This window comes from Lactuca virosa, chromosome 9, assembly GCF_052849685.1.
Source record: "Lactuca virosa cultivar CGN04683 chromosome 9, Lactuca_virosa_CGN04683_v6, whole genome shotgun sequence".
Lineage (NCBI taxonomy): Eukaryota > Viridiplantae > Streptophyta > Magnoliopsida > Asterales > Asteraceae > Lactuca > Lactuca virosa.
The window spans coordinates 18,478,887-18,550,975 of NC_136434.1; the positions used below are offsets into that span (position 1 = coordinate 18,478,887).

A 72,089-nucleotide genomic window follows, 5' to 3' on the forward strand; every position below is an offset into this window, starting at 1 on the left:
ATAACGTTGTTGTTAAATTTGATATAATAATTCGTATATAATAAATACATATAATATATTGATTATTTTGAATTATATGATAATATCTATTATAATTGTATAATTTCAACCTTTTGAATTACTTCTACCCGTGAGTTACTCATTAGTAAAATTAAGTATAATATATGGCTTAATGTTATTTATAGTTTTTGTTATTGTTAATTAATTTTTTAAAATTTATTTTCTTAACGTTTTAATTTTTATCATTATAATTATTTAAAACTTCAGACATTGTTTTTTGATTTTAAAGATAACAATATAATCATTTATATAAAGTTATTTTTAACTATTGTTATTTTAAGTTATTTTAAGCTACTTATTTGAAAACTTTTAACGATTATACAAATATCTTTAGGAAATATTTTAGTTAAATTGATATTATAATCTAGTTTTTGCATTTAGCACTACAATTTATCACTTTTAACTATTCACAAAATATTCATTGAGTTTTTTTAAGTGGAACTAAAATTTATATTTAAGTTGACACTGTAATGTTATATTTAAATTAATAGTTTAAGTACTTTGTCCAAACTGTTCCAAAGTTGTAGCTTTAAATGGATAATTATTTACATACAACAACATATTAAATTTAATAAGTTAAGTATAATATGTTAAAAGTTAAAGACATAACTTTATAAGTAGAAGTAAATATATTATTTTAATATTGAAATTTAGTTTATTTATGATTACACTTTAGGTTTGATATTTATTTAACCTTATTAACCAAATTATAATCAATATTAGAAAGACACTACAATTTATCACTTTTAACTATTTACAAAATATCATTTGGGTTGTTTAAGTTAAACTAAAATTTATATTTAAGTTGGTCCTGTAATGTTATATTTAAGTTTATAATTCAAATATTTTATACAAATTGTTCAAAAGTTGTAGCTTTAAAATTATAATGGTTTACATCCAACAATATATTAAAACTAATAAATTAAGTATAATATGTAAAAAAGTTAAAAAAAAAAACATAACTTTATAAGTAGAAGTAAAGATATTCTTTTAATATTGAAATTTAGTTTATATATAATTACACTTTAGGTTTGATATTTATTTAATCTTATTAATCAACTTATAATCATTATTAGAAATAAATTGAAAAGTCATGGGAGTTTCAAATGAATGTGGTAAAAGAAAAAAATGTTTCCTTTATAATATAGTATGATGATTTAATCATTTACAATGTACTAAACAAAGATAAGACTTAAACCTACATTGAAGTTCAAGTAAAAATGATATTGTCGTAGTGACCGGAGAAGCCACTCTGCAAATAGTAAACATTTCATCACCAAATCTATGTTATTTTTTTAATAACTTAATCTATATATGCATAAGCTTTCAAGGTCAGACTTTCAAACTCGAATCTATATAAAAGAAAATAGGAGAAGGAGATTGTGTACACGCTTCCATTGAAGGTTTTGGATCTGAAGAACAAGCTTGGTTTTCCAGTTGATCTCAATACAACTCTAAGAACCCTTTGGCAATCAGAAAAAAACGAATTTGTGAAGTAAATTTGTGCATATTGATTTGCTCCTCATCACATATATTTATAGATGAAGATAAACCCTAATGTGAGAGATGGAAGAGATCTTGAGGATCTTGAGTCAAACTGGGAACTCAAGCCACAAATGGTAAGTGAATATCGGTCCATCAACAATCTTATACACTTGCCATAATATTTTGGATTTAAATGATAACAATATATATGTTCATTTATAGAATGGTCTCATGATTTTCTAACAAACTCCCACTAGACCATGAATATATATAAATGTACATATAATCATATTAGCGCTTTAATGTATGTTATCATGATATTGGTACCCTTGAACAGTCTTGTCCGTTAATCATAACTGTATAGGATCAAGGCAGTCTTTGTTACAATGCGTAACTAAACCATCAATGGTTACATATATAAGTATAACTAACGACATAGATTAAACATGATGCGTGGTCACAAAATCAAAATTGATTTCCGACGAGTTCCTCTGTAACTTGAAGTGAGATCAAACTTCAAATAAGTGCAACTAATAATGGAATTAACCGAATTCTTAAATCTGTACAAAAAACATAATTGTTCTTAAACCAAAAATAAAGCACCCAAAAATAATTTATAAAACTCCCACTAAAACAAAATATCATCAGTATTTATCACACCCATGTGTGTAACATGATCATGAAAGACCTTGGGAGGTAATCCCTTCGTGAGCGGATCCGCTTTCATGGAGTTTGTCCCGATGTGCTCTATTGCGATTTTTCCATTTTGCACTCTTTCTTTAACAATTAGAAACTTAATGTCAATATGCCTTGACTTTGTAGAACTTCTGTTGTTGTTGGAATACAACATTGCCAACTTATTGTCATAATACAACTTTAGTGGTCTTTCAACACTAATAATACGCAACCCCGTGACTAAGTTCCGCAGCCATATTGGATGGTCTGATGCCTCGAAACATGCTACAAATTCTGCCGCCATGGTGGAAGAAGTTACCAAAGTTTGTTTCGCACTCTTCCATGAAATAGCTCCTCCTGTTAATAAGAAAATGTAGCATGATGTGGATCGATAACTGTTTTGGCATCCAGCAAAATCAGAATCAGAATACCTAATGATCTCCAAAACATCTGATTTTGTAACGACCCAAAAATCCAGGGTAAAAATTTCATTTTTTTTCATTATAGTCAAACACAAATGTTACTTAATCCAACCATTTAAAAACATTAATTAATTAAAACATTTATCAGAGTTACATCCCAAAATCACATAATGCAGAAAATACGGGTGTGTGCACTGCGATCAAGTCGGGCCCTACCTTTCCAAACCAATGATACTTGAGACCATAAACAAAAATGTAAGCACGAAGCTTAGTGAGTTCCCCAGAGCATACCCCACATAATCACATAAACCATATCAATCACATAAGTCATGCATATAAACATATAAGGATTTCGTGGGCTCCTCCCAGGGTCTTACTCCACGATGACGTGGGCTCCACCCAAGGTCTTACACCTATGTGTCATGGGCTCCCCCCATGGTCTTTACCTGGAAAGTCATGAGCTCCCCACATGGTCTTACATCCAGGTGTCATGGGCTCCCCCATGGTCTTTACCTGGAAAGTCATGGGCTCCCCCACATGGTCTTACATCCAAGTGTCATGGGCTCCCCCATGGTCTTTCATGCAAATATCACATAAACAACTATCATACCACATAACATATAACCAACTAGTATACCACATATCACTACATCACTTAGTGTACCACATATCACAAAATGGGTCGGCCTTCGTGCCTTCGACCGATCGATATGGTGAGGAGACTCACATCGCACTACTGAAGTCCCGCGGATAAAACTCTAGCTGCTGGTTGACAGATTCCCGAACTGTCAACATCAAAACAACACTCAGTTAATAATTGGGTTCCAATACATAACCATAAGTCCATGCTTGGGGTAAAAAGACTACTTTACCCTCAACCTAGCTTGATTCAAAACCAAGGCCCAAACTCACACTTTGAAGGCCCAAAAGCCAAATAATCAACCAAGGCCCAACAGATGGCCCAATTTTCCAAATTCGGCCCAAATCTCTACATGGTCTTTACCTTAAGGCCCAACCATTTATTATAGTCCAACCACTTGGCATTCTGATGGTTCAACATCTCATAATCATCAAGGCCCAATTATAGCCCACCTATGGCCCAATTTTCCAAATAGGGCCCAAGCCTTTCCAATGGGCCTTATCTTAAAGCCCAATAATTTCCTTAATCCATAAACCTATTCCCAATTTGGCCCGCGAAGGCCCACAACAACTAGTCCAAGAAATGGCCCAACAAGAACCAAAACCTAATTAGGGTTTTTCACATAAAAGACAGTTGGCGGCAGCAGAAGGCGGCAAAAAAGTAGAAGTGGCGGCAGCCACCATGGTTGGTTGCCATGGTGGTCATTCTCGATTTGTCTGTCCAATAAGCACACCCACAACGTACAACAACACCAAAATACACACACATACATGCGACACTTAAGCTAAGGTGCACGGAGCACCCTCCCTCAGAATGAATGTTGACCGGAGCAACGGAGAAGAATCGTGTGAGCGGCAGCGAACGTGGTTGTGGTGTAGCACAAAGGTGATGGGTTTGAGCCATAAGAACTTTCCTATGTGCACATGCAAACCGTAATGCTTGGATCTAGGTTTCTCTAATTGAACATGCAATGTATCCAAGGCTTACAATGCTAGATCTAGTGTAAACAATTGAATCATAACATATGAAATCAGATCTAGAAGAATACCTTAAGTTGCTTGCTTGAATCTTCTTGTTCTTGGAGCTTAGAGTCACAATTGTCACTCCTCTAATGGCTTACAAACACCAACTAGCAAGAGGATGATTTGGAAAGAGATAAGGGATGAGAAAATCGGCTCTAGGGTTTCCAATGCAACCAGGTCGTCGATTTCCCTCACCTATGGGGTCTATTTATACTATGAGCTACTAGGGTTACATCCTTAACCCTAATTGAATAACTTAGGCCCTAAGCAATCCAAGGATCCTTCTAGAGTAAGGCTTGGACGAATTCAAGGAGCCCATACTCCTTAATTTCGGCCACCCTATATCCCATAAGGATCCATAGCCCAAAAACTCAACTATCACACATTTGACAGTTTAACCCCCTTTATTCAATTAATCTCTTTTAGTCACCAAATTAATTCCTAATTAATTTATGACTAATATTAATCAAATAATATTATTATTCCTTTAATATATTATTCTCATAATATATTAATATAATAATATCTCTTTATCTCTTCACAAATCACCCTGTCAAGTTACTATGGTGAAGGCAACCCAAAAGGACCATGCACCATCGGGTCAAGTACATACTAAAATAGTTATGGACTTAGACACTAATCCAACAGTCTCCCACTTGGATAAGTGTAATAACTATTCTGCGTATGACTTCAGATCCTGATCTGCAATCGCGGCTTTCAAAAACCGTTGTCAAACTCTGATCTTATCAGTAACGCGTCCTTTAGATAAGGGATCATATATTCCTCCATTCGATATATCGTATGAACTGAGACATGGATTTTAATCATACTCTCTGTTCATGTATTCTTTCCCGACTTCCGATTTATGACAACTGACAATAGACTATAATTGAACACATCAACTTAGTCCCGGCTTGGCCAAGCGCTTAGGGTGTCATCACTAAATCATCGAGGGGCCCACAGATATCGCTTTTATCCCACTTTGGGTAAAAGGAACGGATAAACTTTGACTCAATGCTCGCTTGCACTCACTCACCGAATCACACATAACAATACGTTTTATAACACCGAGTTACTGGTGCGTTTACGTATTATCAATGTGCAACCGACTCACAAGATACAACTCACACATCTCGGTTTCAAGAATACAAGATATTATCGTCTCACCAATCACTCGTGATAAAATCCATGAAGCGATCCAAGTGAGCGTGGGTTTAATCCAATGCTCAAATCATATTCATAAGCACTCATGAACGTTGCAGCAAACATTTGCTATGTCTAATACACTTTAGGCAATCTGCAAACCAATTCATGACAATCTTCTTTCATACCTACTCCCAAAGTATGAGCGACTGTGGAACGTTCGAATAATCTTATTATTCAGGAAGTCAAAACATGCAAAATGAAACACAAGAATAATACTAATCCTATATGGCCCCAAACTTTTGAGTATAAATAAAACACTTTTTACTTAATCACCATATTGATTACTCATTATTTGTTGTTTCGGGTAATCAACATCTTACTTGAATTATAACTACAATTGTCCCATGCTCTTAGCATGTACACTATGTTTACCTATGGTCCTTACTTTGTGAAATAGTATAATTAAACAACATTTTCAATCACACTCATTTCATAATTCCTAATCCATTAGTGTAAGAATACAAAATTCTCACCACTACTAGAATATGTTAGATTCTAACATTTTATGCAACAGTCCTTTCGTAATGTCACGGCACAAAAGTCACAAAGACTCGGCCAATGAAATCACAAAATACTCTATTGGAAATTGTTACAAGACAATTCCATAGTCATGAAGTCTCATATTCAAAGTACATTCATTTGAACATCCTTCTTGCATAAAAGCTTCTAATCTAGACATAGATTCTCGATATCTAACTCCCAATATGGAAACATTTCCATATCTTTCATATGACAACTCATTATAAATAGAATCTTATCTATTCATAATAATGTCAATATGGTCCATCCATGACTATACTTTCAACTATCCACAAGCGACCAATCCTTGGCGAACCTTAGATTGTCCTTGGCAGTTGTTTAATTATTTTAGTCAAATCCGGTTCTATTCCCTTTTTCCCTCTAAATGCCCTAGGCATTTGGAAAAAATTTTAGAACGGTCGAATATTACAGCATATGCAATCGATCCTATACCCGAAGCGTATGGGATACAATCCGAAGCGAAAACGTGATACTTTACCAGTTTCTTGCTATAATATTGTCATAATATTTCTATTTGTCGTGTTCTCAAAATTTGAACTATGAAGAGGGATGCCGTAATCATAATCGAACTTTGAGAATGCAAATAATAAATATACCCTTGACTAAATTCAATTAAAATTTCTCGATCTAAGCTTTTAGATTGGAAACAAACTATAACATTCTCTCCCTTAATTATAGCAAAACAACTTTTCAACCCCTGCAACTTTGCAAAATGACACTTTTGTTTTTCTATAATTAATATTGCCAACTTGCAATACTTAAATAATAACCATGTTCCCACTAACATGATGATTATATCCATTCCAACATAACATTTATGCTCCCACTAGCTTTGACACGTATTCAGAAACCAGCTAAGCTTCTAGAAAACAATACTTATTGACTTCCAAAGTTCATTGTTTCTAATACGATATGCTTCGATAAGCCTTTATCTAAGCTTCTCAAAATCACACACATTTCCTGAGACAGCTCACATGTGTGTCTAAACTAATTTAGAACTTATTTTACTAAGTCCCAAATGTTCTGACTAACTACCAAATCTCTCAATTCGAACTATGAAGAGGGATGTCGTAATCATAATCGAATTTGAGAATGCAATTTACATAATTGCTATCTCCTTAAAATCTCTCTTAGTGAAAGCGTTTCCTCACAATCATTTTCATGAAGGAGAGAAACCTTATGACACTTAGATTTTATGGTGTATGTGTTCCTATCCATGTGAATTTGCCATAAGCATAATCGAAAGATAATGTTTGTGACAAATTCAAACTCTTATGGGCAGAACTTGTTCATTCTTAATTTCTTGCCACCAAGGGTCCCACCATTGCTTCCAAGTTGTCTAGCAGCTCACCTATGCCAGTCAATGTACTTTCATCGAACAAGGTGCTTGCCTTATGCGGTCTATTGAGAACTCGTAGAACTCATATGCATAATTACTCAACAGGATCGGCACAGAAAAGAATTTTGTCAACACGATAGGTTACAAACCTCAAGTCGTGTGCTAGTGATCATTGATTAGGTTTATTCTTGATTTATTCTTGAAGCTTTTCAAGATCATTTATGCTCCCACTGACTTCTTGACATATATGATTCTCTTGTCAAGAAACATTTCTTGACAAAACAAATATTCAAGAGTTAGTGCGAAATTCTATCAAGACTAACACATAATTTAATTTGTTCTAGTTGGTCTTTGTCTTCTTCAAGACATCACAACTTACAAATTCCAAATGTGTATGAATAAGAAAACTTTCTCTATTCCACAATTGATAAGTGTTACAAACCTACTTAAGATGTGTCACTCAATGTCACAATCTTAATTTTAATATACGATATTGGAACGAAGTAGGATTTATCTTAACGACTTAACCACTATAGCAATTCCTGATTCATTTTCTTAGCCAAACTAGTGCACTAAGGTATCCTTTGAGGATGGATTGTAATATGGTTCTTTACAATTAAGACGATCATAAAACCTGATACAGAAGTACTCTCCCTTCTTCTTAGATTGGAGAAACTTCTTATCTTTCTGCCTAATTGATTCTTATCATTCGTTCTGTCATTTATTGAAACTTTTCAATGGTTCAGAATCATGCTTAATCCTATAAGCATAACCACATTCACTAATCCTTTAGTAAATATGACGAATAATCTAATTGTTATTTATGATGAACTTAACTGGTGCACAACATCGTGAACCCGTTCTCCTAGTCCTTCACTTGACTCTTTGTCAAGGAATTAGTCTTAAAAATTTTCTAAGTATCAAGATTTCCATACATCACATGATTCAAATCGTGTGATTCCAAGATTTTGTCCAATTGAAACTTGGGCGATGGGAATCCTTCCTTACTAAGAAAATTTCCATAAATAATATAACTAAGAATCACGTCCATTTATTATAGAAACACGCAAACATCAATTTTCCACAACGATTTCATTGCAAGGATATAAATAAATAAGTCAAACCAAAAATTTATTTTATTCATAAAGCAGCGGAAAAACACGTCCTTACAATGCAAAATCAACTGAAAAAACTATGTAATCAAATGTTCCTAACAAATCTATCATAACTTTCTAAGCTCAAAATCTGATCTTCGAATCCATGCGATCGTAATCCATTTCTTCGTGATCAGACTCATCTTGCTCTTCCATCAAGCTTCTTCTCTTTTCTCTGATCCTGCAAAACATTCAAATGTAATCTTATCACATTATGTATTAAGAATCAATGAATAGGAACTTAATGGAGTTAGATAGTGGATATTACCTGAGGTAGAGCCATACTTCTTGACTCTCCCATCTCTTAGATTCTTCAGGTTCTCTGGGCAGCTTCGTATCCAACGCCCCTTCTCTTGGCAGCAGAAACAGGTGGCTTCTCCTGGAGTGACCACGGAAGCATGGTTGGTTGAGTTACCAGACAAATATGCTCCATTACTTTACCAAATCATTTCTGATTTAGCGGCAATTAGCATGTAAGTTAGGTCAATGAGGGTCGCGTCAATATCCATCATATAATACTCTCTTATGAACTTATCATATGATTTAGGGAGTGACTTAAGGACCCAGTCTATAGCCAACTCCTTTGGGAAAGTTTCACCCAACATTATCAACCTATCGATGTGTGATTTTATCCCTAGGACGTGAGCACACACGGATTTTCCATCTTCATGTTTCATTGCCAACAGGGCTTGAGTGATCTTGAACCTTTCAACTCTTCGGTCTTGTGGGTTTGGGAGAACAACAGGAGGAGGTGGAGGAAGTGAAACCAAGCTAGTCCACAATGCAAGGATTGATCTTTCACCTTCATTGTGTAAAAGACTTCCACTTTGAGTGGGAAAACATTTTCCATGGGATTTGGGAAGACCACGGTTAGATTCGGACATCTACAAAACGGGAGAAAAATCAAGTCAGTTGATTTAGTCCTTAATAAATCACCCAAAATGAGATATTAAGGCTAGGACCCAACACAATACTCTACAACTTGGGAGAGGGATGTCGTAACCCAAATTGCAGAACATTTGAAGGTAAGTGAATGACGATTCACTAATTTTCCACCATGAAAAACGAAAAAGAGATTAGGTTTTAAATGTATTGAAAAACTCCTAGATCCTTTGAGATTCATTGAACTTTTCAATGGCATGTTTAAATCTCGATATGCCCCTCGATTTGTGACTGGGATGCCGAGGATCACAAAACAGGGTGTGAATAACCATGCAAACTTACATGGTGCCCCCAATGTTACAGTCACCTATTCGATGTGCCGGTTAACCACAGACGCTCCACCGAACTATGACAAACATTGAGTCACCCTTTGCCACCTTTGCTTAGAACCAATTAGTGTGCCGGTTAACCACACACGCTCCATTAACGTCTTTGCAAGGGTACAAAGTGTAATTTCATGGAATTGCATCAAATTCACTTTTGCCTAAAGTAACTAAGATTGGGAATTTTGTAAAAGCATTTAGTTACTTTATATAGATTCATTATACTTCTAATGAGGAAAGGTTTGCCCTATCCTACCCGTTCGGCTAACGACCCTCCACCAATCAAGGAAGCGGTGGGTGAGAATGGACACCCATTAAACGGCCATTTTATAGGCCATAACCTTATACCCCCCTTATAGATCGGCTTCGTGAATGATGCCTACTAACGGTAAGACTAGCATTTAAGTTATACATATATATTTATTAATCTTATAATATTATAAGTATAAGGGTGAATTTTAAAACTTGTAAAATTCTAAGGTTTGAAATTTTAATATATCAAATTAAACTTTTAATCACAAAACTTAAATTTCAAAACTTGAGGACAAGTTTTGAACTTTTTCAAAACATAAAGGATCAAATAGCAAATAATATAAATCAACTAATTAATTTAATGATTATCTAAATTTGACCTAGTCAATATTACTTACAAGACAATTTACCAGTTAATTCAAATAATCAATTATTATCAAATAATGAAATTATTATTTAATCAAATGGTAATTATCTTTTGTTTTGTCAAGGATATATTCAATTATATGATAAAATTCGGATTTTAATGACCCAAAACAATTAAGGCAAGTATCCTCAAGCAAAACAGCAAGAAATCCCGAAATCAACTCAGACTGACGCCCGGACTCGCCGAGTCCAATTATGCACTCGCTGAGTTCATGCTACTCGCCGAGTCCACAATGGGACTCGTCGAGTTTGTCAGACAGGGGCACAAAAAAACGATTTTTCATGGCAAGAACAATCAAACAATGCATCAATTCAATAGAAATCAATCTAAGCTCTGATACCACTGATGGGTTTGAGCCATAAGAACTTTCCTATGTGCACATGCAAACCCTAATGCTTGGATCTAGGTTTCTCTAATTGAACATGCAATGTATCCAAGGCTTAAAATGCTAGATCTAGTGTAAACAATTGAATCATAACATATGAAATCAGATCTTGGAGCTTAGAGTCACAATTATCACTCCTCTAATGACTTACAAACACCAACTAGCAAGAGGATGATTTGGAAAGAGATAAGGGATGAGAAAATCGGCTCTAGGGTTTCCAATGCAACCAGGTCGCCGATTTCCCTCACCTATGGGGTCTATTTATACTATGAGCTATTAGGGTTACATCCTTAACCCTAATTGAATAACTTAGGCCCTAAGCAATCCAATGATCCTTCTAGAGTAAGGCTTGGACGAATTCAAGGAGCCCATACTCCTTAATTTCGGCCACCTTATATCCCATAAGGATCCATAGCCCAAAAACTCAACTATCACATATTTGACAGTTTAATCCCCTTTATTCAATTAATCTCTTTTAGTCACCAAATTAATTCCTAATTAATTTATGACTAATATTAATCAAATAATATTATTATTCCTTTAATATATTATTCTCATAATATATTAATATAATAATATCTCTTTATCTCTTCACAAATCACCCTGTCAAGTTGCTATGGTGAAGGCAACCCAAAAGGACCATGAACCATCGGGTCAAGTACATACTAAAATAGTTATGGACTTAGACACTAATCCAACAAAAGGAATCGAGAAGAAATGCCACCGTGAACAACAATAGCAGCAGCAGAAGAAGGGACCTCCGTTATTGGTCCTCGCCATCGTCGACAACGAGAGTGACGAAGCTGGTTGACGGCTCACATCACCGGCAAGAGTTTCAGTGGAGAATGGTGGTCGTTTGGTGGCCGTAACTGATCGGAAAAACGAGCGAATGGATGGTGGTGGCTGAGAGGTCACACATGACGGCGACTGAAGAGAGCTAGGGTTAGGGTTTGGAGGTGCGACGTGGGGAAAGCGGAAAGCGGTCTTAAACCCCGGTTCCATAATAAAATTCAGTCCTTTTAACACAATCGGCCCCTCCTTCACTAAACGTTGCAATCTAAATCCGGATTTTACCCTTTAGCCCCTGCTTCCCAATAATATTTTCAATATAAGTCTAAATGATACCAAACACCCCTGACTTCTGAAAATCTTTACAAAATAAATCTTGGAATTACACTTTAACCCCCGAAAATCCAAATTATATCATTGGGCTCCCCGAAACCAACACCCCGCTAAATATTATGGATTTTGGGGCTACTATAAAATAATATAAAATATAAATTTACATCTTGGGGTTCATGGTTTATTATTTAACTACTCAATTTCAAAAGGAATGTTGCAGATTTCCTATATGTGAGCATGTAGTCTTTTGTTCTCTGTAGATATCTCAAAACCCGTTTGGCTGCTTTTCAATGGTCCATGTCTGGGTTACTTAGATATCTCCCCAACATCCCTAGAGTGAAATATATGTCGGGACGTGTACACACTTGAGCATACATAAGACTCCCAACAACCGATGCATAAGGAATCTTCTGCATCTCTTTAACTTCAAGGTCATTTTTAGGGCATTGATTGAAACTGAATTTGTCTCCTTTCGAAATAGGGGTGTCTCCTGGTTTGCAGTTTTGCATGCTAAATCTTCAAGGATCTTTTCAATATAGCTCTTTTGTGATAATCCTAGAATTCCATGAGATTTGTCTCGTTGAATTTGGATTCCTAATACAAATGAGGCTTCCCCAAGATCTTTCATCCCAAAATGCTTTGAAAGAAATTTCTTGGTCTCATATAAGACCCCTAGATCATTGGTGGCAAGTAATATATCATCAACATACAAGACCAGAAAGATGTATTTACTCCCACTGAACTTGTGATATACACAATCATCTACTATATTTGCCTCAAAACCAAATGAGACAATGATCTGATGAAACTTATGGTACCACTGGTGGGAGGCTTGCTTGAGTCCATAGATAGATTTATTTAGTTTGCAAACCATTTCCTTTGAGTCTTTCGATACGAAGTTTTCTAGTCGCACCATATATATAGTTTCATCAATGTTACCATTGAGAAATGTTGTCTTAACATCCATATGATGTAACTCAAGATCGTAATGTGTAACTAGTTCCATGATCAACCTAAAAGAGTCTTTTGTTGAAACCGGAGAGAAAGTCTCTTTAAAGTCAATTCCTTCCTTTTGAGTAAAGCCCTTAGCTACAAGATGTTCCTTATGTCTTTCCACATTACCTTTTGAATCCCTTTTGGTCTTAAAAATCCATTTGCAACCAATAGGCTTTGAACCTTCAGGTAATGGAACAAGATCCCAAACTTTATTGTCTTGCATGGACTTATACTCCTCGTTCATGGCATCAATCCACTTTTGAGAATTTGAACTTTGCATGGCCTGATAGAAGTTGATTGGATCATTTTCCATCATTCCATCTGGATCTTCATTTTCTTGGAGATATATATGGAAATCGAAAGGGATTGCACTTCTCCTGTAACATCCCAATTTTGTCATTGGTAGTCCCTGGGGGTGGAAGGGTAAAGCCATAAGAGCCCAAGGGCTGAGTTGTAATTTTGGGACCAGGAGGGGTACGATGCGTGCACATTAGGGTACGCTGAGCGTACTAGGGCGCGCCCTAGTACGCTGGGCGTACACTTGTGTACGCTGGGCGTACTCATAAAATATGGAAACCCTAATAATTGGAGTTGGGGACTATATAAACATCCTTATGGTTCATTTCCTCTCATCACTCTTAGCCTCCATCCTCCAGAAACGTCCCAAACCCTAGTTCTTGTGTGAGAGTGTGAGTTGCTGGCTATTTTGAGCTCTTGGAGGTGAAGGCATTGCACCAAGAAGTTGGAGAAGAAGATTGGCTCGTAGATCTGAAGTTGGTTTGTGTCTTAGAAGCTCCAGAAGGTAAAAAGCTTCAAACTTTATGCTTGTATATCATAGATCTAGCCATTCTAGCATTTTGGAACCATTTCTTGTCCCAGAAGTCCCAAAATGGTGTATGTTATGATTTGGACAAGATGAGCTGTCCTTTCATACTCTTAATGGGATGTTGAGTGATAAAAATGAGGTCCTAATGGCCTGAGAGGACCCATGCAAGTAGTAGAAAGGTCTTAATGGATTAAGACCTTGGATTAATAACTTTCTGGACGTCCAAAGTGATAAAGTTAGAGACTTTATGAGTCCTGGGCATATTTGGTCGATGGATCTGAAGTTTGGGCTTAAGTGCTTAAGCCATTAAGCACTTATGTGGATTTTCGTGAAACTTGCGTACGCCCCGCGTAGGAAGCAGTACGCCCCGTGTACCAAGTCAATGGTCCCGTTTTTCAGTCAACATAAATCGGAGTACGCCCCGCGTACCAAAGGAGTACGCCCAGCGTACTACCTCTGTTGGGCTTTTGTTATTTGGGCTTCGAGTATTGGGTTGCTTAAGGACTATTTAGACTTGGGCATTTGCTGGACTCTCTGAATAATTGGGATTGGGCCAAGTTTAGATAATGGATCTTGGGATTAAGCCCAATTAGGAAGTTAGGACCAATTTGGTAAATTGGGCCAATATTGGGCCTTACACATATGGACTTGTAATTCATGGAATTGATATTGGGCCTTGGACCAAATGAAAGAAAAGGCAAATTGGACTAATGTTATTTGTGGGATTCTAGGTCAAGATTAATATTCCTATTTTGACTTATTACTCGCTATTTTGGATAGTTCGGGATTTTCGGCGAGTTGGTGATTCGGGAGTTTGATTCTTCATTTTAGATCGGCTTTGCGAGGTGAGTTATCCTCACTATATCAACAGGGTCTACGGCACCAACGTCGGGCCTTTATTGGATTTGTATCCGGGTATTGCATGATATGTTTATTGATCTGTTAGATCTGCGTCCTGGTAGTTAGGACGGTATTATGTTAGTGACCTGGTTTAGGTCGGTATCCTGGTATATAGGATTATACTATGCTATATGATCTGTTAGACCGGTTGTTTGTCTATATACCGTTATGTGATTATTTGTTATATGTGCATATGGTTGTTTTGATTGGGGGTTGGGTTGGGGCGGGTCCTGCTTTGTGCTGTAGGCCAACATACCCATGGCAGGCCGGATAGACTGCAGACCCGGGAGGGCACATAGTCAGGCCGAAGGCCCGGCGAGCGGTCCGGATAGGCTGAAGGCCCCGAGAGGGCGGTCCAGACGTGCCGAGGCTCGGAGAGTAGGCCAGGTAGACTGAAGGCCCGGTGCAGGCGGACCAGTCATACTGTAGACTCAGAGAGTGGACCAGGTGGACTGGAGGCCCGATGCGGGCGGACCAGTCACACTGAAGACTCGATATGCATGGTTGTTATGTATTTGTTGATATGATATGATTATGATTATATGAGGTTGGTATTTTGGGGGTAACTCACTAAGCTTTCGGGCTTACAGTTTCAGTTTATTGTTTCAGGTTCAGTGGATGTCCGCGGGAAGGCGAAGGCATGACCGTACACTTCCTCGGTTTATGATTATGATTTCTGGGAACTCTGATATTAAACTATTTTGGAAAACCTTTTTGTAATAACTATTGGTATTTTGAATGTTTTAAAAGTTTAAATTTGGCTTGAATTTTATGGGTGTTACAAGTTGGTATCAGAGCCTTGGTTTGAGTGAATTGGAGGAACACTCGTGTGAATCCAGTCTCAAATCAAGGAAAGGATTTTTAAATGATTTTTAAATGGTTTTCAAAATAAGTAAAAGAGGATGCGAAGTGTACGATCAGTCGGAGCCAGTAAGTAGACCCCAAAATACCGCACAAGTTATTTGATATTATGTGATATGTTAGAACATCATGCTAGTAATAAGATAGGGATCCTCAGGAATCGTATGATAGAATTGCCTGATCTTTGATGCCTTATCTTATATTTTGTACCTCAATTGATTGTTTGTGACTCTTTCGCGTGTGAACTAACTATTGGGTGAATACTCTAAGTCACATGCTACATGGGTTAAACGGTCTTAGGGTAAGGGATTTGGTCCTGCTGCGCAGCTCTTGTCTGAGTCCAACCGTTGTGGGATTAAATCTTTTAGTCTAAGATTGTTTAAGCTGTGCGGTATGTGATTGTATTCATGCAATAGTTAACTGGCACCAATGGAGGGTCGTGTGGCAGTTGGTGGATGGGAGGGTAGTGAGAGGCCGGGAGGCCAGTTACGAGATACCTAGCATTCCTCTAGGAGTGAGGGTTGAGCGCTTGCTATGTTTATGCGTATTGATAGGGCGTTGTGGTGATACTTGAGACAAATATGGGTAGGTGTGGAAGGTAGTATGGGCCCGTACTACTGAAAGCACATGACCCATACGCGTAGCAAGGAAATCACAACCCCTAGAGTTTAGTTAGAAGTTGGTCCCCTGTTATTATGCGGATTATTTGATACCTTATTGGTATGTTTTCAGAATGGTGGTTACGAGACTCCTTTGTTGGATTAATGTCTAAGTCCATAACTATATTTGGTATGTACTTGACCCGACCCGGCATGGTCCATTTGGGTTGCACTTCACCGGCACAATTTATATGGATAGTCTTTTGAGAATAGTATATTTATGATTTATATTAATATATTATAAGTTCTAATATATTAATATGGAATCATATTATTTAATTAGTATTGATCAAGAATTAATTTAGAATTAATTAAGTGATCAAAAAGAACTAATTAAATATGGACTCTTATATATATGGAATGGGCCAAGTTCATTTAGGTTGGGCTAAGCTTTCATGGATGGTCCATGGAGCTTTTAACCCATGGATCCTATGTAAATGAAAGGTCATGGGTATTAGGGTTTACATGGATGTAACCCTAATCCTCCATAATATATAAAGGGGTCCTTGGCTCACAAAATTGGCACAAGTGTGTGAAAATAAGAGTGGGCCGATTTTAGTGTGCATACATATTCTCTCAAGTTCTTCCAAGGTGTTTTGGTGATTTGTGATTCCATTTGAGGCTTCCACACTATTGGGGCTAAGCTCTTAAAGCTTGAAGACATCAAGCTACATCAAAAGGTATGTCATCTAACTAGAACTTTGTAGTATAGGTGCTTCATAATATGCTAGTTAGGATGAAACCTTGGAATAGTTAATATTTGCATGTATAATAGAGAAAACATAGATCCAAGGTTTATAGGGTTGCATGTACACCATAGGAGTGTTAGAATGCTCAAAACCCAACATCCTTGTGACTGGATCCGGGTCAGGATCAGGAGCAGGAGACGGAGGCCAGGAGGCGCCGACACCACCCGAGACTATTGGCCAGATGAGGCCATACGAGATGGATGCCAGGATCCGGGAGATCCTGCATGATGAGGTTGCTGTTATGTTCCGGGCTCAGTTGCCGGAGATGTTTGGGTCTATCAAGACTGCTATGGTGGAGTATTTTGATGATCGTTATGCAGCCCTTGCAGAGGCGGCTGCCGCGGCAACTACTGTAGTTGTATCAGCGGCAGGGGTAGGAGCCAGTCAGGCTTTTCAGTATCGGGACTTCGATAATACGAAGCCCCCGACTTTCGATGGGATTCAGGACCGGATCATAGCCATGAGGTGGCTATCGGACATCAAGGGATGCTTTTTCACATGTTCCTGCCCGACTGACCAGAAGGTCAGGTGTGCCATGAACATGATGAGGTCTGGGGCGAAGGACTGGTGGAGGTTGATGATGGGGTCTTATTCGGATGATCAGAGAGCTGCAGTTTCTTGGGATCGGTTTAGGGAGATGTTCTGCTCCCGCTACATTCCTCGGGTCGAGCGTGAGCGGCTAGCTCAGGAGTTCTTGGAGTTGAGACAGGGTACGGAGTCGGTGACAGAGATCAACCGTATGTTTACTGAGAGGGCGATGTTTTGCCCAGAGTTCACTTCCGAGCAGGCTCAGATGACGCGTTATCTGATCATGCTCAAGACTTACATCAGACAGTTTGTTGCTACCCAGCGATATGATACGTTGCTGGAGTTACAGGAGGCCGCTTAGCGGCGTGAGCTGGAGATTGAGTTACAGTTGAGAGAACAGAGGCAGGCCCCGGTGCAGTCGCAGCCGGCGCCAAAGCGGTCCAAGACCGTTGATTCTAGGGTTGGAGGACAGAGCGGGCGCACTTGTGAGAAGTGTGGGAAGAGTCATTCCGGAGTTTGTAGGTCCGGTGGTGCGTGCCGCAAGTGCGGAAAGGAGGGGCACTATGCGAGGGATTGTCGACAGGTGGCCCCGGTCCAGGACATGAGGATTTGCTATCACTACCATCAGGTTGGTCACGTAAAGACCAACTGTCCACAGCTTGTTGCTAGACCAGTGCAGGCTCCAGCGTCGGCTACATTGAGGATTACTGGAGGGGGACAGGGTAGAGCAGAGCCCGCGAGGGCTCAGGGACGTGCCTTCCAGCTTACGGCAGAGGAGGTCGGGACAGCACCAGATACGGCTGCGGGTACATTTCAATTCTTATCTTACTGCTTATGATTATAATATGAAATTCTTCTTCTCTTTCTGCATGAGTCATTTGAATATAGGAAGGTCAGGGGAGTTTAGTATCGAGGAGTTGTAGACGGTTAGGATCCAGGGATGTTTGGGAACGGGAAGTTAGGATATTGATTCACTATTCCAGGACCGGTAATTGCGAGTTGGAGATGCAGGAGTATCAGCTGGAATTCGGGTCCTTCTGAAGACCGGCTGCTCCACGCCAGGAGGGTTGTTTTGCGGAGACTATTCGTTTCGGAATTCATTGTTCCATGGTGAAGTGTGGAAATGTTTGATTTGGATGGTTAAGTAGTGTTTGTGTTGCTATTAGAAGGTAGTGGTTAGCGTCCCAAGTGGGGGAGGATTAGAAATTCTCAGAGGGAGCATCGATCATTGAGGGTTAGGTTAGCTGCCAAGGTCAGACAGTACTTCAGCACGCGTATGCGGGATTTCAGCATATGTGGAAGATACGCAGGTCAGGAATCAGACCACGGTTTTCCGAGAGTGTGGACGATCGACATGTGGCCTAGAGTTAGGCCGGGGTTATAACCCACATGATGGATCAGGAGTTCGAAGCCCCAAGTGGGTTAGAACAGACCATGCGGGAGAGAGAGCACCAGGAGGGATGACCCGTGGAGATGCACAACGGTTTAGAGCGGTCCGGATAGACTGAAGGCCGGTAGGGCGTACCAGTCAGGCCGAAGGCTCAGAGAACGGTCCAGACAGGCTGAAGGCCCAGGGAGGCGGTCCAGACATGCTGAAGGTTTTGAGAGTGGTCCAGATAGGTTGAAGGCCTGGTGAGGCGGTCCAGTCATGCTGAAGACTCTGGAGGTGTTTGTAGATCTATGTGTGGGTTGAGTATGCTGCTATGCTATAGCAATCAGTAGGTCTGTTCCCCAAGTATTGAACATGTTGATGGAGTAGGTTGAAGACTCCGACGTAATTTGGTTGAACCGAAGTTGATATTAGAGATCGGATGGAGTGCAGAGGATTTTGGTGGCCTCATCAGTTCGGAGTGTCTCTAGGATTAATCTTCTTGGATCGAGTAACACTCCAGTCAGGGACTGGGGGTAGGTCTGAATGGGTATTTATCAGCTTTAGGTAGGCTTGGGATTAGAACGTTCTGTCATTCAGGTTCTGGGAACCGGGTTAGATCTTTTCTTGATCGTGTATGGAATTGGGATGGGGGTTGAGGCGGTCCTGCACTATGCAGTAGGCTAAGATACCCGATGCGGACCGACAGTGAGTCGTAGGCATGTAGGTTCCAGGGAAAACGGTAAGATTGAGGCGGTATGCCAAGATACCCGGTGCGGACCGGCGGGGAGTCATAGGCACGAAAAGTTCTCGAGAAAAAGCAGAATTGGGGCAGAGGGTTGGCGGACCAGGATGGTCCGGTCAGACTGAAGGCCTGGTAAGGTGGTCCAGTCAGGTCAATGCCCGAAGAGCGGTCCGGGGAGGCTGTAGGCACTGAGAGGCGGTCCAGTCATGCCGAAGGCTCGGTGTACCCTAGTTTGGTAATCTATGGAAACATTAATTGTCATAGCAGTGGGTAATCTGTGGTTCTAATTCTGTTGGGAACCCTCGAATTATCAGGAGTTGGTTAATCAGTCTAAGGGATCAGTGGAATGGAAGTAACAACGAATCAGTAGATAAGGCCTGTCAGGAAGACAGACCGGTTTTCGGGATTTCAGATTTTAGGGTTCAAAAGAGGTGGGATTGGTTGTTGTGTGAAATTGTGAATTGAGGATCTACATAGTAGTGAATTATGTCGGGTTGCTCGCCTTGGGAAGTCATTGTAAGTTTCTAGTGGTGGTGGTGCCACTCCGGGATGTCAAGCATGCCAAGAATAGTAAGAAAGGAAGCTCATTCAGACTCAAGTGGAGGAGGAGGCAGTTGTATCTCTGGTTGATGTTCAGATTGGAGGGCACTTGATTCTATGTAGGGAGACCAGTGGCTCCACCGGGAAAGATCCAAACAATGTGGGAGCCGGAGTCCGGGAGGCGAGAGCATTATCTGGAATTGTTTGCCGCAGCAGGCTTCGAGGACGAAGCCTAGTTTAAGTGGGGGAGAGTTGTAACATCCCAATTTTGTCATTGGTAGTCCCTGGGGGTGGAAGGGTAAAGTCATAAGAGCCCAAGGGCTGAGTTGTAATTTTGGGACCAGGAGGGGTACGTTGCGCGTACATAAGGGTACGCGGAGCGTACTAGGGCGCGCCCTAGTACGCTGGGCGTACTCATAAAAGATGGAAACCCTAATAATTGGAGTTGGGGACTATATAAACATCCTTATGGTTCATTTCCTCTCATCACTCTTAGCCTCCATCCTCCAGAAACGTCCCAAACCCTAGTTCTTGTGTGAGAGTGTGAGTTGCTGGCTATTTTGAGCTCTTGGAGGTGAAGGCATTGCACCAAGAAGTTGGAGAAGAAGATTGGCTCGTAGATCTGAAGTTGGTTTGTGTCTTAGAAGCTCCAGAAGTTAAAAAGCTTCAAACTTTATGCTTGTATATCATAGATCTATCCATTCTAGCATTTTGGAACCATTTCTTGTCCCAAAAGTCCCAAAATGGTGTATGTTATGATTTGGACGAGATGAGCTGTCCTTTCAGACTCTTAATGGGATGTTGAGTGATAAAAATGAGGTCCTAATGGCCTGAGAGGCCCTATACAAGTAATAGAAAGGTCTTAATGGATTAAGACCTTGGATTAAGAACTTTCTGGACGTCCAAAGTGATAAAGTTAGAGACTTTATGAGTCCTGGGCATATTTGGTCGATGGATCTGAAGTTTGGGCTTAAGTGCTTAAGCCATTAAGCACTTATGAGGATTTTTGTGAAACTCGCGTACGCCCCGCGTAGGAAGCAGTACGCCCCGCGTACCAGGTCAATGGTCCCGTTTTTCAGTCAACATGAATCGGAGTACGCCCCGCGTACCAGAGGAGTACGCCCAGCGTACTACCTCTGTTGGGCTTTTGTTATTTGGGCTTCGAGTATTGGGCTGTTTAAGGACTATTTGGACTTGGGCCTTTGCTGGACTCTCTGAATAATTGGGATTGGGCCATGTTTAGATAATGGATCTTGGGATTAAGCCCAATTAGGAAGTTGGGCCCAATTTGGTAAATTGGGCCAATATTGGGCCTTACACATATGGACTTGTAGTTCATGGAATTGATATTGGGACTTGGCCCAAATGAAAGAAAAGGCAAATTGGACTAATGTTATTTGTGGGATTCTTGGTCAAGATTAATATTCCTATTTTGACTTATTACTCGCTATTTTGGATAGTTCGGGATTTTCGGCGAGTTGGTGATTCGGGAGTTTGATTCTTCATTTCAGATCGGCTTTGCGAGGTGAGTTATCCTCACTATATCAACAGGGTCTACGGCACCAAGGCCGACCCTTTATCGGATTTGTATCCGGGTATTGCATGATATGTTTATTGATCTATTAGATCTACGTCCTAGTAGATAGGACGATATTATGTTAGTGACCTGGTTTAGGTCGGTATCCTGGTATATAGGATGATGTTATGTTAGTGACCTGGTTTAGGTCGGTATCCTGGTATATAGGATTATGCTATGTTATATGATCTGTTAGACCGGTTGTTTGTCTATAGACTGTTATGTGATTATCTGTTATATGTACATATGGTTGTTTTGATTGGGGGTTGGGTTGAGGTGGGTCCTGCTTCGTGCTATAGGCCAACATACCCAGGGCGGGTCAGATAGGCTGCAGACCCGGGAGGGCACATAGTCAGGCCGAAGGCCCGACGAGCGGTCCGGATAGGCTGAAGGCCCCGAGAGGGCGGTCCAGACGTGTTGAGGCTCGGAGAGTGGGCCAGGTAGACTGAAGGCTCGGTGCGGGTGGACCAGCCATACTATAGACTCAGAGAGTGGACCAGGTGGACTGAAGGCCTGGTGCGGGTGGACCAGTCACACTAAAGACTCGATATGCATGGTTGTTCTGTATTTGTTGATATGATACGATTATGATTATATGAGGTTGGTATTTTGGGGGTAACTCACTAAGCTTTCGGGCTTACAGTTTCAGTTTATTGTTTCAGGTTTAGCGGATGTCCGCAGGAAGGCGAAGGCGTGACCGTACACTTCCTCGGTTTATGATTATGATTTCTGGGAATTCTGATATTAAACTATTTTGGAAAACCTTTTTGTAATAACTATTGGTATTTTAAATGTTTTAAAAGTTTAAATTTGGCTTGAATTTTATGGGCGTTACATCTCCTTTCTCTAGTGGATCTCCTAAGTTGAGGTTGTTGAGGTTGTTCATTTTGAACAGGAGAGTGAATAACATTGTCTTGTTGAGGTTCCTGAATTACTTCTTATTCGACAGGCACATTAATTTGTGTATTGTCAAAAGTAACAGTAGGAATCGAGATTGATTCCTCCTTAAAGCCAATTCTTTAACCTTATTTCTCCCCCCAAACTCAACATCCTCAAAAAAACGTTCCAGTTCCTATTTCAAAAATTGATTTTGTTGCAGGATCATAAAACTTATAACCCCTGGATCGTTCAGAATAGCCAATGAAGTAGTTGCTAACGGTTTTGGTGTCCAATTTCTTTTCATTCGTCCTATAAGGCCTTGCCTCAACTGGACATCCCCAAATACGAAGATGAGTTAAACAAGGTTTTTTCTGTCACACCACCAAACCGGAACGGCGGAAACGTTCGGGGGTGGAGGACGTCATGTATAGTATCACAACAATTGTATCATAGCAATCATAGTAAACGCAACCAAACATCGAATACATATATGAAAAAGGTTTACATCTGTTAAATTCTTGTTTGATTACATCAAAAGTTAAATAAAAAATAGAAAGACGTGACTCTATGTACTCCGTCTTCTCAAAAACTCCAGGAGGTACCTGTCTACTGATTTCCCGAGAATACAAGCAGTTTTGAAATAGTATCAGCATAAAGCTGGTGAGTTCATAAGTATGTTTTTGTAATGAAAACATGTTGATAAATCCGTGAAAATGTCTGTATGTTTCCAAGAAAATCCAATATTTTCTTTAGTGAAAGCATGATATTACCAGTTCCTTTTTTGAATGTTTGTTACAGTATCCTTTGTAGTATAAAACGTATTAGTCTGTATGCTTGGTTACTACTAGTATGTATAGTGTGATGAATTCTATACGAAAAACCTCTGTGTGGAATGTTCTGTTTGAAAAACCATGGCTACCACCAGTATGTATAGTAGTTTTATTATCTGAATAAAACCGTGTATTGTAATCTCTGAAAAATCCTACTATGTAGTGTATAATAGTTCCATTAATTAAAATGAAACTAATGAAGAATGAAATCATGTAAACGAATGATTATTTTATACTATTGTGAGTCGTATAACAATGCTTGATATGACCTAGTGACCTTTACAACGTTCTTCAAGTGTTGGTTAAATGACATTTGTCACCCCAGACATGCCTGCCTAACTGTAGCTAGCAGTTCAGGTGTGGGATTGTCAATCCTGAATAGATCTATTCACAAATCTCACGCTCTCCCTCCAGGAGACTCTGGTTATACTATGATAGGATTTAATTCAGTACGCCGAAGGGTACAGTTTTGAAGTAGAGTCTCAAAATCCTGTATAATCTAGTTTACATGTAGTTCTGTATTGTTCCCTTGTATCTGAATCCATTGAATACTGTGTAAGTTAATAATTATACTTAAATAATTATTAAATATTGTACTCCTGTAGTAATGTATATCATAAACTAAATCTGTCATAGTTTATATGTTTAGCAGTGTATAACTCTGAACTTGTAAAAACTATGTATTGTAAACCCCAGACTATACCTATTATAGTTTGCATGGATATTGTGTATTTGGTTCGTGTATTTATCTGAAAACTATGCAATTATGGTTGTACGTTGAAAACGTCCCTTATGCTCAACATAGTACAAAAGGTATAAAATATCTAAATATTTTATAAATCGTTTGTCTGTATCAATTGCATAAGTTCATACTTGTTTAAAATCCTTTTGTTTTAGTTCACAAAAAAATCATTTGTGTTTGGCTTGTATTCCCCCCCCCCCCCCTGAAAACATTAAAAATCGTAAAAGCGTAGGGGTACGAACCCACTGTTTGTCGTGCACAAGCGTCGAATCAACGGACTGAAATGAATACTCTCGAGTTGTAGTGTGGCACTTAACGGAATCCTAATAACAATTAAATACATAAGTGTATCTAAATTAGCGATTTCGTTAGATTATGTGTTAGGAAAACACTTGCTTTCGGTTAAGAAATGTTACCAGGACTTGGTCGAATCGAGGAAAGTGGTTTTCAACCAAAAGCACCACTTAAAAAGTGTGTACGGCCGTAAACGGAGTTTACAGTCGTGAAGAGTTTCCGGCCGTGAACTGGGGTTTACGGCCTTTGAAGATTCGATGAGTTTACGACCGTAACCGGGTTTCCGGCCTTTGAATATTGACCGTAAACTCAAGAACAATGACGCTGGTTTCGATGAAGACGTGTTTCAGATGCTCCTAAACAACCTCCAGAAGTGCTTCCTGATGATTTTTCGAGAGAAATAAGGGTGTTTCGGAGTTTACGGCCAGGGATTCTAGAGAGAGAATGGGATAGTTTCCGGTCAAAAGTGTTCAAATGAGGGTGGGGGTCTCATATATATAGGGATTTTATGGTCGGTGATGGGGTCCACCTGGCATTGACCGCAAACTAGTTTACGGCCGTAAACAGGTTTACGGCCGTGAACTCCAGTCAGGCCGTGAACATGCTGTTTTTCGAGAAAATTCGAGTTTCACGCGGTTTTTGGTTCCGACTCACATATATAAATTCAATCATATAAAACCAGATGATTTTCTAAATCAAAAGGTTCGGCGGAAAATTAATAAAATCCAAATTTTATTAACGGAAATCATATAACAGGAACGGAAAAAGTTTCGGGTTGTCACATTTTCCATGTCCAAAGCTCATAAGGTGTTTTAATAGCTGCTTTAGTTGGTACTCTATTAAGAATGTAAGCTGCAGTCTTAAGTGCTTCACCCCAGAGTGACTCTGGTAAAGTAGAATGACTTATCATACTCCTTATCATATCCTTAAGAGTTCTGGTGCGTCTTTCAGATACACCATTCATGCTAGGCGAACCTGGCATTATGTATTGTGGGACGATTCCACATTCCTCTAGGAATTTAGCAAAAGGTCTTGGACGTTGTTCATCCGATCCGTCATATCTACCATAGTACTCACCACCACGGTCAGATCTAACACATTTAATCTTTTTATTAAGTTGGTTCTCAACTTCAAGTTTAAAAGATTTAAACACGCCCAGTGAATGAGATTTTTCATGAATAAGATATAGATACCCATAACGTGAGTAATCGTCTATGAATGATATAAAATATTGTTGACCATTCCAAGAAGCCGAAGGGAATGGTCCACAAATATCTGTTTGTATCAATTCTAAGACATCTGAAGAACTGGTGGCATCTAATCTTTTGGTTTTTGTTTGTTTTCACTTGATACACTCAACACAAATTTTCAAATCTATGAAGTTGAGGTTACTTAACACTCCATCTGACACAAGCCTATCAATTCTCATTTTTGAGATATAGCCTAAGCGTTTGTGTCATAGTGTTGCTAAATTTTCATTATTTAATTTTCGCTTAGTACCACGTGAATCCACGTGCAAGGTTTCATTATATGAAGTAACAATATCAAGCATATATAACTTATCACAATACGTTAGAGAACCAATACCGATAACATTTGAATTTAAACACAAACTAAATTCACCATTTCCAAAAGAACAATAATAACCAGATTTATCCAATTTAGAAACAGAAAACAAATTTCGTCTAAAAGACGGTACAATGCAAGTGTCTTGAAAATCCAAATAAAAACTAGTATCTAGTACTAAAAGAAATGTGCCAACTGCTTTGACTTCAACTTGCATGTCATCACCCACATAGATGTATGTTTTAGCATCATTTGGTTTTCGGTAGTTCAGGCAGCCCTGCATAGAAACACTTACGTGAGTAGTAGCACAAGAATCTATCCACCAAGTATTTCTAGGTACATAAACTTAATTAATTTCAAAACAGACCAAAGCACAAATTATACTTTTCTTAACTCGCCAAGCGTGGTATTTTGGACAATCCGGATTCAAATGACCAGGTTCTTGACAAAAGAAGCATTTAGGAGGTCCCGATTCCTTCATTACCTAAATGTTGTTTCTTTTGCACTGGTCCCTTAGTAGCAGCTTCTTTTCTCTTTCTTTTGCCCTTACCGTTAGAGGTACTAGCAAAATGAGCACTCTCAGTCGTTTCCTACTTCATCCTTTCTTCTTCTTGCACACAAAAGGAAATGAGATCATTAAGAGTCCATTTGTCCCTTTGGCAGTTGTAACTGACCTTGAACTGGTTAAATTGTGCAGGAAGAGAAAGCAACACCAAATGAACTAGAAAATTATCATAAATTTCTAGTTTCAATGCCTTAAGTTTTGAAGCAAGATGAGACATCTCCATGATGTGCTCCCTTATGTTTCCTTTACCTTTATACCTCATTGAAATCATCTTTTGCAAAAAAAAGTACTTGTTTCAGCCTTATCATTTTTTGCAAAACGCTGTTCAATTTTAGCAAGAAAATCTTTAGCATTAGCAGACTGCTCATTCGTACCTCTAAAAGCTTCCGAAACGCCGCGCTTAATGATCGTTAGACTCATGCGATTTGAGCGATCCCATTTTTCAGCATCCCTTTTATTCTCCACTGAAATTGTGGCAGTAAGGATGGGTATCTCAATTCGAAGTGCAAGGTCAAGATCCATGCAGCCGAGAACTAACATAATGTTCTCTTTCCATTCCTTAAAGTTTGTCCCATTGAGAACTGGAATGTGATTCAAGTTGGAAGATATTATGCCACAATTAGCATTTTCTGTATTTCAGAACAAAATATTAATTAGTTTTTTATGCTCATTAAACCATAATTATAATCAATAAAATTCAAATTATGACATCACAAGATATCAACACAACATTAATATCAAATCTTTGGACATCAATATTAACTTGTAAGAGATATCTTGTTTAAGTAGTAAAAATATTGACAACAAAACATGTTAATCAATAAGCCCCTCTTTGGATTGACTGATTAATCAAATGAAAACCAAAAGTTATCATATGTTTACCATTATATATGTTTATCCGACCAAATATTAACCTACCTTTGGGTCGATTAATATCCGCATTAACAAACACATAAACCATAAAAATTTAATAATAATATTTGACAGTAAATCATCCTGTTTAATAAGCCCCTCTTTGGATTGACTTATCAACGACATGTAACCAAAAATAATTGTCGCATATTCATTATCATATACATGTTTATTCGGCAAAATATCAACCTACCTTTGGGTCGATTGGTATCCGCAATAATAAACACATAAACCGTAATATTTAGATTTTTAGAAAATTAATTGGGATAATGTCATAATACCCTTAAGTTTGGCTGAAAATGTCGGTTTTACCCTTTGACAAGATTTTGGTTTGTTTATACCGCAAACTTGCAATATTTTTTTCGGTTTTGCCCTTTTTACGGGATAAACCGGTCACCTGTACAGGTGGCATGCCACAAGAGGCCTGCAGGAATCGAACTCGCCTCCTCAAAGTCACAAAGCCACACGCTTACCACTAAGCTGAAAGGCGTTTTGTGTTTCCTTTCTGAACAAATCGTATATATTGTATAAGTGACCGGTTTATCCTGTAAAAATGGCAAAACCGAAAAAAATATTGCAAGTTTGTGGTATAAACGAACCAAAATTTTGTCAAAGGGTAAAACCGACATTTTCAGCAAAACTTGAGGGTTATTATGATATTATCCCTCCAAAATTAATTTTCACAAAAAGAATCACTTTAGCCATATAGTGTAAAAATAAATTTTCCAAAAATAAATAAATAAATAATGTCATAATTGAATATTTAACTACCAAAAAATAATAATAAATAAATCATGAAGTATCAATATAAGATTAAATAACAAAATCGGGATTTAGAATCACCAATTATCGAATCTAAACACTAAAATTTAACTTATAGTACACATTATTGATTAAGAGAGGTGGGTGTGGGCAACGCCCACAGACGTTATTAGGAGAAAAATAAAGGAAACGCCGTTACCAAATGTTATGGTGGTAACGGGAAGTAACGGGGATGTCTTTAACATGCAATAACATGGGATAACATGGGAGGGGGGCGGTGTTCATTGGCGTTATTAGGTGTTATGAGACATAATAACGGGAGTGGGCGTTGCCCACTCCGAATAGCCTAATAGTTGCTCTCAAAGAATTGGCTGGCCCACTGTACTAAGAAAAGCACACATAAAAATGACAAAACAAAAAGAAAAAAAATCACCAAGATATTTTTACATACATGCAGTTAAGTATCATGAGTATTAACATTTTCTTTCTGTGGTAATTATACATGAGGCTATTTATAATCCGATAAACTTTAAACTGCCAAAGAATGATTAATAAGAATATTTGTTAGTTTCATCTAAAACTAAGGGCCCGTTTGTTTATGTCTGACTGGGACCGAGTCAGCGATTTGGGCTGACTCGGTCAGACAATATGCGTTTGATAAGGTAGCTTTCTCAATCAGAAACAGCTGGCTCAAATGATTCTCGATCAGACCTTGAGGCGTTGCTGACTCAAAAAATTACCTCCATGCCCTCTTGTTTCTTTATTCCTATCGTGACCTAACAGAGAGACAGCAAAGAAATTGGCCGTCATTGCACAAATCAGGAGATCGTCGCCGTCCCTCCTAGTCCGACTACCGGCCAGACTTCCCTCCATTCCAGCTCCGATGAGAAACACAACAAAACAGGTTCAATTCTCTGTTTTTTTCCTGTGATATGCTTAGAATGTGATTATTCTTGTTGATATGCATAGAATGTGATTGAAGGGATTATCCACATGGTGTTTTTAGGGGATTTTCGTGTTTGTTGTGTTAAATGTGTTTAATTTCTTGATGTTTTTACCTTTTTATGTCGAATCAATCAATCTTTAAATCATGGTGTTGCTCCTTTGCTAAATAGAATACGCTCGAAGGTTCTGCTTTCTGTTGTTCAACATTAATTTATTTGTTATTTGTGTTTGTTTAACATTAAACTCTTCAATAAATTGTCAAAGTTCTAACTAATTAATTTTAGAATCAAAATTCATCCCAAACAATTGTTTTACAATCCCTAAATAATTTCAGTTCTACATTTCTTTTACAATGGTTTAATGTTACAATGACAAATTTCCCTCAACTTTGACTTCAAAAGCAATTCATTTTATTCTAAAAAGTCAAACATTGACTCTTTCACATGTTGTTGTAATGTTATGAAATCTGAAACTATTTGTTTAAATGCTATGAAATTAGAATCATTCTTTCCTCAAATTTATGAAATTTGAAACTTGATTGTGTATAAGCTATGAAATCAAAAATTAGATTTTTTTTTTTGTTTATAAGCTATGAAATATGAAAGTTATGATGGCAATATTGGTTTGGAACAAAATTTGAAATCTATTTTTGTGTACAAGCTATGTTTGCAATGCTGTGATTTTTTTTTTTTTTTTTTTGTTTTTAAGCTATGAAAGCTGGATTTTTTTTTATAAGCTATGAAAGTTGGAATTTTTTTTTTGTGTATAAGCTATGTTGACCTTAATTGTTCTATTATTATTTAAGATGATGTTAATTCATTGGTAGAAAATTATTTTAATGTTGAAATTGTTCTTGATCTTGATAAAACTTATGATAAATTACTTTAAATATTAATGTTTTAGGATATTGGTTTGGAACGAAAGTGAGGACAAATGAGAAACCACTTTGACTACTACAAATCAAAGTATGTTGCTTGGGTGAAACTGAAAAACAAAATCGGCAATATATATGACCCTATAAAAATAAATTTAACCTAACTGATGAGCAATGGAAGGAAGAGGGGAAGGTAATATTTTTATAACAAATACTATTATAATTATTTTTATAAAAAATACTAATATTTATAAAAATTGTAAACAATTGAACAAGTTCGTGTTGTCATTGAAAACTAAACTCCTGCTGTTTCCTGATCTTTGCACCCAACTATTTGAAGGGTCGACCTCAACCGGCTTTCAAAGTTGGGGGCCATCTTCTACACTCCCTCGTCCTGTAGAAGAGTTTAGTGCCCATGATGTTGATGATGATGTTCCAATGGAAACCTCAACACAACACGTAGGTTGCAAGGTCATTAGAAGTTGAAGAGGAGATTGTCAAGCTTGCAAGGTCGTTAGTGGAAAAAAATGAAAGAATTGAAAAAAAGTGAAATGGATAAGGATGTTGATGCGTGTATGGAGAAATTAAACAAAATGGAATAGGGAGAAGAAGATGAAAGACACAAGACCGCTCTTTTGCTATTTGGTGAAAGTGTCGATGTTAGAAAAGTTTGGTTACGACTTTCGCATACTAGTTGTGAGTCGTGGGTGATGGGTGCGGGTAGGAAGTATGGTTACCTTTGATGATGTTTACTAGTTTTTTGTTGCATGACTTTTGGATCCTATGTTTGATGACTTTTTTGGATATTACTTTAGATGATGTGTACTAGTTTTTTTTGTTATGTGAATTTTGTTACTTTGAATGATATTTGGATATTGAATATGACTTTTGTTATTTACTAGTTTTTTGTTATATGACGTTTCTTTTATGACTTTTGTTACTTTAACATGTTACCTAATTGTTTGTAACAGGTCAAGTATGGTTTCTGATGGTGAAGTTGTAGCCTTTCTTTTACTTGTGTTTTATTGGTTGAGGTCAAACCGGCGCAGGCTAATCAGAATTCATAGAATTAGAGATAACGATTCAAGCGGGTATGCGTATACGCAATATTTGATGTACGGAGACCCTACACAATGTTTCGATATGTTGCGTCTTACACAAGAGGCATTTGCTTTATTATGCAACCATTTTACCCAAAAAAATTGGTTGCAAGCTAGTAGGACAATAAGCATTGAAGAGAAGATAGCTATATTCTTACATGTTATAGGACATAATGAACGTTTTCGCGCAATTAAGGGAAGATTTCATCACTCCACACAAACGATTCATCAATGTTTTCACGAGGTCCTAACAGCAATGATGTGTTTTGCAAAAAGAAATTATAGTACCAACAACTCCTAATCCAACAAGACATAACTCGGAACGACATAGACGGTTAAAAAATATTTTTTTCCGGAGCAATATGTGCATTAGATGGAACTCTTGTACATGCGGTTATACCCGTTGATCAACAAACTCGTTATAGAGGAAGAGGAAAAGGAGAATGTTTTCAAAATGTAATAGGAATTTGTGATTTTTATATGATATTCACCTTTGTTTGGGCTGGATGGGAGGGTATAGCACATGATTCAAGAGTTTTGAAAGAAGTTGCATTCAATTCGACTTCTGGATTTCCATTTCCTCCACCAGGTTTGTAATCTTTATATAATTTTTATTATTTATCTTCTTTATATAATATGTGTCATTATATAATATGTGTCACATTCATTTGCAGATAAATATTACATTTGTGATGCCGCATATACAAACACTATTGGGTTTATGGCTCCATACCGCAATACTAGGTATTGGTTAGCCGATTTTCGAAGAGGCAGACCTTTAACTAGAGAAGAAAGGTTCAATTATGCTCATGCACAAATTAGAAATGTTATTGAGCGTGCTTATGGTGTATTGAAGGCGAGATTTCCAATCTTAAAACAAATGGCTCCTTATCCTTTTATAGTGCAAAGAGACATAGTCATTGCCTGTGTTGCGGTCCATAATTTTATAAGGAAATACAATATAGAAGATGACTTGTTTACAAATTTTGAGGACACTATGGTTACTCCTGACGTCCAAGGTGGGGGAATTTATAGAGAAAACATACAAGGCATAGAATGGGGTCCAGAAGCCGTTGAATATATGCGTGTTTTGCGTGATCAGATTGCAAATCAACTACTTTCACCTACTTTACATTAAATTATTATGTTATTTTAAATTTCATTATGTTTTTATTTGGATATTAAATGATTTATGTTTAATTTACATTTTGTATGACATTTTTTATTTGTGTGTAATTTACATTTTGTATGGCAATATGTATGTTTTTATAATTATTCAACAACTTAATCCATCACTATATATTACAATAGGGTAAAATGGTTATTTTCATCACTCAACACATTCAGTCAGATATACAATCAAACAACATGATTTCTTACTCAGTCAGGATTTCTTACCCAAACAGACCTTTACCAGTCAGCACTTTCTCAGTCAGCAACTATCAAACGGGGCCTAAATGACGAGCCTGAGAAAAGTAGTGAAGCTCACGCTCTATGTAAGAGAAGGAAAATCTTTTATGACTAGTCCCTTCAATTGTAATCTTTTGTTTTATAAAAGTATATAAAATAAAATAAAAAACAGAAAAGAAGAAAGTTGATTGTGACAAATCGGTGAGCTTCAAGTAAAACAACAGAAAACCTTTTCTATCTGGTGATAAGACATCACTTTTGACTTTCAAAACTTTTATGGATGTTTAATAATATTACTTAGTATTGTTCTCTTTGACAAGTAAAGCAAAGCAAAGCAAAAGGAAACAAAAAAAACCACAACTCACATTCGTTTAGGAAAACATGAAGATGCAATGTTAATATGCTTTGTATTTTAACATGTTAAACTAGAAGAAAATTATCTGCTTCCATTGAATTTTTCAAACAAAAGTTGTTCATTCGATTAACAGGTATGTTATAATCAGAAACTAATAAAAAAATAAAATTTCTAGTAACAAATTCGAGTAGGCTATGATACCAATTGTTATTTTTATTAATAACTTAATCTATATATGCAGAAGCTTTTAAGGCCAGACTTTCAAACTCGAATTTGTATAAAAGAAAATAGGAGAAGGAGATTGTATACCTGCTTCCATTGAAGCTTTTGGATCTGAAGAACAAGCTTGGTTTTCCAGTTTATCTCAAGACAACTCTAAGAACCCTTTGGCAATCAGAAAAAAACGAATTTGTCAAGTAAATTTCGTGCATATTGATTTGCTCCTCATCACATATATTTATAGATGGAGATAAACTCTAATGTGAGAGATGGAAGGGATTTTGAGGATCTTGAGTCAAACCGGGAACTCAAGCCATAAATGGTAAGTGAATATCGGTCCATCAACAATCTTATACACTTACCATAATATTTTGGATTTAAATGATGGTCACATGATTTTCAAACAATCTATGCTTAAAGATTTTGAATCATATAGATAATATTAGTCCCATTACTTTTTGTAGAAATTTCAACTTTCTTCTAACATTCTTAACAACAAAAGTGAATGTAGTCGTCTTATATTTCTTCTCATTGCTGCTAGATAACTCTCATGTATAAAATATGAAAAAAAGTAAAATCCATCATCCTAGTTCCAGGTTAATATAAATTCATAAATCTAACTTTCCTCATCTTTCAACTCTTGAAGCTTGTGAACTTAACTCTTTTTAGGTGTATGAAGATGATGAAGTTTAAATATTAACATATAAAATTCAAAATATTAAAATCAAGAAAATCGTAAAAGTCATAAATGTATAAAACTTAAAACATTAAAAATATTACAAGAAAAAAGCAAACCTGATAATGAATGGTCGAATGTTCAACAGGTGAACTCACATTCTTCCTTCATTTTGCAGAGAACCTTACAACAAATTTATAATAAATATTTGCACTAATAATAAATAGATAGAACCTTCTATATGTTATAGTTTATATACTTACTAAATGAACAAAACATTGCTACCTTATAATTGATGGCACTTATCTTTTCTGCAAATGTAGTTATTGTTCTTCACCAGGTAACTCTTGTTCACTTACCATATATAGACTTATATCCGTTGTCCAAGTTCTAGTAGATAACAAACATTAGGATTCAAAAATAATGGTGATATATATGAAAATAATAACATGACAAACATGTACAAATGGGAAAACATCAAGTCAAAAATCATGGATTCCTATATAACATTAACAAACCAAATCAAATGACAAATTCAACACATACAGCTAAAATATTAATGTAACGAAAGTATGTTGCTATTAATTGCCATGATTGATGATAACTTACCAACAATTATTATTTTGCAATAGACAAAGCAATCAAAATTTTCTTTGACCAATTGTTTTCTCTATTGAGTTCTTCGTTAAAGATCACTTTTCAATGCCACAACACCAGCCTCCAAGTCTGTTGTAACTATACCTTGGTGCACACGACATATGTGCAGCACCCAAATTGTTACATGAGAAATAAGTAATAAGATTTGATTGTAGCAGTTCATCAAACACTTGTTGTGCATCATGAAACTCGCTTTTGAATTTTCATCATCAAACGACTCGGTAGAGCAGTAAAAACAAATAAATACAAAAATTTCAATCCAGTTATCTACTGATCATCGTTTGTCAAAATCTAAAAAAACATAAATCCTTCTAGCATAGAGGGTTCAAATTAGAAATAGACCCAAAGAAAGGACTAGCAGGTGATGGATTTGATAGATTTAACATGAGCGGTGGTGGTCAACAAACGGAATAAAGGAATCCAATTTCCAGTATCTCCATCGACTCAACAGACGGTTAAGAAGAAGAGAAAAGCGCCTTTCAGAGAATCTTATCGTCACGATAAACTGAAACATAAAACATAATTAACCAAAATTAAAGCCCTAAACCGAAATCAACATAAAAACACACCATAAAAGGAGGTGGTGACGGGTGCTCTTGCAAGAGGGTGAGTCGAAAAAAGGATTGAGGTTGGAGGCTCAGGAAAAGCGGATCAAACACCGGTATGGCTGCAAAAACCGGTTGAATATTCCAATTGGATATACCTTCCGAGTTGCCATGCCAAAATACGGGATTGAATCCGAATTTCTTTCACAAAAAAACTCATCATCGGTTCAATCCTGGGAAAGAACAATCAAAATCGGAACCCAACAAACGAAGCAATCAAAAAACATTAAATAGAAGATAGAGAAGAAGGAGTAGAAATGGATACAGTGGAAGACAAAAATAAAAACCTACATAAAGTCGCAGAAGATATTCAGTCGAAAAAAGTGGGATAAATCTAATTGTATGGGGGAGGCGGTGTGAAGATGAGGAACAACTGAGGGAAAACATGTATCATTGCAATGTGGCACTGGAGCGACCAAAATTATCAATAAGCAGAAAGTAATAGGGCAAAAAATTTGGCTATCTGCATCGAAATTTCAAAGGTAGTGAGGGAAGTATGAACGTTTAATGTTTGCAGACTCTAATCAACAATAAGATATCAGTTGAGAAATTTATCATTTCTATGTCGATGGTCGTTGCTTATGAAGAACAAATGTCGATTCCTTTTTCCGTCTCTTTTCAAACTGTGTTGTTTTTTGCCCTTCTCTCATTCGATTACAACTGTTGTTGGGTTTTCTTTTGGGCTGAGATCGAGAAATTCCGATTTTTCAAGCACTGCCACTGATAATTCAAAAGTATACCTCCGACATGGGCATCTGCTTTCTCCGTTGTTCGTTGAAAGAGTAGAAATATAGACGCAATAGTGGTCGATGGCGGCGGAAGAGTGGAGATGTGCGACATTGATATTAGGTGATTAGGCGGTGGATCGTGTCACACCCCCAAACTGGATGGCAGAAACGTCCCGGGGTGGAACGATGATCACAGTATCACAATAATTGCATACATTGAAACACAAGTACATAAACAACCATCATATCATATGATTAAATCAGTTACATGACCCAAATGTTACTTAGGATCAAAATACATTACAAGTTTTTCATGTTATCAAATAAAGTAGTTCTCGTAATGATATTTTGTGTCTTGTCTTCAAAGGTGGCTCCACTGATCCGAGCTTAATTGTTTCCTGAGATTACATGTCGTTTTAAAAGTCAACATAAAGTTGGTGAGTTCATAAGAGTTCAGTTGTAGAATAATCTGATATTTTCCGTAGATGAAAATCGTATCTTCGTCTTGTAAAAAGTTTTGTATTTGTTCGCCTTCAGCGTAAAAGAAGAATGTATGTGTGTAGTATGTATCCAAAAGCATTTATAAAATAAAAGTTCCCATAACTTCTAAACTTATAAAAATGTGACTTGTCATGTGATTTTTATTATCCAAAAATCGAGTGTATAAGTAAATAATCATACTTATAAATGTAGTGTATAAGTAAATAACCATACTTATAAATGTTGTGTATAAGTAAATAACCATACTTATAAATATAGTGAATAAGTAAATAACCATACTTATAAATGTAGGGTATAAGTAAATAACCATACGTAAAAATGTAGTGTTTGTTCCCAGAAAGTCCAATATTTTCTTTAAAATGAGTTGTAGTCTTAAAAACCCTAAGACCAAAAATGTATAAGTATTTCTATACTTAAAGTAGTATTACGTAGTTTTATTCTTATATAAAACCATTTGAACGCATGTTACTCTGTAAACTAAATGTATTGTTGATTTTCCATGTGAGTTATTACAAAAATGCTAAAACGGAAGTTGGCCTGCTGCGACGTTCTTCAGGCGTCGGAATGTTAGACATTTGTCACCTCAGACCTGCCGGTCTAGCTGGAGCTAGCAACTTAGGTGCGGGATTGTCAGTCCCGTATAGATCTATACACAAGTATCATGCTCTCTTACCGAGATTCTGGTTATAATTCAGGACTTTAGTGTGTACTCTGGTAGGTACGGTGTAGACTTTGTCTCACATAATTGTTTCAACAAGTTTACGTCTTGGTGTAATGAAAACCCTTGTATGTGTAAATATCACTTTTCCAGAGTATTAATATAATGTATAATAGTATTACATATGACGTCTCCATTTTCACGTCCAGAAAAGACCGATTTGTTTATGCTTTATTTTGAAAATCAGGGTATATTTTAAAGAAATATGTTGCGGAATTTGTTCCCAAAAAAACATGATAAATACGTTATCAAAGCATTTCCTAAGAAATGTATTTTATTCATTTTAAAACATTGGGATGTCATCGTCAATACATAAACATAAGCATAAATAAACCTTACATTCATTAACACTAGTGATTTACATCTCGTTAATCTCTTAGTGTAATGTAGCTTCATATCAACCCTGTGATACAAATAAACTGAGTGGGTCAGGTTGGGAAACCTGGTGAGTACATAGGGTTTTCAACCCACAATAATTATTATGTTTAATCATCAAACAATTAACCCGATTAGCCATCCCCATTATATTCTTTATTTCTTAAGGATCTACCCTAAGGGGGTGTTTGGTAGAGAGAATTAAGGAGGGAGAAATGGAATAGAGTGCAATTCTCTTGTTTGTTTAGTGCAAGGAATAAGGAAAAGAGAAAAAAACGGATTTCTTTTCCACCTAATAAATTCTCTATTTTTTATAGAGAAAAGGGGAGAAAAAGAAAATTTACACGTACCGAGAAATAGAAAAAAAAGCAGAGAATTGAGAGGGAGATCTTATCTCACAGTTCGAGCCGTATAACCAACGATTTTCTCATGCTTGCCTTTCATTTACGATTGACCACCATCAATGTAATCACTAATCGACGACATCACTACCATCGTCGCCTCATATATCACCGACTTCCATGCCCTTTATCTTCTTCATTGAAGGTTCTTGACATTCACCTCTTATCTCGTCACTGAAATCCATGTATCATCCGAACCCTAACTTTTCTTCTTTTGAACTTTGTTTTAATACTAGCTGCTTTTAATTTCGAATCATTGTGAAAATTTGAATCACCAAAATCCACAATTCATCTCTTATCATTGGTCCTATTGGCTATTAATCATTATCGTTGTTCATCCAGTCTCTCGTTATGGTTTAATACCTCTGTTATTTTGGGTTAATAGATTTAGTTGATGTTCTTTCTTATTGTTGGTGCTGTAAAGATCTTCTGTTTTTACAAAGTGTTCAAGATTTGTTTCATCTATGTAGTAATCCTTTTGCATCAATATTGCATTGTTTTTATAAGATATGTTATAGAGAGATTGGAATCAAATTGTCTTGGACATGTCTGTATAGATGTGTTGATACACTTAAAATGTTGTTTGAGCAAGCAAAGACCCAACTATGTTCATACATTTCTGTTTTGTTTTTCTATCAGTTGGAAATGTTGTTTGTTCATGGGGAAGGGAGAAGATGGACAACTAGGCACATGATGTTGAAGATAGGCTATTAAATATTCAGTTAAGTTCAGTGGTTGGGCAAAGAATCTATCTCATGGAGCTTGTCATACAACTGCATTTTTAAGTCATATATTTTCGTTTTGACATTATATTAGTTAGTAAGTATGTTTAGAAGAATGGTTTTGTTAAAAGTTCGTATCCCTTCCATTGTTTGAATGTAACCATGGATTAGAAAAAAGTTGGATTATAATCTTGATTGCAGATATGTTGTAATAAATAATGTTTCTTGTTTTTGACTTCAGTGTATCTTGTTGTTGTTTTTTTTCCATGTTCCAACTTTCTAAGCTAACTAAAACCTATAACTATGTAATAATCTTTATAATTTAACCTAACTAAAACCTATAATTATGTAAAAATAATGATGTCGTCGCAAAGAATGTTGATTGAAAATGCAAAAATAGTTTTAAAAAAAAAAATCTTTTCTACTCCATTGTTTAGTAAAACCAAACAAGAGAATTGATTCTCGGGTAAATCTCTATGATAAATTCTCATTTGTACCAAACAGTGTAATCATTTCTCTTTCTCCAACTTAATTCTCTTTCTCTGCATTTCCATTCTCTGTTTCAATTCCATTTCTCCGTACCAAACACACCCTAAGAATCATTCATCATTCACTCATTCATTCCTAAGGATTTTCCTAAGGAATATGCACAAAGTCCATCGCTGCCAATGACACAGCTGTCAATGTTATCTGTTACGCACAACTGCCAATATTATCATTTAGGCGCAGCTGCCAGGTTTATGACATTCTCTATTAGGCGCAGCTGCTGACATTATCCTTTAGGCGCAGCTGTCAGGATTATGATGTTCTCTATTAGGCGTAGCTGCCGATACTATCCTTTAAGCGCAGCTTCTAGGATGTTTAGAGTACATCGTAGTTCAAAAACATCTACAAGTTGTGATGCAGTTGCCAATGCTCATCAATAGGGTACTAAGTCCATTGCTGCCAATGTTCACCTATAGGGCACTAAGTCCATAGTTTTCAATGTTCCTCTATATCAGCTTTCATCCCTCAACATTCATCTACCCATGTTTTACCCAACATATTCGTAGAAATATAAAATACATATACAATTTAAATCATTTAAAACATGTATAATTTGTTCATCCAACATAGATATCAAGAACACAGATAATATGCACACATAACATGTAATTTATATTAAATACTTCATATGTATGTATAAGATGAAAGTAACTATGCACTCACTTGTTAAGATGGTGATTCCGAACTTAGACAGCGCTTCTCTTCTATCAATTTACTTTCCTTCGACAAAACCTAATATTATTACCACTAGTTTTTAGTCTAATATTTACCGTGACTAATTATTAGTCTTAGTATTATTATTATTATATAAGCGTTAAACAATATTTTCCAACCACTATATATACAGACAGGGGCAGACATGAAATACCGGAGGGCATGACCATTTTGGCATTAAAGCACTTCTGAAATCCAACAACCCAGACGACCTTTCAAACCGGATTCCCTGTACCGCGAGTAGTTAAAAAGATATCATAACGACACTTATATAAGTCATAATACTAGCCCAAATAATTATTATAAGTTCATAATAACAATACTAATTTTAAATATAAGCTATATGATGTGTGTGAAGTATACTAGTTTTAATCCTAACAAACTCAAATAAAAACAAACACACGCAGGCAGTGTACCTATCGATAGTAGTTTAGTTTAAGCAAGTAGGGTATCGAACACAGGGAACGGTAACAACTAAAATTAATACTAATATCACCTAAATAAAACATTTAATTAAAATGGGGGTTTTCTCTAGTTTTACAAGACTAGAAACTTAAATCACTTCTTAAACACTTTAGCAAAAGGAAATTAACAACTAAAAGAGTAGCAAAAGACAACTAGATTCAATCAAATTAAAGAGACTTCTGTTTAGATTCGATTCACTTATTCTTATGGTTGATTTCGTGGCAAGTGCAATGGATTAATATGTCATTGGTTACCAATTTCTAATGTGATTAGGTTCATGTTCACTATTACTAATCCTTTAGCAAATAAGTTAATTCAAACAATGGCCAGTTGATTAAACTACCTAGTATTCAGTTCGAATCAAGCAAGACTTCTAAATATTGGTTAACTAAAATAAAAACATTTTTTTAAAAGAGTTTTCCATTGCAATGCAATTTGTTGGTCTTGGCCAATAACACTATAACCATCCCTCACACAGAGTTTTTTACCAAATCATAGTAAACATAAAATTTATTTACCAATATATGGTAGTTTCCAATATATTTACCAAAAACAGTGTAATAGTTCTGAACCAATATTTTTTAATTTTTATATTACAAAAATAAGTAAAGAAACTGGACCGCCGGTCCCTTTATCTTCCTCCTATTCCATCGTCGTCTTATGTTTTCTTTATCGTCGGAGTATTCGTCATTGTTGTTGTTAAACTGGACCATTAATCCCTCCATCTCCCTCTTCCTTGATTATTAGTGATCGGTGCATAAAAAACAAGACACCAGAGATCCGGAGATGTCATCATCGCCTGCATCTAATGGGCTACAATACATAATGAAATTTGTTCTTTTTATTTTTTTAATTGGAATATGACGTTATTAATCATTTAATTATGACATTTTTGTGATGTTTATTGAAGGAATGTTCTTTAATGCTACTTGTATGGGAATTATAGATTTGCAAATTAAGAGATAGATGTTTTCACGGGTCAATGGCCTAGCGGTATGGAGTGACCATCTCATATGAAAGGCCAGGGGTTCAAGTCTCGGTGGAGACATAGGTAGTTATTTAGGAGTAGATTAGATAGTTTGCCGTTCAAAAAAAAAAGAGATAGATGTTTCTTCTGTAATGCTAATCCTAATGTGTTCCTAGACCTTCCATTGATGCAACCGGTAGTGTTTTTGTTTAGCGTTTTTTGGTTATGAGTATTCTTTAATTGTAATTTCTTTATCAGAGTTCTGCTATCGGAAAAACGTTGGTGGCCGGAAACCGTCATTTCACGCGCCAAAACTGTAATTAGCATAGCAAGCAACAATTGCTATTCCGATCACAGCTATTCCGATCACAGGAATTGAAATTAACTCATACTATTGGGAGCTGCCATTGCTTACGATAAAGAGCCTGTAAGATATAATAGGAACCACAGATGATCATATGCTTGTTCTTTTCCTCTGTATTTTTTCTGGATAACCTCCCACAGTGATGACCCCTCACATCATCATATGTAGTGACGCCGGCAAACCCTTCTCTCCTGTGTCAAAGTTATTCTTTTCGAAAAGATGTGGGTTTGTTTAGTTTTTATCTTCTTATAAAATAAGTTGGACCACATAAAAACACCACTTGCCATACTTTTGTGAATAGTTTTGAAACAACGAGACTTATGTAAATATTTTTTCAAAATACTATCCTTGGGTAGAAAACTCCCCTCACACAAGCCATGTTGGGGTTTGTTATAAATAAGTTTTTCCAACCTTTAGAAGATGTTGGAACCTCTTTAGGGTACTATTGGAAAAATGGGCTTGGATTTTTGTGCCATGTTTAGAAAAATGAACATGTTATTAAATCATAATATAAGTAAAAGTAATAAATAACAAACATTGTATATTACCTGTTCATCCATAACAATAACAAATAATTCAATCGATAACACTTCTTTCTTATTTTTAGGTATAAAATTTCACCTCCTCAAGACACGAACATTAAAGGTTGTATCATGTGATACCACTCCAATGTAGTTTAAGAGAGTGTTTGGGATTTCATCTAAAAACTCCTTTTTAACTTATTGACTTCTTGAAAAGTCAATAAATTTAAAAAAAAATGTTTGGATACTTAATAAAAAGACTTTTAAAACAACTTTTGATTTAGCCTTTGAGAATGAGTTTTGAAGAAGTTACAATTTGTGACTTCTTGAAATGAATTATGACTTATTATAATAAAAAACAAGCAAAAGTCAATAAGTTAGTCAAACACTTTTTAACTTATTGACTTTTGTCACTAAAAAACTAATCCAGACATTTTTTAAAATCTCATTTTCCCAAATTGATAAGTCAATAAGTCCTTTTAAATAAAAGTCCTTTTTAACTTCAAAATGAAATCCCAAACACCTTCTAAGTAAGTAGTTTTGGCAGTCGGCATTATTCTACGTAAATGATAAACAAATACAATTAAATCTATATCTATATCTATACTACCTGATAAATAAAAATAACTATGTGCCAAATGACATCTTTCTAAAATATTAACCTATTTTTTTCATTGATTCTAATTATACCATGTGGCATCATTAAAAACTCATTCCTATTTTACCAAATGGCTTCTAGCCCAGTGGTATCAGGTGTTGTCATTCCTCCTTGAAGTTGATGGTTCAAGTCCCAACCAAGGAACCGGAGTGGGTGGTCCCTAGGAACGGCAGAAAGGAAGTACTGGTTCAACCAGATACGAGTGACGGAACCGGTGTTGATCAAAGACATACGCCGAGAGGGACATAGGTGGATTTAGAAGTAGTGTATGAGTAGAATAGATTTGACGTTCCAAAAAAAACTCATTCCTATTTTATTTAAAAAAAAAAATTATGAATATCAATATTTATATTTACTTCCTTATTTCCGGTGTTACTTTGCTATAACTACATACATGAGGGAAACCTTTTAATATGTAAAGTTATCTTCTGGATATTGATATTTATTTCCTTATTTGTAGAATTATCTTTTATTGTATATACTATATCTACCATCTAATTTCAGTTATTAACTTATCAAAATTATATCCTCTTTATTTAGCTATGTTATCAATTTCAATTTTAAAACCCGAATATTGTGCTGCATATCCATAATTGACATTCCATAATTATCTACTAAACAACTATAGAATCGTTTAATATCCCCTATAAATCAGCCAATTGTATAGTAAGTTTGAATTTTGAATTATAGTAATTTTGAAACAAGGCAATTGAATTTTTTGAAGAAAGAAAGAAGTTTCGATGTACTCAAGAAGAAAAGAGATGAAGTGTTGACGTGAGGTGTGAGTGTCGGATTTAATGAAAAAGACAATTGAGTATTAGGATGCGCTTTCCGCAAGTGTTTAAATGCCAAAAAAAAAATCTAAACATGCTTTATATGTCTACATATTTAAAGAAAGGATTAGCCTTAATGAAATTTATAAAAAAAATACATTGAAATATGTATTTAAGTTTTTATAATATATTTTGTTTCTTTATCATTTTTATTTCTAACAATCTTGTCTTTTTTTAATACATACGCAAAAATGGCTCAACACAACATCATATTCATCAAGCAACTTGATGTTTTAAAAAGTCAATTCACGATTAGAGTGAGTAAATGGCTCAAAACAACATCACCTTCATCAACCAATTTGATTTTTCAAAAAGTCAATTCACGATTAGAGCAAGAGTAATTCGTCTGATGAAACGGTTTGTGTATTGTTCTCCAACAAAGACCTTAAAATTGACATGATTCTCATTGATGAACAAGTACTAAACTTTAATATTTTCAATATTTGATCATATTTTAGTATTGAGTTTTTAAAAATTTCTTATTTTATCAAAATCTATTTTGATTTTCTAACTTATAAACTCGTGTAATACATGGGTCTCTAACCTAGTAAAATTATATAACAATCTAGATATAACAATCCAGCAACGGGATATTTGATTCATTTGTAACCAGAAGATTAGATAATTCGAAATTAACAATGTAGTTTGGATTTTTCTTAAAAATTAAAAATGAATTCATCAAACATGAATTGATACATATAAATTGAAATAGCGGTGCCTGTGTAATCTATTAAAAATTAAAAATAAATTGGAAGAATTGCAATTACAAATACTAAATGAATATTACAAGAATTGCAATTACAAATACTAAATGAATATTACAGGTTAACCAAAATGCCACCAGCAGAGATATTTGATCCATTTGTAACCAAAAGATTAGATAAACCCAAAAATAACAATGTAGTTATACTTTTTTCTTAAAACTTAAAAAATTAGGACTATTAACTTCTTCCCGAATGAAATCTGATATGTTTACAAGTAGCAAGTAAAACATTGAAATACTTTTTTCTTAAAACTTAAAAAATAACAATGTAGTTATACTTTTTTCTTAAAACTTAAAAAATTAGGACTATTAACTTCTTCCCGAATGAAATCTGATATGTTTACAAGTAGCAAGTAAAACATTGAAATATTTCTCTTTTTGATTTGTTATCCGCCATAAGAAATTAGGACTATTAACTTTTTTCCCAAATGAAACAAAAGATACCAAATACGAAATGCATTACAACTTAGGGAGAGATCGGATTACCAAACATCTAAACATAAAGTCATTCATAAAGCCTATAAATAGCAAGATGTATTGGTAAACATAGAAAAAGTCATATATACATGTTATGTGTAACAAATAAGGCCCAAATGCACACAAAGAAAACAGTCTTGGGTTAATAATCACAAAGCTACAAAAGTTGATCCATAAACACATTAACAATAAATACTACTATGAACATCTAATAAGCAAAAAATGGATAATTAAGAACGCATAGTAATCCGCCATTAAAGATGTATGTAGGGATGTTATATTGGCTAAGTATATGAATTAACATAAACAGTCGGATAATTATCTTTTTCTTTTTTTCTGCAGAATTGGAATTCATTGCTTGAGGAGTTAAATGGAAACAACACCATAAAGGTCATATCTGCAATGTAAGTTTATTTTAAAAGTTTTCAATTTAAATTTTTTTATTTTTAATATACATTTATGGTAATATTTTCAGGTACAAGAGAGTAGAAAATATTGCAACCTTAGACTTACATAACCTTAGTGTGGAAAATACACTCAACTTTTTAATATTGAAATTAAAAATCGAAGCATACTGCGGAAATAAGTGTTTATTTTAAAAGTAGTATAATGTAATATTTTTTGTCTTTTTGTTTATAAATATATTTCTTTTTCTTTATGCAGCGGCTACAGTGTTGCGTTGCATCACCGGAAAAGGACTTTTGACCCATTTGGCATCATAGCCGAAAAGATAGATTTTTGTGAGTTTAGGGTTTTCCTAGCAAGTAGGAGAATGGGAACCAAGGCGTCGTAAGGATACCGATCAATGAAGCAGTCTTTGAAGTTATATTTGAATATTTTCTCCTAAAATCGGATTTCTCCATTGAAACCCCTCCATTTTATGCCCATGTTGGCCGGATATTCAATCTCCTTGAATACATTTATCTGTTTAGCTTAAATCGAAGTTATATTTGAATATTTTCTCCTAAAATCGGATTTCTCCATTGAAACCCCTCCATTTTATGCCCATGTTGGCCGGATATTCAATCTCCTTGAATACATTTATCTGTTTAGTTTAAATCAATTTAAATATTATCAGTGTAACGCTTTGGTTCCAATTCTCCTCATTGCTAGGAAAACCCCAAAACTTAAAAAAATCTATCACTTCGGCTATGATGCCAAATGGGTCAAAAATCCATATAACTCTTCAAGCAATGAATTCCACTCCTGCAGATACGACATTCAAGGTGTTGTTTCCATATAACTCTTCAAGCAATGAATTCCACTCCTGCAGAGAAAAAGAAAAATATAATCATCTTACTGTTTATACTTAGCCAATATAACATCTCTACGTACATCCTCTCCATTTACAGCTCCAAAACGGATGGCAGTTGGACCGCCAAAAATCTATAAAAAGAAAAAGCTTAATGTTATAATTAAATAAGACGTAAAGTGGTAATTAGAATGATTACACTTGGTACCGTTGCGGTATACAATTGGGAGGGGTACTTGAGAATACTTATCCATGTCCAGAAGAATAGATTCGATAGACCTTTCGGATTTTTTCTCTTTCATTGAAAGTTTGCCAAAATTTTCAATCGCATTACACACATTTTCATTTGTTGTTTTATCTCTTCCGGATCCCTTTTATGTTTTTTTGGTGTTTTCTTTTTACCCATGTTTCTGACTCATCAAAAAGAAAATTAAAAAACAATCTTTTATGAACAAATAATATAATTAACTATACGGTATTGTTTAATTCTAACAATTTTCACAGAAAAAAAAAAAAAAAAAAAAAAAAAACCTTTAGCAATTAAAAAAAAAACTAAAGAACCTCATCCGAGGGAATACTAAACAGTTCAAATAAAAATGCACACGCCTAAAAAACATGGTAAGAATAGTGAACAATGGCAAAAAGTTTGTGTTTCGGCTACAGTCGATTACCTTACAGCAGGAATCGAAATGAACAAGGGCTAACTTGACTGAAAACAAAACGAAAACGATGTGTTTCGGCTACAATCGGAAGAGACGAACCTGTTATTCGCTCGATGGACGGCGACTCTGCCTCTTCTAAGTTTTTTGCGAGAGATCGGTGAAGAAGCGATCAAAACCTAGCACTTACATAAATGGGTATACAGCCCATAAGAGTTTTTTCTAAGGGGCTCGGTTATTTATTTATTTGGTAGTTACCAAAGTTTTTGATCTATGTCTTCCTCTATCACCAGTTAGACGAGCACAAAAAAACCGGTTCACGATCCGAACCGGTGTCCGAACCGAAAACCGGTTTATCCCTGAACCGGTCCAAGCTAGAACCGAACCACCAGTTCCCACCATTTCGCATATATTGTCACTGAAACCGGTTTGAGACCGGTTTAGAGTGTGAAACCGGTTTGTAAACTGAACCGAAAACCACCATGTTTAGCAAGGTTGTACCACCGAGAACCATCACAAGAACAGGAACCACCGTTATCAGCCACAAACCGGAGACCATCACAACCCACTTCCTCTATTACCGAGAATCAGTACCCACTACTAAAACACAAACGTAACTCACAAATGGGTTTGTGAGTGTTTTGTAGTTAGATTGTGAAAAACAGGAAGAAAATGTAGCTTGCTTCAAATATATGTTTATGGTGGTATGCAGGAAAAGAGAGAAAGAAATGGACAAAATATCATGTGATGCGTGCTTGTGTTGGAGACACTGCAGAAGATTTAATACTTTTTCCATAGGATTATGTACCTGCATCTGAATCAGAATGAGTTGTATATGCATAAATATCTATTTCTGAATAGCAGAACCCTATCCAAATATTTCCACTATAATCATATCATACTCATCCAATCCATCATCAGATCATTACGACGTATCATTCAGGTATAATTCTCTTAACATATTTTTAATTCCGTCATGTTTTTCAATTTGGTATCAGAGCTAAGTAACGTTTTTATTATTCAATATATCGTTAATAAGAAAATATACATATGCAGCATCATAAACATGATAATGAATAACCATTGTTTTTAAATATGTTTTGGGTGTAAATTTCTTAATTCTTCGGTTAACTGAATTTGTATTGTTTGTCGTAGTTGTTCTTTTTCTCGTCTGACTGCTTCGAGTTGTCTGACTAATGATGCTTCTTGATCTTCTTTCTGTTTGAACTGGTGTTTGATTTGTTTCATGATTGCTTCCATTTCGATATATTTGTGGACTGAATGTTTGCGTTTCTTGAGTACCTGAATGATTGCTGAAATTTGTTTGTTTCAAATGATGATATGATAATTTTCATATCAATGTATGCTTTTGGTGATATATTCATATCACTGTATACTTTATCATTGTTTATTTCAGATGGTACTTTCATACCATTGTATGCTTTAGCAATGTATATTCCAGATAGGTTAGATATGAGGTTTCCCTCAAGTTCTAATTCTAATAATACTTTTTCCATAGGATTATGTACATGCATCTGAATCAGAATCAGTTGTATATGCATAAATATCTATATCTGAATTTATATCTGAATCTTCTATGGGTTCGTATCCAAGGTCGTATGCAATTTTTAATATATTTGTTTCTTTTTCTTTTTTAGTCTTTTTCGGGCATTCATAAGCTTTGTGTCCTTCTTCTTGACATATCCAACATTTACAGTCTTTTTTATTCGATGGGCAATAATTTGTTTTGGATTGATATTTTTGTTTATATTGTTTTCTATTTCGGAAATATTTTCTTTCCCCTTGTTTATAATATTCTTTATATTTAGGTTTATAAGTTTGTTTTTTCCAAATTTTCTTTTTACTTTGTTGTTTTTCTTTACAACCATACTGATTTACTTTATTAGAAAGGATGTCACAACATAAATCTATTTTTCCATCTTGTGTTGTTTTTTGTTCTAAACATTTTTTCTGCATCCATGCTTTTAATATACTTATTCGTGCTCCTAGAGTGTCTGCAATTTTATTTTGTTGTAATGCTTCTTAGAAATCTTTTATTACACTTTGGCTTACTGATGATGGTAGTTTTTGATAGAACATATCTAACGCTGCCTTTTTTCTAGTGGGATCTAAATTATAATAATGTTCGGAATATTCGCATATAAATGGTTCTAGATAACACATATTACAAATTCGTAAATTAGTTAAATGCCATAATGATTCTAATTGAAAAGCTTCTTTTGATATTTTATCTTCAATTCATTTTCCTATGAATTCCTGAATAAGACGGCTTAATACATTTTTAAATGTTTCCATAGCATCAGTGGTGGCTATCATCATTGTTTCGGTTTCATCAAGAGATGAAAGAAAACGATATGCGTTACCTTGTGTTTATGAATGATATAATTAAGAAAATGTTTTGGGTGTAAATTTCTTAATTCTTCGGTTAACTGAATTTGTATTCCCATTTTATTACTCCATTCTTGAATTTTTGCTTCAGGATTTTGGTCACAATCAATAAAAAGAATATCTGAATTTGTTGGAAATGTGAATAACTTAGGTATGTATTGAGGAGGTATTTTTTCCCATTTATTTTGTTTATTTTTAACCATTCCTTGTCTATATAAAAAATTTTCTTCTAATGAAGGTGATCCATAAATATATTGACTTTGATAATCATCTTCAACATATGATTGTTTTCGTTTTAATCCAAAATTGTTTTGTGAATCTCTATATGGATTTGAATAAGGGTTTTCATCATCTGAAGAAAAATCATATATTACTTCTGCGTCATTATTATCTGAATTATTTTCTATTTCTATATTATTTTCTTGAGTTTCATATGGTATTTCTAATGCTGCAAATAATTTAGTCAGTGTTTCTACTTTTTCTTGTAAAGTTTCCATAAAAAAATTTTGTTTCTTTTCCTTAGTGAAGTAGTTATTATTAATGCTTTTTCTATTTTTTAAACATATTTAACAAATTAATTTTGTTATCTTGTTTTCAAGGTTTTTTATTTGTTCTTGTTTCCAATTGATACTATTATTTATTATATGTATTGCTTCAATATTGGATATACAATTTATTATTGATATGTTAGAATCTATTTTTAAATCTAAAAGAAATTTTTTAGATTGTTTCAATGTTTTACGAAAAAAATTTAATTCTTGTTTATTTGTATTTAGGCTTGAAAAACTCATGATTATAATTTTATAATAATAATAGTTTAGTTTCGTTTTAGATTTAAAGTTACGATTAAAATTTATTTAAAAATAGTAGTGGTAATTATAATAATGTTTAAAAGACATACGTTTTAAAATACAAATAGTTTTGTTTTTAGACGACATATTTGCTTGTAACGGATTTTAATACTAGTTCTTATGAAATATCTAACATCATGAATATGGTTATTGTTTAAAATCGTGCCTTGATTATTAGGTTTGTAAGAATCCTTGAGATTTTTCTTAGAATTATTTATAGATTCTTGGATTTGCTGTATTCTTAAAATAATATTTCTATTAGAAATATAATTCATCAAAATTTTGTTAGACATAAATATATATTTCAAGCATGAATTTGATTAATTTGATTATTAAGAACGAGTATTATTTTAATAAAAATTTCAAATTTTGTAGAATTAATAGTTAAAACAACTCGAAATGATACTATCATGGAGAAATAAAAGTAATTTAACAATTGAAAATATCTTGAGACATATTTATGGTATTAAATCTTCTTTCGATAAATATTTTAATTGTTGATAACTTTTTTTTTTAAATATGAATATTTAAAAACAATGGTTATTCATTATCATGTTTATGATGCTGCATATGTATATTTTCTTATTAACGATATATTGAATAATAAGAATGTTACTTAGCTCTGATACCAAATTGAAAAACATGACGGAATTAAAAATATGTTAAGAGAATTATACCTGAATGATGCGTCGTAATGATCTGATGATGGATTGGATGAGTATGATATGATTATATTGGAAATGTTTGGATAGGGTTCTGCTATTCAGAAATAGAAAACTATTTCAACAGAAGAAGATTGAGAACAACTCAAATCTATATCACAAATCACTCTGCTTTATTCACTAAGGGCAAAGCCCTTTATATAGGCTCCAAAGAGCTAATTACACACGGAATCTTTACATTATTGCAATCGTTTGATTGCAAGAAGACAAACTACTACTTACATAAGATTTTATGTCACATATATAATAATACTACACACTTATCGACACTTTTACATAATTAAATAAAGACAAGCTATAATCGTTATTTTCAATAATGTATGTCTTTGATATCTTCTCAATAATATCTTAATATCTTCATTATTCCTCCCGTCTCCAAAATGACCTGTTTGTAAATAATGTTTGCTTCCGTTATGGCTGATGTGGCTTCCATTCTCTTATTAATGTATCCGCTATATGATTGTTGGTGCTTTTAATATACTTGAGGTATGGATGAAATTGATGTAGTTGTAATTGCCATCGGATTAATCGTCCTCGACAATAATCTTCTTGTAACTTATATCGCCAAAAACCAAGTAAATACTTGGAATCTGTGCGTAATTCGAATCTGGTTTGGAGTAGCTCAACTTTCCATTTTTTCAATGTTCTGAGACATGCTAGTGTTTCTCGTTCATGTGTGCTGTAATTTTGCTCCGTTTGGGAAAATGTTCCCGATATATACTTGCATAGTTTTTGCTCGTATTTATTTGTTTTTAATACTTCAGATGATACATCTGTATCAATGTATGCTTTTGGTGATATTTTCATATCACTGTATACTTTATCATTGTTTACTTCAGATGGTATTTTCATACCAGTGTGTGCTTTATCATTGTATACTTTTGATGAGTTAGATATGAGGTTTCCCTCACTATCTAATCTCAATAATATTTTTCCCCGTATAATTGCTTTTAGGCATCCTGCCCAAGTGTCTTGTGATGCATCTGTTTCTACGATTAAGAAATCATCTATTTTTGCATTATATAAAGTAGGGAGAACTTGAATGTTTTGTTTTATATTTTGTACCAAAATAGTATCTGTATTGGTCCAAGACCAAGGTATTTTTTCTGATATTTTCTTTTGTAAAACTTTTCTTTCTTTTGCTAAATTTTTTAAAAATCCTTGTTCTGCAATATAATTTAAACAACCAAGAAATCGTTGTATTTGTTTTCTATTTTCAAGTTTATTAGGAAACATATTTAATTTTTCTCGTATATTGTCTGTTAACGATAATTGACCATTTTCTCCAATTTTTAAACCGAGATATTCAACTGTAGTTTGAAAAAGTTTTGATTTCTTTTTTGATAAAACTAAACCCTTTTCTTTAATTCTTTGTAAAACCTTGATGACTGCATCAATGTGTGTTTGTTCGTTTCCTTTTGCAAAAACAATTATATCATCAATATATGCAAGACAAATATGATCTAAACATGTGTGCTGTAATTTTGCTCCGTTTGAGAAGATATTAAGATATCAAAGACATACATTATTGAAAATAACGATTATAGCTTGTCTTTATTTAATTATGTAAAAGTGTCGATAAGTGTGTAGTATTATTATATATGTGGCATAAAGTCTTATGTAAAGTAGTTTGTCTTCTTGCAATCAAACGATTGCAATAATGTAAAGATTCAGTGTGTAATTAGCTCTTTGGAGCCTATATAAAGGGCTTTGCCCTTAGTGAATAAAGCAGAGTGATTTGTGATATAGATTTGAGTTGTTCTCAATCTTCTTCTGTTGAAATAGTTTTCTATTTCTGAATAGCAGAACCCTATCCAAACATTTCCAATATAATCATATCATACTCATCCAATCCATCATCAGATCATTACGACGTATCATTCAGGTATAATTCTCTTAACATATTTTTAATTCCGTCATGTTTTTCAATTTGGTATCAGAGCTAAGTAACGTTCTTATTATTCTTATTATTAGTTTGCATATTCAATCTATCGTTAATAAGAATATATGCAGCATCATAAACATGATAATAAATAACCATTGTTTTTAAATATTCAAATTTTTTTAAAAAAAAAAGTTATCAACAATTAAAATATTTATCGTAAGAAGATTTAATACTATAAATATGTCTCAAGAAATAGAAAACTCACCAATAGTTATTAATAACGAAGAAAATGAATCTGGATACACTTTTGATGCTTTAATTAATAAAAATAACATCAATAAAGACGCTATAAAAAATCAAATTTCACACTATCCGAAAGACACAATTTTAGACATAACACATTTAAAAATTTCTTTTCTAGAAAAAATATTATATATTATGGAAAAATTATAGGAGAACAAGCAATAGCTATAGAATTAACTCAAGGAAATATTACTATACCCATAATAAATAAACAACAAATTAGAAATAGATTATCTCATATTAAAGAAACAGATAGAATAAAAATTGCTTATATTCATATATCAACTATTCAAATAATCTTAAAAAGTAGTGTAAGTAATTTAAATACACCAATAGAATTAGAAATCATAGATGATCGTATAATTAATAACCAAGAAAGTATTATTGCAAAAGGAGAAGGTAATTTAATTGAAGGAAAATAAAATTGATATTAATATTCAATTAGGATTAAGTCTTAAAGATAAAAATTTAAGTAATAGTATTACTATACGATATAAATTATTAAGACAAAATTTTATGATAAAAGGTAATCATCCATTTACTATTACATATCAAATAAATTATGCATTAATAAATTCTCATCATAGTATTACATTTAAAACAGAAGATAGAATTTATATAGATAAATTATCTACCCCTTTATTATCCCTTGAATCACCAAATATGACTAATAATAGAATATTCAATGAAACTAATTTTCAACCAATAATAACTACTCCGTTAATAAAAAGAAGTCCAATTATAGAACCTCCATTTTCAACTATAATAGGTAGATCTTCTATTTCAGAATGTCAGCCTTCAACATCTAATGAAAATAACGATGAAAAGCTAGAAGATATTAAAGAAATGATTAGATCATTAAGTTTAAGAATATGACGGAATCATCTAGTAATTCCCTAAAATATTTTAAAACACTTGAAGGATCATATCAAAATACAAAACCATGTATACCAGATAAAGAAATGATTATAGAAATACCGCAAAATTTACCACAAGGAACAATATATAACATCGGTCTTAATCCTGAAGAAGATAAATCAGTAGGAGAAAAATTAAACATAATTAGTCAAAAATTAAATAATATTATAGAAGTAGAAAGTTTAATTGTATTAAAACAAATTCCTGAATTATTACAGAATTTAACTCAACAGAAAAATCTACTTGAAAAATATTTAAAAATAATAAAAACAATCAAAGAGGAACCACTAAATGAAAAACAACTACTTAAAGAAAAACCACTTACTATTAAACGACCTTTCACATGGTAAAATAAAAATTATGAGTAATAAAACCCAAATACACTGCAACTACGATAATAGATATAAAGTTAATTTACTTAAAAAATTATGGAAAGATTTATATAAATCCACAGAATATTCTGAAGTACACAAACTAATTTATAAAAACAAAAATCATATTAGTAAAAATTAATAAAAAATATTAACAATCCAATTAAAAAATGAATTCAAAAGTACAAATAAATTCTTCAAAAGATAACATGCTTTGGACTAATATATTAAAAAACCACTGGAAAATAAATTCTAATATCTCTAATACCATAAAACATTTAGAAAATGCTTTATCATATGAAGAAAAATATTTATTAAAATTACAACCAGTAAATAAAGAATATAATAATCAATTAAAAAAGATCTAGATTACAATAAGGAATTAAGAAATACAAAAAATCACAAAATCGAAATCTAAAAACAATACGCAATGTTTCAACCACTCTAACAAACACAACTTGCTAATATAAAATTTATAAACTAATCCTAAAATGAGTAAAAGAAAAACAAATATTAACCCAAACAGTACCTTTATTACAACCAAAATACAAGAAAAAGAATTAGTTTCATATATAGATACAGGGGCTACTTTATGTTTTGGAAGAAAAAAGATATTAAAAAATTGGGAAAAATTAAAAAAACCATTAAAAATAACAATTGCTGATAAATCAATTCACAAAATTTGGTTCGTATGAAGAGATATAGATATAGCAATTGAAAAAACACCATTTAAAACTCCAACTATATATCAACATGATTCAGGAATAGATTTAGTTATAGGAAATAATTTCCTTAAATTATATCAACCATTTATACAAACAAATGACGATATAAGTCTCAATCATCCAACAAAATGTATTATAAAAACTGCAATTATCAAACATTATGATCTTATTAAAATAATCAAACAAGAGGTTGGTTTTCAGTTACGCATATTACTAACATTTGCTAAAGAAATTGCTGAAAAACAACTTGAAGAAGTATGCAGCGAAAATCCACTAGATCATTTAAAAAATAGAAATAATCAAGAAATAATAATATTATTAAAAAACCCTAATGATGAAATAAATGTTCAAAATAAAATTTCATATAGTATAAAAGATGTTTCTGAATTCAAACAGGAATGCACTGAACTATTAGAAAAAGGAATCATTCGACCTAACAAGAGTCCTCATTCAGCACCTGCATTCTATGTAGAAAATAATAATGAAATAAAACCAGGCAAACGAAGAATGGTAATCAATTATAAAAAAATGAATGATGCTACTATAGGAGACTCATATAAATTACCACGAAAAGAATATATTTTAGAAAAAATAAAAGGAAATACACATTTTAGTACATTTGATGCAAAATCTGGATATTGGCAGTTACGTTTACATGAAAATACGAAACCACTAACCGCTTTCTCATGTCCTCCTCAGAAGCATTATGAATGGAATGTTCTTCCATTCGGTTTAAAACAGGCACCAGCAATATATCAGCGATTCATGGATGAAACCTTAAATGGTTTAGATCATATTTGTCTTGCATATATTGATGATATAATTGTTTTTACAAAAGGAAACGAACAAACACACATTGATGCAGTCATCAAGGTTTTACAAAGAATTAAAGAAAAGGGTTTAGTTTTATCAAAAAAGAAATCAAAACTTTTTCAAACTACAGTTGAATATCTCGGTTTAAAAATTGGAGAAAATGGTCAATTATCGTTAACAGACAATATACGAGAAAAATTAAATATGTTTCCTAATAAACTTGAAAATAGAAAACAAATACAACGATTTCTTGGTTGTTTAAATTATATTGCAGAACAAGGATTTTTAAAAAATTTAGCAAAAGAAAGAAAAGTTTTACAAAAGAAAATATCAGAAAAAATACCTTGGTCTTGGACCAATACAGATACTATTTTGGTACAAAATATAAAACAAAACATTCAAGTTCTCCCTACTTTATATAATGCAAAAATAGATGATTTCTTAATCGTAGAAACAGATGCATCACAAGACACTTGGGCAGGATGCCTAAAAGCAATTATACGGGGAAAAATATTATTGAGATTAGATAGTGAGGGAAACCTCATATCTAACTCATCAAAAGTATACAATGATAAAGCACACACTGGTATGAAAATACCATATGAAGTAAACAATGATAAAGTATACAGTGATATGAAAATATCACCAAAAGCATACATTGATACAGATGTATCATCTGAAGTATTAAAAACAAATAAATACGAGCAAAAACTATGCAAGTATATATCGGGAACATTTTCCCAAACGGAGCAAAATTACAGCACACATGAACGAGAAACACTAGCAAGGGGACACGTAATCACCCCCCCCCCCTCCCTTTTTTTATCCACTCCCCTATGAGATTTGACGTTTTTTATATATATATAATATATATATATATATATTATAAATATGGTCCATCAACTTAACCCAATTCCTTTATTATCCCCTTACTTTATCGAATGGGTTAAATTCCACCCATGAACTTGGGTTAAATTCCAATTCCACCAATAAAAAACAATTAAAACTAGAATGATAATAATTATTATACATATTTAGACGTTAAAACTAGAACGATAATAATGATTATACATATTTAGCCGTAACATGTACGCAGATGACAACCACATGGTAACCCGTAACATGTACACAGTTAACAACCACAACTAACATCACCGCTTTTACACCGTTCGAATTCATTAGCGATCATGTCTAATGCTTCCAATGAAATATAATTCCACAATAGTTCGAACATTTTCATGTTTACCCGATGGTTGATGCGACCTTTGCTATACTCAAAGCTTGCTTTGATAGCCGTCACCTGTGACTTAACGATATTATGAACAACAGATGAACATTTTCATAAATCAGATTGTGGTGTATCCAAGTACAGTTTCAGCTTGGCATGCTGGCTTTCAACTCTGTTACTTGTAAAAGTTATATGAAATGATATGTTATTCTTTTAAATTAATAGGGCTAAATAAAATTTAAGTTATTGTTTGGTATCAAAAATTAAAATACTTAAATGCGTTATAAAAGAATAATGAAAATATTGTTAATAATTATAAATAAATTAAAAAACTCCAAAAGTAAAGGGACCATAAATGTAAAATATAGATTTTGGATGTAAAAGAAAAAAATTAAAATAAAAGGGGCGATTGATTTAAAAGCAAAAAAGAAAAGCGCGTGATATAGGTTTCATAGGGGGAGGGGATTAACAGGACCCAATTAAATTATAGTACAGATCTTCTACTGTTTGGAAAGGGACGTATCTGTTCTAAAAAGGTAAGTATGATGAATCAGAAACCAGAAAGATATCAACTTTACCTCCAGATTTAAAGATCTTAACACTGGACCGGTTTATAGAATTCGGATATTTTTATTGAAGAACCGGTTTAACCATGAACCGGTGTTGACTATATTGACTTGAACTGAACCGGTTTGGAAAAAAAAATGGTTTGTGCATCACTATTAATCACCATAATTCAAAATGTTAACGATAAGAAAGACCTTAGTGTTATATGAATTAAATTTCAATTTTTTTTAAATCCTTATATTTTTTTCTTTTTCAAATTTAACCTTTCCAATTTTAATTTTACGATGCATCCCTTGCATTTTCATTTTTTTTTTGTCGATTTAACCATTACATTTTTTCATTTTTCGGATTAAACCTCAACTATATATTTTTTTCTAAAAACACCTACACATATTTGTTATCTTGAAATATTTCTTACATCCGGTTCCATAATTTCAGAGTAGATAAAGTACAATGATCCCAATATATAAGAACAAAGGGGATGCCCAAAAGTTATGGGAACTACATATTTATGAAGCTATTTAGTCATGATGAAACTACGGGAGAGAGTACTAGATGCTAGGTTGCTAAACAAAAAGTTAGCAATAACTCACAAATTTCAAGAGTTCAATATTTCAAATAAGGAATAGTTCAACAAAATCAAATAATATGCTTCTATTCCCAATCAAAAGTCAATCTTAAAATCTAAAGCTCTCAATGGTGGTGGTTAAATTCAGCCCATACACGATAGACTTATTTATTCAATACACTTTACATGCTCATTTCAAACAAGGTGACACAGCAATAACGATGATAATATAAAGATCTAATCACTTACAACCAATAGTCAAATCCTATTGGATATGATGAATGACTCTTACAATCTTACATCCTATGTGATTCCACAAGTAGGATGCACATATCAAATTAGCTTTCCTAAAGTTGGTAAAAGAATTTCTAAACTGTTTCATGAATACACGAGTTATATATAGTGAACACATTATATAATCCAATAATATAAGAAACTATTTCAATCAAAATAAGGTTAGGGATATGTACTAATAGTATAAACTCGCCTCAATTGCACATTTTATCCTTCCATGAATTATTATAAGATAGAAGTAAAAACGATCCAAACCTAGAGGTAATATGAAGAACATATATAGTCATAATAAGACGTGGTTACTACACTTAGTTCACTCCTCTAAACCTTTTGAGAAATTCGTAGAGGGTTTTTAAGGGTGATCCAAACATATTTTAAGTTAAAGACCAAAAAAAAGTCTCTTAAAGAAAAAAAAATCACAGAATCCACCAACTATGTCAAGTTGTCAACAAATATAAGTAGTAAGCAATGAAGACACAAAAAAACACCTTAAGATTGTTGAGTTATATCGTTCTTCTTTTTTAGTTATTTTCCCTCCCTTGAAGACACAAAAAAAACAAAGATGTTTTTTATATTAGTACACAATCCAATTACCAAAAGTAAGAAATAATTCTTGTTGACGTAAAACAAACAAAAATTAAACCTAATTCTTAAATAACTTGTTAACGAGAACTCCAAAAGTAATTAGTAAAATCAACAAAGATCCTAAAAACATACCGACTAAAATAGACATCCTGATTCGACAATTTTAAACAAAAATCTTTGTCTCTAGCCCGTGGAGCATGAGCTTAGAGCCTTAGACATTGAATATTTAGTGAAATCCATCATTTTGTATAGCTTCTGTCCTCCTTTTCCGAGTTTGGATTCATGATGCGTCGATCCAATGATTATCTCACTCACGTCTTCATTATATGTTTTCGGTGCCTGTTTTAGGCTCCACATCGGTTCACAAGTGAGTTTTTTTCTAAAAAAACAATTGAATTAAACTAATACTAATATATAGGCCATTAAAGTTTTGGGACCCTTTAAAAGATCAGTCACGGACGGTTATCTATATTGTACATTGTGGTCGGGATTCACATGTCTTTGTAAGTCGGCTTGGTCTAGTACATCATTTTTTAGTTTTTATTATTTTATTTTATTTTTTGGAACTGCAAATACAATAATATACTAAACTACTCCTAAATTATTCCACATATGTCCACAGTGGGACTTGAACCCTCGATCTCAATGAGGGAGGACAACACCGGATAACGATGGGCTAGTTATTTTTTTCACAAGACAAAACTATAAAACTTATAAACTACAATAGTATTATAAGCAGTAATTAATGCTACGAGGATTGGGGCATATAATAACTTAAAAACTATTATTTTCAAATTAGGAAAAAAAAAAAGTAAAGTTGATTCAATTATATAAATTTGAATTTCGTTTACCAAAGAAAAAAATAATAATTTGGTGCCTTCGATGTAATTGAAATAAATGAAATTACTATTTACTTTATATAAAAGATCAGGAAAGTTTAATAGGAATCCAGCAACTTGGGAAACTTCAGGGGTGAGAGATGTGAAGGTTAAAAAACTGAAATTATAAAAAGTATGCACCAGCCAGGAATCGAACTCGGGTTCTGTACCGTGCCAGAATACTATTCTAGCAGTAGACCACCGGTGCTTTTTGAAATTATTTCAAATTGATTATTATCTCAAACTTAATCGCATCAGCTAAAAGAAGTAATTAGTTAAAAAGGAAAAGTTCAAAATATATATAAGTAATTTATAAACACTTATAAAATTAATTAAACTTTCATAGTAAAAACTTAAAATTATTAATCAATTATTTCAAATTAATTATTAATTAAAAGCTATTTTTTTAGTTATATAAAACTATAATCGTTGATTTAAATAAATAAACGAACTTATATCACCGTATAATATAATATAATATATATATATATATATATATATATATATATATATATTAATTTTATTTTATTTTTTATTTTAATGTAATTAATTAAATGTAGTTAAAGTATGAAATTTGAAGTGAATAATCAATTATTAATTTAACGTAATTAGAGTTGTAAATTTAAATTTTAAAATTTAAAATGGAGAATTAATAGGTTGACATGTGGCATGATAGGTGACATATAATACTAACGATGGTTTCTAATATTATGACATTTGTCAATAGGAGAATAAATATAGTAGTGAAAACTGAATTGAAATTTGATTGCATCTTTATAAGAGGTAAGATAATTCAGTGCTATAATACACAAAGCAATTGATATTCTAGCATTTGACCTGTTTTTTTTTCAAGTGTATTCACCTTAGCATTGATCTTCAGCAGGACATTTGTGAGGTACTGATCATTGACTCTCATAGGAGCTATGCATTGTATCACAATACCAAAATCAGCCAGATTCTTCTTCTTCGAAGGACCTACCAACCAAAATTGCAGAAACACATTTCATCAACATATAGATTAAATTTCCAAAAATAAAAAATAAAAGATTAAAGTAGATGAATCACCATAAAAATCAGAGTTCTTTCTTTCAGGTAACAAACAGAGTAGAAACTGTAAGGCACCATGAAGCTTCGACGTTATCATTTCAAACATTTTCTTTACTCTAACAAGAGGTGGGGCCCTCCTGTTTTGTGGGCTCTCCTCAAACGCATCAAAAGGCTCATCAATTTTCTACACATTGGATTCAACACCAAGTTAGTTACTCGAATACATTCTTATGTCAACAAAAAGATTTAAAAAAAATAATGAGAACATACGATTCCTTTCAGCCCTCCACGTTTAATTAAATCTTTCACCAGACTGGGAATGTTGCAGCGAGCAGATAAGTTCACAACAACCCATCGTTCGATTTTCGTGGGGTCCACAAGTTTCTATATCATCATATAAAAAAAAATCAGAAATAATGTCGGTTTTAAGTAAAAGATTGATACAACAGTTGAAAAGAATAGAAGAAAATACTTTGTTGTTAGAATTCCAGCGACCATTTCTCGAGAAGAAATCTTCTCCATTACCCACTTTCAATTGTATCATGGTAACAACAATACCAAAATTAAAATATTAAAATTACAATCCATCAAATCCAAAAGAAAATACCTTTGGGGCCGCAAGACCACGGCTTTCCACTTGTGTGAAGTTGTTGTTTATTGAAATCACACATGATTTCAACAAAGGTTCCTCATCATACTTATTGAGTGATAGTGCCTGAAAATACACAAAGCAAAAATTCAGAATCATGTTATTAAAAGTAATAAATAAAAACCACTTGAAGTTTAAGAAGTGTACGTACATCGCTTAAAACCCTCATTCTTTCTTGAGGCTTTTGTCTGGATATCTATACCAAAGAGGATCTTTGCATTGTGTGTGAGTGCTTTTGTATAGCGTTACAGAGAGACCAATGAACACAGCTACAACAAATCACCACACATAGCAAGAACAACCATTAGAAAATGACAAGTGTGGGCCCACATAGAGATAAACCCCAGTGTTGTACCTCAAGGGGGAAGAAAGTTGGCCTTTTAGGCTTCCCGACATTCACACATAGGAGTTCACCAGAATACTGCAATTCGATTTTGCGATAATTCACAAAATAGTCATAAACAGTAACTTCCAAAGTCTCAAATTCACCATTCTCATCTTTTGACTTTTGCCTCAGCGAAAACCTTTCCATTTATGTAACTGTAATAAAAATTAAAAACCATATTTTTTTTCTTTGCTTAAAAAAAACAATGTCATTAAAATAGCATAAATGGAAAGGATCACATTGGTTCAGGAATGGTCAACTCCACTCCATTGAGGAAAACAGAAGGGTTATTTTTTTCATTCCTATGGAATCACCCATTCCATTCCTTCTATGATTCCATCATACCAAAACATATAACATAAAAAAGAAAACATACAGTTGCTGATTGCTAGGCTTCTCACTCAAACCCGTGATCTTGTACTCAGTATTGGTAGGGCTGGTTTTCACCCTCAGATTCTTCAGTGTACGCTTCGCCTGATTGACACCACACAAACTTATAGAGATATAGAGATTATAGAAAATTGGCAAAGGTAGTTCAAAAGATTGAATTATACAAAAAACAAAAGTGTAATAAGCATGGAATCTATATTCTTAAACAAACGAAAATGATTTTTATTTGAAGTATCATTTCATATCAATTTGTTTCAATCAATCCCCATTTTCAGGCTTCAAATTAGCAAACAATATATATAGAAATCAATTACTTATCTTTTTTACTTAAAAATCAATCACGTCTGACTTGAAATCTTCCCTTTGCCTTCACTTTTACGAAAAATCCATCATATGAGGACTGAATTTGAAATAAAAATCGACAAGTATTCAAAGAAAGTTAAAACCCTAGATCCAAAATAGCTAAAACCTTTTGCTGAAATACGTTGATGAAGCTCTAATCCCTCTCCATTCTCAATCTCGTCTCTCTGTTTTCACCCTCTTCTTCAGTTGTCAGCCTCTCGCTGACTAACCGTGTAACACCCATAAAATTTGAGCTAATTTAAAACTTTTTAAAACGTTTCAAACCACATGATTATTACAAACTTGTTTTTTTAAATAGTATATTGTCAGAGTATCCCAGAATCAAATCATAAAAACATAAAATGTGAGGAGCGGTACAATCACGTCTTTGCCTTCCCGCGATCATCAGAAGTACCTGAAACAATAATCGATAAATGTAAGCTCGAAGGCTTGGTGAGTTAACCCCAAAATACCAACGCCATACAGTCATAATCGTAACACATAAGCAAACAGATACAGCATGCATAATGAGCCATCAGTATGACTGGACCGACTCCCAGTCCTCAGTCTATCTGGACCGCTCTCCGAGCCCTCGGCACGTCTGGACCGCCCTCCTCGGGGCCTTCAGCCTATCCGGACCGCTTGTTGGGCTTTCGGCCTAACTAGATTTGCCCGTCCCGGGCCTGCAGTCTACCCGGTCCGCCCAGGGTGTCTTGGCCTACTGCACACAGCAGGACCTGCCTCAACCCTTTCCCCAAATCAACAAACATGTGTACATACATATAAATAAGTAAACATGCAGATCTAACAGACCACTAACATGGCAACCATCCTATAACCAGGATACCGATCTAACCGATCTCTAGCATAGCAACCATCCTAAACCAGGATGAATCTAACATAGCAACCATCCTAAACCAGGATGAAATCTAGCATAGCAGCAACATAGCAATCATCCTATGCCAGGATGTAATCTAACATAGCAATATCATAACGACCATCCTAACCCAGGATGTAAATCAAAAGGGGTCGGACTTGGTGTCGTAGACCCCGTTGATATAGTGAGGATAACTCACCTCGCAACTGTCGAATGAAACTAGAAAGCTCAACCCTCGGATCACCAACACGAACTCCACCACCTATAGTTGCCACAAAGCCCTTTTTTCACAAATTCCCAAATTACCAAAATACTCTCAGAAGTTAACTGGTCAGCTCTTGGTCAAAGTCAAAGTCCTCAGTCAAAGTCAACAGTCCATGTTGACTCGACTCGTCGAGTGTAGTTCACCGAATCGTCGAGTCCTTCCTGAACTCGAGAAGTAGTGAAATCCTTGATTGGCTCGTCGAGTTCCCCTTTAACTCGTCGAGTTCATACGTGTCAATGAATTGGGAGAAACCCTAACCGACTCGCCGAGTTCAAGGCAATCTTCAACGGACTCGCCGAGTTGTTCATCCAACTCGTCGAGTACTTGGCCATCTTCATGTGGCTCGCCGAGTTGACTATGCAACTCGCCGAGTCCTTTTAGACCTTCATCCATGCAGACCCTTTTTAAGCCATGCCAAGGTTCCAGATTACAGATCCAAGCTTCCAAGGCATGTTTCTCACGTAAAGTTGCAAACTTTACACGCATGCAAGGCCATAAAGGCTCTAAATGACCAATCTAAGCTTTGAATGGGACTTTACTCATACACAAGGGTTCCTTTATGACCCTATTAAGAACTTTATGGACTTAGGACTCAAAAGAGGTTCAGATCTGAAGTTTCAACTTCAGATCTAGCTCCCATATCATAATCCCTTCATGAATAGCTAAAGAAAAACCCTAGTCTTCACATAAGAATGATTCTAGAAGAAAAGAGGTCAAGGTTACAGCTTGTTACCTCCAAAGCGTTCCCAAGCTGAAGTAGACTCTGGATCCACACGAAATCCTTGATGCTAGCCTCTTGATCTACAAGTTTCATTCACAAAAATCACTTCTCAAAGCTCCAAAACACTCTCCAAGCTCACACTCACGGAAATTATGGTTTCTGGCTCTCAAGGGGTGATAGGGGACAGTGGGAGGCGCTAATGGTCCAATATATAGGGTGCAAAAACCCTGAAATTTAGGGTTTTCACTACCAGTACCTACTCGTCGAGTCCCCCATGCCGACCCGCCGAGTCACTCATTAATTGACGTGTCCTGACCCGCTGCTACTCGACGAGTCACAGCGTCAACTCGTTGAGTAGACCTTAAAACATGAAATCTAAATGGAATAATAATGATACCTGACGGTTGGGATGTTACAAACCGAGTGAAATACCTCTTACAATCGGCTACACTTTTTGCATCCGTCTGTCAGCCTACGATGAACAAGCTCCACCGGTAGACTCATACGACATCACTACCCTCTAGGACTCTCCAAATCTCGTCCGCCACTGCTGCACGACTCGTCGTTGGTACGCTTTCTTTACCTACTTTACTGTATAGACTTCTGCAATTTAAAGACAAGTGCTTGTCGGTAGATTTTATGTGATAAAGAAGACAGAACATTAATATACGAATATATAATATATAAATATTAGGGTTTAGGTCATTTTTGGTCACTTAACTTTTGTTTTTGTGCTCATTTGGTCACTTAACTATTTTTAAGTTTTAAAAGGTCATCAAATTTTTGACTTTGTGCTCATTTAGTCACTTAACTTTTAAAATTATGCTAATGTACTCACTGAACTTTAAAAAAAAAATTAGTGACTAAATGAGCACAATTTTAAAAGTTAGGTGACTAAGTGTGACCAAACCAAAAGTTAGTTGACTAAATGAGCAGAAAGCCAAAAGTTTGATGACCTTTTAAAACTTAAAAAGAGTTAAGTGACCAAATGAACAAAAAACCAAAAGTTAAGTGACCAAAAATGACATAAACCCTTTTATTGTTTGTTTTGTATTTGTTTTATCTTTTTTTTAGGAATTAAATAAAACTTGGTTGGATTCAGTTTTATTAGGTTTAGCAAAGTATTAGGAATGTAGGTGGGGTTTACGTTGAATAGGGATAGTTTTTTTTCGAGACTTAATATTTATGATGTACAACTTTTAAAGCTTGAGGTACAATATTTTTTTGCTTTATTTTCTGATTTTATGCATTTTAAAGGAAGTTAGAAACGGTATTTCATTATTATGTTTTTTATATTAAAGTTAAATGCTTAAAACAGGTGGTATAAGGCTTTAAAGTCGAAGAAACGTACGAGCCAAATCCAAAAAGTTTTGTGGCCAATTTCCAATAAGCACAAATCCACTGTAACTAATATTTTTTAAATTATGTTTTAGTTTTCTTATTATTATTAATTCTATTAAAAATTTACTACAAAGTGTCATATGCAAATTATTAATATGTATAGATATGAAACCAAAATAGATTTATTTGATTGTAATGTGATTATGTTTTATTAAACTTTTATAATCGGTTTGTTTTTTATTAATATTAAGATTATTAGTTTATTTATTAAATCCTTTAATACTTCAATTAGTATTATTTTTAATTCACTAGTTAAAAGGTAACTAATTTACCAATTTCTTTATTTGTTCTTTGAAAATAAGTTATATATTTTATTTTGGTTCCCGGTTGATTTTCATGGAAACTTATAGTTGGCACCAATTGATGATGACCATTGAATGACCTTGCATTTTCAAATCCATTTTTTCATTGATTCAAAATCATAAGGGTAAAATACGATCATAACCTTTTTTCAAATACTTCTAAACTATTAGTCATATTTTATATTTGTTTTATAACATTTTTTTTTTATAATTGTAACATTATACATAACTTTTTATTTAATAGACAATTTGTATATTAAATAATAATTATTTATTATTTTCATATAGATGATAGAATATATACCATGGATTCCACTTCAGCTAAAGAACGACGAAAATTAAGGAAATTATATTTGGATAATAGACGATTTAAAAAAATATTGTCTACCATATCAGACGGTCGTACTTCATCTACCTCACATCCTTTTAACATTATCCAGAACGGTAATTATTTCGTATGTTAATTTTTTTGTATAATTACTATGTTGTTTGTTAAATAATATAAACATTTCATATCTATATAATTAATTAATATTAATGATTTTTTTTCATTATTAACTATATTTCAAATTATATGTAGCTAATGTCTTCGGTCATCATCAACATTTAAACACCAACTCTGATAAAATTTCTCAATATCATTGCTCAAAGTTCCAATCTCCTTCAAATATCAATTATATGACTCCCCTATCCAATATATCAAACGGGTATGCATAATTATTATTATTATTATTATTATTATTATTATACATTTAGTATTATTTGACATTACAATAACTACATGATTAAAAAGTTACATATTTTTTTCAGCTTTATCTACCAATCCTTATAACGGTCGAACACCCTCATCCAAATAGTTTTCTCCAGGAGTGCACAACTTAAAAAGAAAGTTGCATATATATCTCCTATACATATATTCGACCTAACAAGAGATGATCATATTAACGGTCCACATATTATTCAATCCGTACATGCAGGTATATCAAAAACCAATCAAAATAAATACAAACATAAGTTACAAACTTAGTTTATAGATTATATTTTAATTAAACTTTATTTCTATTATAGATTCTGAGAGAAAAATTGATTCTACTTCAGCTAAAGAGCAACGAAAACTAAGGAATTTATATTTGGATAATAGGAAAATCAAAAATAAATCTACCTTATTAAACGGTCAAAGTTCGTTTGCAATGCCACATGTTAACACGAGGCAGAACGGTAATTATTTTGTGTGTTTTACTTAGTTTTATTATCCTAACTGTATGTTTTATGAAATTACCCAATTGTGTTTAATTTTGAATTTTATTAAACAAAGTTATAATTATATGTAGTTGATGTCTTCAATCATCATGAACATTTACACTCTTCCAAAAAGCTCACATATATTTCGTCTCAAAAGGAAAATGTCAGTTTTGACAAGACTCCCCAATATCATTCAACAGCCTTGCGATCTCCTTCAAATCTAAATTCTAGGACTCTACTTTCCAATATCTCAAATGGTATGCCTATTTTTTTTTATTATACATACAATATTATTTTATATTACAATAACTACATGATCACCATACTGCTTTTCTTTCAGCTATTTGTAGCAGTCAACATAATGCTCCAACACACTTATCAACTAACCGGCGATATTCTGCATCTTCTAATTCCAAGAAATCAACCAATTTATCCACGGCCACATACAATTATTCATCCAAACAAATTTCTTCACGTGTACACGACTCAAAAAGAAAGTCTGCACATATATCTCCTATACCTATATTTGGCTTAACGACAGATGATGATATTAATGGTGGATATATTATCCAACCCATACATGTTGGTATATCAAAAGGTAATAATCATAAACAACATTTTACATATTTGAAGTTAGTAATTATAAGTTTTTTATACTTACATTTTTTATAATGTTCTATTTAACAGGTTATTTAGATATTTGAAGTTAGTAATTATGAGTTTTTTATACTTTCATTTTTTAATGTTCTATTTAACAGGTTATTTAGATCATGGTGATCAGAATGTTGTTTGTGAACTATGTCATGCTAAATTAGGGAAAGACGAATCTTCAAGAGGCAATAAAACAAATAATAAATTTTTTTCTCTCTGTTGTGGTTATGGGAAGGTAGAACTACCTCCTTTAAAAGAACCACTGTAAAGTTACAAACAACTTTATATTGAAATTAGTAGTCTGTGTCAACTTTGGAAAGCCATTCAGTGAAGTTGTTAAAGTTGCTCTAACAGATTTGAAAGTTTTAGAAATTAGTAGCTTGTGTCAACTTTGGAAAGCCATTCAGTGAATTTGTTAAAGTTGCTCAAGCCATAGTTACCAGAAACGCTCAAGTAGTGGCGTCCCACGTACCAAATCGCCCTGTACCCAATCGAAGCGAAATCAGTCTCTGGTACGTGATATATTGGCGAACCTCGAATTGGATCCAATCGATCCTAATAGCGATCCCAATCGATCCTAATTGCGATCCTGGAGTAAAAAACGAGCGTACCTGAAGTCGATTTTGTTGCTTCCGATCAGATTTTATGCGTCGACTCACATGGCTATTTCGGCGGGATATAAGGCCGCGTTTTACAGCGTTTGTTCGATTTCTCCAATTGTCTGTGTCTCTAGATACGATGGATCAATTCTTAGTATTCTTAATGTTAATTTCACACTGTAAATTGCTCATGTTTGAGATTAGTATATATAGACCTTGTATCGGACATCCAAAATCAAACTCAATTCCGATTTCAACATTTTGTCTTCAATTTCTCCACTTAATTTTTCTATTTCTACTTTCCACAACAAATTGTGTATCCGATTGTGAAGAATGGCATTTGGAAGAAAAAAAATTCAGAGTCCCAGACTCAGCCAACTCATTCCGACAGTGAAACAGAAGGCACTCACATTAGTGAGACCCAAGATCAAACAACAATCCATGTTGATGATGAGGTGCAACAAACAGCCCCAAAAAGCAATGTTGAAAAAGATCCAAGAAAACTACTCCATGAAGAAGTTACATATGAAGAAGTTCCAGGAAACAACAAGAATAGTGGAGGTTCTAAACGTTGGACCTGTAACCACTATAAAGGCAAATATACCAACTCTTATACTCGAATCCATGTTCACTTTTTTGAACCTCCTGTGGGGAAAACAACTGAGATCAAAAGGTGTCCGGTTCTCATTAAAAGTAACCCGTATTATGATATTCTATATAATAGGGTGAAAGAAGCGGAAAAGAATGGTGTTGCTGCCAAATCATTGAAGAATTCGTTGCTCTAAAAAAAATCAGCTTCAAAAAGAAGGATTGAAAATGCATTTAAGATGCTCGAGAGAGAGGAGGTTGTCATGAAGATACTTTGAGGCTTGTGTGCTAATGGGATTTCGTTTAATGTGTTACGGAACCCACAATTCCTTGAAATGATTCAAGCTATTAAGAAAGCACCGGAAGGTTACAAGCCACTTTCATATGAAAAAGCTAGAACTTCGTTGCTTGATCAATGTGTGAGAGAAGTGGGCAAAGAACTTGATCCGGTGAAAGACACGTGGTTAACACAAGGAGTATCAGTTATCTCAGATGGTTGGTCGAGTGTAAAAAGTGAACCGCTTATAAATATTATTGTACAAAATTCACGTGGTGCAACTTTTATGTACGCGGAGGCCTTTTCGGGGATTGAGAAGACGGGGGTGGAGATTTCTAAGTTTCTTCGACGAGTTATTAAGGAGATTGGTCCAAGTAGTGTTATTCAAGTTGTAACCGATAACGCGGCGAATTACAACGCGGCTGGACGGGAAATACAGAAGGTATATAAACATATTTTCCGGTCCCCTTGTTGTGTACATTCTTTAAATTTGATTTTTAAAGGCATGGCGAAGCAATTTGACTGGTTGTTCGATACATATAACAGAGGGAAGGGTATTGTCATGTTTTTTTTAAACCACACACACGCCTTAGCTTTCTTTAGAGACAACTCGAAATTGCAATTGTTGAAGGTTGCATAAACACGATTTGCAGCGCATTACATATTGTTGAAAAGACTAACCGAGTGTAGGGAAGCACTTGCTACTACTATTGTCGTAAACTCGTGGCGAGAATGGGTCAACAAGGCAGATGAGCACACTCGGGTACTTGCTAATAAAGTGGCAGATACAATTAAAGATGAAGATTTTTGGGATGATATTGCTCACATTTTGGCTGTCACAAAACCTATCTTTTACATGGTAAAGTTTTGTGATGGTGAAGGTCCAAAAATGGCAGAAATATATGAACGAATGGACAATACGATGGGTCAAATCAAAGAGGCAATGACTATGAGGGACAATAAATTCTCAAAGTTGTAACAACCATAAAATTCAAGCCAATTTTAAACTTTTTCAAAACACTTGAAACCATTTAAACATTACATAGTTTGTTTTCAAAATACTAATTATCAGAGTATCCGAGTATCAAATCATAAAAATCATAACAGTAGGAGGAGCGGTACGATCATGCCTTCGCCTTCCCGCGATCACCAGAGGTACCTGAAACAACAACTGAAACTGTAAGCTCGAGAGCTTAGTGAGCTATCCCCCAAAATACCAATCTCATAACCATATCATAATCATATAGGCAAACAGCATGCATAATGAGCCTTCAGCCTGACTGGACCGCCTCGCAGGCCTTCAGTCTATCTGGACCACTCTCCGAGCCTTCGGCACGTTTGGACCGCCTCGCAGGGCCTACAGCCTATCCGGACCGCTCGTCAGGCCTTCGGTCTGACTAGCATACCCTCATGGGTCTGTAGTATATCCGGACCGCCCTGGGTATGTTGGCCTTCAGCACAAAGCAGGACCGCCTCAACCCAACCCCCAAATCAAACAACATGTGCATATACAATCATATGTTATCATAATAACAGTCAAACCGATCTAACAGATCAAATAGCATAGCAACATCCTATAACCAGGACACCGACCTACCCAGGTTACTAACATAGCATAATCCTATAACCAGGATATCGACCGAACCAGGTCACTAAGCATAAGCATATCACCATCCTAACTAACAGGATGCAAAACAATAAACATATCATGTAATAATCCGGATACAAATCCATAAAGGGCCGACCTTGGTGCCTTAGACCCCGTTGATATAGTGAGGATAACTCACCTCTCAAGTGTCGCACTGAAGTGGTAAGCTCAACCCTCGGATCACCAACACGAACTCATCCACCTAAAGTTACCGCAAAACCCTTTTTCATAAATTTCCAAATCACCAAAATACCCCAGAGGTCAACCATTGGCCAAAGTCAAAGTCCACAGTCAAAGTCAACAGTCCATGTTGACCCGACTCGTCGAGTGCTGATCACCGACTCGTCGAGTTCTTCCTGGACTTGAGAAGTCATGGAGTCCTAGGTTGACTCGTCGAGTTCCCCCAAAACTCGACGAGTCCATACGTGACCAAAGGTTGAGAAAAACCCTAGCCGACTCGCCGAGTCTTCGACCGACTTGTCGAGTTCAAGGCAATCTTCAACGTAATCGCCGAGTTGTTCATCCAACTCGTCGAGTACATGGCCATCTTCATGTGGCTCGCCGAGTTGACTATGCAACTCGCCGAGTCCTTTCAGACCTTCATCCATGCAGACACTTTTTAAGCCATGCCAAGGTTCCAGATTACAGATCCAAGCTTTTAAGGCATGTTTATCACGTAAAGTTGCAAACTTAACACGCATGCAAGGCCCTAGAGGCTCTAAATGACCAATCTAAGCTTCTAATGGAGCTTTACACCTTAGGAGAGTCTCATCCTTACAAGAGCTGGAAA

The 72,089-nt window shown here is 34.6% G+C and overlaps 2 protein-coding genes and 2 long non-coding RNA genes across 4 annotated transcripts; 3 read left to right on the forward strand and 1 right to left on the reverse strand.

Annotated features, from left to right (window-relative positions):
• Window positions 1-30,286: 30,286 nt before the first annotated feature.
• Window positions 30,287-32,350, forward strand: LOC145138983 (uncharacterized). The gene is made up of 6 exons (XM_079072959.1): window positions 30,287-30,305; window positions 30,453-30,583; window positions 30,715-30,785; window positions 31,084-31,496; window positions 31,586-31,801; window positions 31,887-32,350. Exons 1-6 carry the CDS (start codon window positions 30,287-30,289, stop codon window positions 32,348-32,350), a joined length of 1,314 nt encoding a protein of 437 aa, XP_078929085.1.
• Window positions 32,351-37,785: 5,435 nt separating this feature from the next.
• LOC145139855 (uncharacterized) lies at window positions 37,786-38,819 on the forward strand. Its single transcript, XR_013722017.1, has 2 exons — window positions 37,786-38,002; window positions 38,497-38,819. It is a non-coding gene; the product is annotated as an uncharacterized LOC145139855 (long non-coding RNA).
• Window positions 38,820-45,461: 6,642 nt separating this feature from the next.
• On the reverse strand, window positions 45,462-47,536 carry LOC145135886 (uncharacterized). The gene is made up of 2 exons (XR_013720108.1): window positions 46,223-47,536; window positions 45,462-46,154 (listed from the first exon to the last, which is right to left on the reverse strand). It is a non-coding gene; the product is annotated as an uncharacterized LOC145135886 (long non-coding RNA).
• A 22,173-nt stretch (window positions 47,537-69,709) lies between these two features.
• LOC145138984 (uncharacterized) lies at window positions 69,710-70,630 on the forward strand. The gene is made up of 3 exons (XM_079072960.1): window positions 69,710-70,093; window positions 70,155-70,215; window positions 70,305-70,630. The coding sequence occupies exons 1-3, from the start codon at window positions 69,710-69,712 to the stop codon at window positions 70,628-70,630; spliced, it is 771 nt and encodes a 256-aa protein (XP_078929086.1).
• Window positions 70,631-72,089: the final 1,459 nt, after the last annotated feature.

Bases quoted from the DNA above. Each gene is read 5' to 3' on its own strand.
- LOC145138983 (XM_079072959.1), top strand. The intron at 30,786-31,083 runs GTTACGACTTTC...TGTTTGTAACAG, and splicing joins GTCGATGTTAGAAAAGTTTG to GTCAAGTATGGTTTCTGATG. The intron at 31,802-31,886 runs GTTTGTAATCTT...ATTCATTTGCAG, and splicing joins ATTTCCATTTCCTCCACCAG to ATAAATATTACATTTGTGAT.
- LOC145138984 (XM_079072960.1), top strand. From the start codon at position 69,710: ATGATTCAAGCTATTAAGAAAGCACCGGAAGGTTACAAGCCACTTTCA. The intron at 70,094-70,154 runs GTATATAAACAT...TGATTTTTAAAG, and splicing joins CTGGACGGGAAATACAGAAG to GCATGGCGAAGCAATTTGAC. The intron at 70,216-70,304 runs GTTTTTTTTAAA...CACGATTTGCAG, and splicing joins AGAGGGAAGGGTATTGTCAT to CGCATTACATATTGTTGAAA.